We start from the raw sequence: 71,368 nt of genomic DNA on the forward strand, positions 1-71,368 counted from the left end.
CTGTCTAGGTTGGTCATAACTTTCCTTCCAAGGAGTAAGTGTCTTTTAATTTCATGGTTGCAATCAACATCTGCAGTGATTTTGGAGCCCACAAAAATAAAGTCTGACACTGTTTCCCCATCTATTTGTCATGAAGTGATGGGACTGGATGCCATGATCTTAGTTTTCTGAATGTTGAGCTTTAAGCCAACTTTTTCACTCTCCTTTTTCACTTTCATCAAGAGGCTTTTTAGTTCCTCTTCATTTTCTGCCATAAGGGTGGTGTCATCTGCATATCTGAAGTTACTGATATTTCTCCCAGCAATCTAGATTTCAGCTTGTGTTTCTTCCAGCTCAGCATTTCTCATGATGTACTCTGCATATAAGTTAAATAAGCAGGGTGACAATATACAGCCTTGACATACTCCTTTTCCTATTTGGAACCAGTCTGTTGTTCCATGTCCAGGTCTAACTGCTGCTTCCTGACCTGCATACAGGTTTCTCAAGAGGCAGGTCAGGTGGTCTGGCATTCCCATCTCTTTCAGAATTTTCCAGTTTATTGTGATCCACACAGTCAAAGGCTTTGGCATAGTCAATAAAGCAGAAATAGATGTTTTCCTGGAACTCTCTTGCTTTTTCAATGATCCAGCTGATGTTGGAAATTTGATCTCTTGTTCCTCTGCCTTTTCTAAAACCAGCTTGAACATCTGGAAGTTCACGGTTCACGTATTGCTGAAGCCTGGCTTGGAGAATTTTGAGCATTACTTTGCTAGTGTGTGAGATGAGTGCAATTGTGCGATAGTTTGAGCATTCTTTGGGATTGCCTTTCTTTGGGATTGGAATGAAAACTGACCTTTTCCAGTCCTGTGGCCATTGCTGAGTTTTCCAAATTTGCTGGCATATTGAGTGCAGCACTTTCACAGCAACATCTTTTAGGTTTGAAATAGCTCAACTGGAATTCCATCACCTCCACTACCCTTGTTCCTAGTGATGCTTCCTAAGACCCACTTGACTTCGCATTCCAGGATGCCTGGCTCTAGGTGAGTGATGACACCATTGTGATTATCTGGGTCATGAAGAGATGTTTTTGTATAGTTCTTCTGTGTATTCTTGCCACCTCTTCTTAATATCTTCTGCTTCTGTTAGGTCCACACCATTTCTGTCCTTTATTGTGCTCATCTTTGCATGAAATGTTCCCTTGGTATCTCTAATTTTCTTGAAGAGATCTCTAGTCTTTCACATTCTATTGTTTTCCTCTATTTCTTTGCACTGATGGCTGAGGAAAGCTTTCTTATCTCTCCTTGCTATTCTTTGGAACTCTACATTCAAATGGGTATATCTTTCCTTTTCTCCTTTGCTTTTGGCTTCTCTTCTTCTCACAGCTATTTGTAAGTCCTCCTCAGAAAGCCATTTTGCTTTTTGCATTTCTTTTTCTTGGGGCTGGTCTTACTCCCTGTCTCCTGTACAATGTCATGAGCTTCCGTCCATAGTTCATCAGGCTCTCTGTCTATCAGATCTAGTCCCTTAAATCTATTTCTCACTTCCAGTGTATAATCCTAAGGGATTTGGTTTAGGTCATACCTGAATGGTCTAGTGGTTTTCCCTACTTTCTTCAGTTTAAGTCTGAATTTGGCAATAAGGAGTTCATGATCTGAGCCACAGTCAGCTCCTGGTCTTGTTTTTGCTGACTGTATAGAACTTCTCCATCTTTGGCTGCAAAGAATATAATCAGTCTGATTTCAGTGTTGGCCATCTGGTGATGTCCATGTGTAGTCTTCTCTTGTGTTGTTGGAAGAGGGTGTTTGCTATGTCCAGTGCATTCTCTTAGCAAAACTCTATTAGCCTTTGCCCCGCTGCATTCTGTACTCCAAGGCCAAATTTGCCTGTTACTCCAGGTGTTTCTTGACTTCCTACTTTTGCATTCCAGTCCCCATAATGAAAAGGACATCTTTTTTGGGTGTTAGTTCTAAAAGTTCTTGTAGGTCTTCATAGAACTGCTCAACTTCAGCTTCTTCAGTGTTACTTGTTGGGGCATAGAGTTGGATTACCATAATAATGAATGGGATGCCTTGGAAACAAATAGAGATCTATGTATCTGAGGTTATTGATATTTCTCCCAGCAGTCTTGATTCCAGCTTGTGCTTCATCCAGCCCAGCATTTCTCATGATGTACTCTGCATATAAGTTAAATAAGCAGGGTGACAATACACAGCCTTGACATACTCCTTTCCCAATTTGGAACCAGTCTGTTCTCCCATGTCCTGTTCTAATTGTTGTTTCTTGACCTGCATACAGGTTTCTCAGAAGGCAAGTAAGGTGATCTGATATTTCCATTTCTTTAAGAATTTTCCACAGGCTGTTGTGATCCACATAGTCAAAGGCTTTAGTGTAGTCAATGAAGCAGAAGTAGATGTTTTTCTGGAACTCTCTTGCTTTTTCTATGATCCAACAAATGTTGACAATTTGATCTCTAGTTCCTCTGCCATTGCTAAATTCAGCTTGAACATCAGGAAGTTCTCAGTTCATGTAACTGTTGAAGCCTGACTTGGAGAATTTTGAGCATTATTTTGCTAGCGGATGAGATGAGTGCAATTGTGCGGTAGTTTGAACATTCTTTGGCATTGCCTTTCTTTGGGATTGGAATGAAAACTGACCTTTTCCAGTCCAGTGGCCACTGCTGAGTTTTCCAAATTTGCTGACATATTGAGTGCAACACTTTCAAAGCACCATATTTTAGGATTTGAAATAGCTCAGCTGGAACTCCATCACCTCCATTAGCTTTGTTTGTAGTAATGCTTCCTAAGACCCACTTGACTTTGCACTCCAGGATGTCTGACTCTAGGTGAGTGATCACACCATCGTGATTATCTGGGTCATAAAGATCTTTTTTGTATAGTCTTCTGGGTGTCCTTGCCCCCTCTTCTTAATGTCTTCTGCTTCTGTTAGGTCCATAATGTTTCTGTCCTTTATTGTGCTCATCTTTGCATGAAATGTTCCCTTGGTATCTCTAATTTTCTTGAAGAGATCTCTTGTCTTTCCCATTGTATTGTTTTCCTATATTTCTTTGCACTGATCACTTCCAAAGCAAATACATAGTTTCATTAACATGGCTTAAGAAAAACATTTCCATAAGAAAACTGCACTGGTTAGCTCAAGGTTTGAGAAAAATTAAGTTCAGGTGGAACCAGGTGTCATCATGACAAAGCAGGAATAGAAAAGAAAAAAGAAATGCCTGCCACTTGCAGTTCATTTCCTCCTGTCACTTGGGGACCCCTAGCCTTCCCGACTGTTAACCCTCTCAGTAGTATATCTCTTCTTTTATTATTTATTTTTTAAAATTTAGTTTATTTATTTTTTGGCTGCGCTGGGTCTTCGTTGCTGCTGTTGGACTTTCTCTAGTTGTGGTGAGAAATGGGCTTCTCATTTTGGTGGTTTCTCTTGTTGCAGAGCATGGGCTCTAGGCTTCAGTAGTTATGACACTCAGGCTTAGTTGCTACTCAGCATGTGGAATCTTCCCAGATCAGGGTTCAAACCCATGTTCCCTCTGTTGACAGGTGGACTTTTAACCACTGGATCACCAGAGAAGTCTGGTTTGATCATTTTAAATAGAAACATGTTGGTCATCCAGAATTAAACTCATCTGGAAGTGAAAGTATTAGTCGCTCCATCGTGTCCGGCGTTTTGTGACCCCATGGACTGTGGCCAGCCAGGCTCCTCCATCCATGGACACCAGGCCAGAGTACTGGAGTGAGTTGCCATTCCCTTCTCCAGGGGATTGTCCCAACTCAGGGATCAAATCCGGGGCAGTGCAGGCAGAATCTTTACCGTCTGAGTCACCAGGGAAACCCCGAAAATCAGGGAAGGCGACCCCCAAACCCTTCCTTTCCCAGCGAATATTTCACCCCTTCATTTGTAGCCCCTCAGAACTGGCTTGCTAAAGAAACCCCTGCTCTCCCTCTAAGAGTGTATTCTTGCTTAAATAAACTCTCACTTAACTTTCTTAACCTCCCTGCTTCCTTTCTGAATTCTTTCACGATGAAGAACGAACCTTACAATCCACCAGAAGCAGCTTCAGGCTTCCCCTGAGTCCCACAGACAGCAGAGGAGTGCTTTGCTCAGGATGGAATGGGGGGTGTGGGGTGGGGGGTCCTGGGAGTGTGGAAAGAGAAAGTGGGGTGGGGAGCCCTCCCCTCATGGCAAAGGTGTGGGGATGCCCAGAGTTATTGGGTCAAGACAAAGACCTTCCATTTCAATCACACCAAAGGTACCTCTCGAGTAGGGAGGCAGCCCATTTTCACCCATTTTGGTAAAAAAAAAAATTCTATATGTGAAAAATCCCCCCCATCTCAAACCCCAAAAAGGCCAGAGGCCAACTCCAAGACACAAACTAAGGATTCCATGCCGAAGTGTTACTATTCCTAATATACAAAAGGCTCTTACCTGTTAATAAGGAAAAGCAGACGATTTCGAAGAGAAAATGGGCGAAGGGCAAAAATAGTCACGTCACAGCTAAAAGAAAATTGCCAAGAAATTTGAAAACATGTTCAACCTCACTGCTCAAAGAAGCGCAGGTGAAACAGCTTTGAGGTGTGATCTTTGGCGGATTCACTCGGCAAGACTCCGTGCCAGTGGCGCGTGCGTGTGTGGGTGTGAGAGCGTGTGAGTGAGGAGTGCAGCTGTGGGTGGGGACGAAGGCACAGAGAAGCAGGCTCTCCTATGGTGTGTCGGTGCAAGTAATTTCTAACACCTTCTGAAGGACAGTTTGATACTTGCAGCAGAAGTCTTTAAATGTGCGTCACATGGCTAGTAAACAGAGCAGTCCGTCTCAGCACTAGGTCAGCCCTTACCCACTCGGCTCTTGCCTCATCAGTTGCAGACGCAAAGTAGCATCAGTAGAGACAAGTCAGACCTCTCTCTCAAGGCCTTCCTCACTCCTCTCTGACGCTGTCTTCCCTCTTCGTCTTCTGCTGTCTATTCACATTTGCCTAGTGTGATCTATTGGAGAACCCTGTTTAATCGGTTTCATGGGACTTCCTTTCATTCCGGACATTTGCTCTTAATGAATCCCCCCTTCTCTGGATGCTTTAGAAAGAATGGCTCACTAGTTGAACTTGGCCAAGTTCTCTGCAGCCATGTTTGAAAGGAGAGGGAGGGAATCGCTTCTTTAGACTTTCTCCTTTGTCCTCTCGTTAATTACCATGCCCACCACACTTGGCAGTCTCTTGCCTTCCAAAGAGAGAAAACCGTGGCTTTAAGATGTGTTTGAGTTGAGACAGTGATGTGTCATTGTCTGACCCTGGACGGTCACGTCCAACAGACAGCTAGGCATGGCTTTGGAGGAGTCCCTTGAACAGCACCAGGGGCTGCTCTCCTTTGAAGACCCAGGAATAGGTGTTTTCCTGGCCTCCCAACTCAGCATGTCTCGGAGAAGAAAACAACCTACGTTGCCAGCTGTGGGAAAACATTGTGTGATAAGGGGGTTAAACAGAGCCTGAGAGAGGGGGTGGAACTTCGGGACTTTCTCCCCATTGAGGGTCCCACCAGGAGACAGGAAGCCCGGGGCAGGGATGCGGGGATGTGGGAACACTTCCTGGGTGGGAGCGGCCTCTCAGATCAGAATCAGCCAACATGCTAGTTAGCTGTGATGGCTGAGGCTCAGAGTCTAAATGGTCATTCAGGATAGGGAGTTAGAAAAAGAACCACAGGATAATCTCAAAGTAAGAAAAATGAAGATGAAGATAGAAGCAGAAAGTAATAAAATACAAAACAAAGATGAAAGTAGAGACTGAAATTAACTGTACTTCAGTAACATTTTAAAAATATATTAAAAAAAGTTGATATCATTAAAATAAGACCACAGGCCCCAAATGGAGTCTCTTGTACTACATCAGGCTACCAAACCAGGGCTTAATACCTAACTTAACTGAAGCTTCAGACTCCCCCAGAAATACAGCCTTAACCTGTCGGTCAGATACTTTCCAGTCAGCACCTTCTCCATCCCCAGAAGGAAGGTGAGGTGGTCCACCTAAAAGACCCCTTTTCCCCCGAAGAAAGATGACCTGAATCTGAGACAATTTTGTTTCCATGTTTACACCTTCCTTGTCCTGCCTTTGGGGCTTCAAAGGTGGCTCAGTGGTAAAGAATCTGCCAACGCAGGAGACGTGGGTTCCATCCCTGGGTCGGGAAGACCCCCTGGAAAAGGAAATGGCAACCTACTCTAGTATTGTTGCCTGGAGAATCTCATGGACACAGGAGCCTGGCAGGCTACAGTCCATGAGGTTGCAAAAGGGTTGTACATGACTTAGCCAATGAGCACACACGCACTCTCTCACGTCCATCCTATCTTTAGAAAATTTCCCTTTCTGCCACCCTTTGAAGCTTCCTTCCACACAATGCTGCCCGAAGCCTGAATAGTTCAATAAAGTCAATTGGATCTTTAAAATGTACTCAGTGGAATTTTTCTTTTTTAACAGGATGCATACACTCAATTGTGTGTGTGTGTATGTGTGTGTGTTGTACATTAGAAACAAGGAAATCAGAGAGACAAAATGTGGAATAGTTGTTACCTTTGGTGTGATGGAGGCTGGACCAGGAATGAATTCAGAAAAGAAATCTTTATCAGTGACCCATCTATCACGTGTATTTTTATAGGCACCATATCCTGCCTAACACATGTTTTTAAAAACAAAAATACATGCATTGCAGAAAATTGAGGAAATGCCAAAGTTATGAAGAAGAAAATGTAAAACTACCCTTCCTCTCCATCTTAATGTTATTTCTCTTTGAACCATTTTGGATGAAAGTGTTTCTAAAAAGTCTTTTATTTTTTCTTTCTTTCTGAAAGAGTGCTTGAGAATCCTTGAACCTGTTTCTGTGATTTCTGGTTGCTTTGTGGACAAAAATGCCTGTGTGATGCTCTAGGCACTGATGGCCTCAGGACCTCTGAACCTGCTCCCAGAAGTGTCCCCAGGCTGTCGAGCATGTGCAGTTAGTGTCTAGTGTGATTGTTTTGGGATAAATCTCATTGCTATGCTCTTCTTAAATGCCCCTTTAGCCTCTGGCTCCATAGCTAATAGTCACTCTTTTTCTTTTCTCCCTAAATCTCTCTCATCTGCCCGCTTCTCTTGGCTCCATACCTCCTGCTGCCCATCCCGTCTCTCCCTGCCCAGCTCTCTGCCCACAAGGTCAAGGTTGAGCACCCCTGGCCACTCTGCCTGCCTCTCCACCTCCTGCCCACGCTGAACCTCAGCCTCTCAGAGTATTGTCCCCAAGCCCCAAATTGTCCTCAGGGTTTTCTCCTTTGTCTGTGAACTCCTAGAACTGTACTAAGTATTGGCTCCCCAGGGAGACTTGTCCTCGCTCAAGACGCAAGGCCAGCTTGACTTTGGGAATCTGGGCACTTCCCTCCTGGTTCCCAGGCTCGCTCCACATTGCACTATCATCACTAGGGTATTTCCCCCATCCAACTGCAGCGTCAAAGCCCACATCCATCTTGTTCATCTTGTCCTGTTGATCAGCATTCCCGCGTAGAGGAGACCCTCACACTTTTTACCGTGGTTAGTAGTCTGAGGTTGTTTCTCTAGTCATGAGGGACACCCCAGACAGGGTCCTGCTTACAGCACCCATTGTTGTGTTTGAACTGGGCCCCTGTGGGGTTGTGAGCTCGGGGGGGCTCAGGCACTGGGTGGCCTCTACTCCCCCTGTGGTTTCTGACCCTAGTATTTCTGCCTGATGGGAAAATCATCACCAAACATCTGCTTTGGGGGTAAAATACCTGTAACATTCCATAAGATTTCCTGGGGATGACAGATGGCTTAGAAAATGTGCAAGCCAGATATGAATATGGACCTCTACAGAGTTCTTCCTCCTGTCAAAATCTGAAGATGATAAACATTTTTGTCACTGGCAGTAAAATCTCAATGAGAAATGCTGGTTACCAGAACACTCATGCTAAGCAGCTTCAGTTGTGTCTGACTCTGCGAATCTATGGACCGTAGCCTGCCAGGCTCCTCTGTCCATGGGATTCTCCAGGCAAGAGCACTGGAGTGGTTTGCTATGTCTCCCTCCAGGGGATCTTCCCAACCCAGGGTTCGAACCTGCATTTCTTATGTCTCTTGCATTGGCAGGCAGGTTCTTTATCACTAGCACCACCTGGGAAGCCCACAGGAAACCCTCAGCATGTCTAAATGGAGATGTCTGGAGCTGGGAAGAGTGTTCTGGGCTGGAGTCTCTGACCTGGGAATCCAAGCCAGCACTAGCGTTCTGAGTCATTGTTTTTAGGAGTTTCTGGGCATCTCAGCACTGGAATGATTGAATGCTGGGACGGAGACCACTAGTTCCCACAACCCAGCAGAACTGGTTTCCAGAATTAACACCCTCTGCCCCACAGGTCGCTCCCCAGATGAGCCCTAAAATTCTGGGGGCATGGAGCAAATCTTTTTTGTTGGGGGCCAGAGAGGAGATTGGCTTGCTTGCTTAGTCACTCAGTCGTGTATGTCTGTTTTGTGACCCCATGGATTGTAGCCCTCTAGGCTGCTCTGTCCATGGAATTTTTCAGGCAAGACTGCTGGAGCAGGTTGCCATTTCCTCCTCCAGGGGATCTTCCTGATCCAGGGATTGGACCTGTGTCTCCTGGATTGCGGGCAGATTCTTTACCTGTTGAGCCGTTGATGTCAAAGGGCCCTGGTGTGGCCAGGGATGGTGGGCGTGGGCAGGGAAGAGAGGCGGGGATAAGGGAACCTGGAACACAGACGCCTCAATTTTGCCAGGACCAGTCATGATCGAGGTGATGTCCTTGGGTGCCTTATGCTTGAAGGCAAGCACTCCTGGGGCAAGAGGCTCTGGGCTCTCAACAGGGAAATGCAGAATGAGGGCACATCGAAATCACACAGACCCCCAAGTTACAGCAGCTGAAGAGTGACGGACGTGGTCCCCTCTCACTCCACATCTTCCTGCCGAAAAGAAATTGAAGACCCAGAGGAATCGGGTGGAGAGGGAGGTGGGACGGGGGATCGGGATGGGGAATACTTGTAAATCCATGGCTGATTCATGTCAATGTATGACAAAAACCACTACAATATTGTAAAGTAATTAGCCTCCAACTAATAAAAATAAATGAAAAAAAAAAAAAGAAATTGTTGCTGGAGACATCTGAAAGTGAACCTGAGCCCGAGACCCACTTGCCGATGGTGTAAATGTAGAGTCAGACTGTTTTGGGAAAAGAAGTCTTTGCCAAGTCAGTTTTGATTTCAGAACTTCATGGGGGGGTCACCCAAGTTCACAGCTTCGGAGTTCTGGTTAACCGAGGATACTGTGCTTAGACCTGCCAAACAGGGGAAAGGGAAGCGAGCTTTACTCTTGGGGTTTGATCAGGGTACTAGTGTTTTAGACATACTGTCCTATTCGTCAGACTTGCATGAGAGAAACCAGGGGAATTCTATGTTTTGTTTAACATAGCGGCAACTGGGCTTAGGAGGAGCTCTTGAGACCAGCCTCCAGAACTGGTTTACAGAGTGACCCCTGTGAATGTGAATTCTGTGTCCCGATGCAGCAGGATGTCTGAGTGTGTCTGCGAGGGTGTTTCGGGATGTCCAATCCACGGACAGAGCAGGACGAGGAGAGGAGGGAGTGTTGTCCCTGCCTGCCATCCTCCCATCCTGCCTGCTGTGAGCCGGGCGTCTGTCTTCTGCCCTGGGACTGGGAGTTTCAGCATCAGTTCCCCTGGTTTTTACAGCTGGCTTCTGGGGGTCTCTGGCTTGTAGGCAGTAGGTCGTGGGACTTCTCAGCCTTCACAATCATGTAAACCAAAGTTTCCTTTCACGTACGTGTATATGTACATCATCCACTGGTTCTGTTTTCTGGGGAACCCCGATGGGCACACCTTCTCTCTGTGAAACTACATCAGAGCAGAACCCCGTGGGACCTTCCTGGGGCAGACCCCTCCCCCACATCCTCTGCTGAAGCTCCCTCCTGAAGCACCCAGTTCAACCTACCTCCTGAGTTTTTCAGATGCTACCACCAAAGGGAAGAAATTAACTACTTGATGACCTGAGCACCGTAGCCCCCAGATCTACTGGACCCTAAGGATTGATCATATTTATCCCTGTGACACTGCCCTGTTACCTCCCCATCAGCCAGTCAGAAACTGCACAAACTGATCACAACCCTGCCATCCTCCCCACCCCCATCTTTAAAAATGCTTTGCTGAACTCCTTAAGGGAGTTGATGGGTTTTGGGGGCACAAGCATGCATTCTCCTTGCATGATTCTGGGGTTTGCAATAAACCTTTTTCTGCTCCAGATTCTGACATTTAGGTTTGTTTGGCCTCGCTGTGTGTTGGGCACACAGGCTTGCGTTGGGTAGCAAAACCAGCTGGCGAACCCCCAGCTCAGCTAGGTGGCCACCTTCTAATGTGACCACCCATCTGTCTCTTAGTTGAGATATAAGAGGATCAGGGATCAGTTAGATTTACTCCTAAATCTGTTTTTTCTCTTTGAACTCGATATTGTGATTACTTAATTTGATGACATCATGTAATCTGATGAAGGAGAAAGGTAAAAATGCATTTTTAATACACAATTCAATTAAAGTAAATTAAATCAGCAGTCCCCTATATTTAGGCACTGGTTTCATGGAAGACAATATTGTCACTGGCCTGGGTGGGGTTATGGTTTTGGTTTGGCCTGCCCAATGCTCACCTCCTGCTGTGCATCCCAGTTTCTAACAGGTTACAGTCTGTGGCCTGGGGGTTGGGGACCCCTGAATTAAAATGCTTTCTTGATATTCAATAGAGTGAGTCACTAAAAATGTCATGTAAATGTGGACAAATCAAGTATTAAAGAAAAAAAGTATGGCAAAAATGTGGAATTTTGGATCCAGGTTGTTTCAAAGTGTTTTGAGTTCTGGTTCTCCTTTAAAGAGCCCAAAATTGCAAGTGATGAACAATGCATTAGGAACATGGTGTATGCCAGAAAAAGCCAAACTCCTAACAGGCAGCATACACTTAGAAAAAAGATGTTTCTCCTTCATTGAAGAAATAGAAATACATTCTTTTTGTTTTAGATGAAATGACAATAATAGTCTTTGATGAGTGGGACTTTTTAGATAATGAGGCTTCTACTGAGCACATCTTACAACGTAGATTGAATGGGCCCTGACTCTTCCCCTCCCAAGTTGCCCCTCCCAGTTTACATGGCCACCCCGATCTGCATGGCCCACCTAGTTCTTTCCCTCAAGAGTGCTGGGGCTTTCGGGAATCACCACACCCAGAACACGCCCCGAGGCCGCTGGGCAGCCTAGCCCACCTCAGGGCGCGGGGAGGAAGCCACAAATGGCCGTGTGCACAAGTGGGCTGGCGTGCTGGGAGCTCTTCTTCTTTCCAAACTGTTACCTTCTTACCTGGCTTCTTGCCTGTTTGCCTACACAACTGGTGCTGCGTTCCAGGCACACAGAAGAAGGAACTCAGACTTTAGAATATTAATAGTATTGCTTTTTCTGTGTTATTATTATTATTTTTTTTAATTCCAACGTTTCTTTCAGCTTACAGAGGTGGGATTCTACCCAGGGGTCAGCAAACTTTTTCCATAAAGGGCTGCTGACTCTTTGCCACCGCATGAACTGTAGCCCACCAGGCTCCTCTGTCCAGGGGGATTCTCCAGGCAAGAATACTGGAGTGGGTTGCCATGCCCTCCTCCAGGGGTTCTTCCCAACCTAGAGATAGAACCCAGGCCTCCCGCATTGCAGGCGAATTCTTTACCGCCTGAGCCACCAGGGAAGCCCATGAATACTGATGTCGGCAGCCTATCCCTTCTCCAGGGGATCTTCTTGGACCCAGGGATTGTACTGGGGTCTCTTACATTACAGGTGAATTCTTTACCAGCTGAGCTATCAGGTAAACCCCATAAAGGGCTAGATAGCAAATAATTTAAGGTTTGTGCATCAAGGAATCTTTACAGCAACCACTCACTTTTCTGCAGTGGTTGCAAAGTTGCCTTAGACAAATAGAAGTAAATGGGTGTAGTTGTGCGTCAATAAAACTTTATTTAAAAGCAGGCAGCAGGCTGGATTTGGTTTATGGACTGAAACTTGTGTCAACAGCAAGAATTCTTAATTGAATGAAGGACTGGTAAAGCCTGTGAAAGTATATGCAAGTTTTGGGTATGCACTTTTCTGGACCGAGGAAAGTCAAAGACATTTTGGACATTAACTTTAAGAAACATTGTTACAGAGAAGTGGCCTCTTCTGGGTCCCCATAACATTTCATTTTTAAAATACTGTTTTAAATCTTTTATTTTGAAATAACTAGATTCACGGGAATTTACAAACCCAGAGAGATTCTGGGTCCCCTTCACCTAGTGTTCCCCAATGGTTCCATCTCACATAATTAAAGAAATGTCAAAACCAGGAAACTGACATTGGTGCACTATGTCAGTATAGACCCATGTCACTTTATCACACGTGTAGATTTATGTAACCACGACCATAATTAACTACTGATCTGTTTTCCATCTCAGTAGTTTTTCCTTTCATGAGTGACCTTTGGAGGTTAGCCTTTATTACTCAGCCCAGCACCCTTGAGATCCATTCAAGTTGTGTCTTGTTGATTTGTTCCTTTTTCTTGCTGAGGAGTGTTCCTTGGTATGAGGGACATTTTGATTATTTCCAGATTTTGTTTAATGAGAGAAAAAAATGCCATGAGAAATTGTGTATGGAATTTTGTGTGGATGTATGTTTTCCTTTCTCTGGGATAAATACCCAGGCATGCAATTGCTGAGCGATATTGAAAGAACATGTTTAGTTTTTAAAGAAACCATCAAACTATTTCACAGTTAATCATTTATTTTTTAAAACAGCACGAGCATGCCATAGATCTGCACATGAAAACATAAAAATGCAAGAATTGCAGAAAAAGTAGAATCTTTCTAATTGTTCCTTGTACACTGCCCAGTCCCATTCCTCTTCCCCCTAGATCATTGGTTAGATGTACATCTTATTATTTCTACATCCTTATTCCAAAACTCATCTTAGCCCTTCATCATGAAGGTCTTTATATGGAGTAGCTATATATCATTTTCACTCTTTGTTAACTGATGAGTTGATATACCATAGTTTATTTAAGCATTCTTCACATATAAGGACTTTGGTTATTTCCAATTTTTTCTCTCATCAACAAATGATGCAATGAATACCTCTGAGATGAATCTGTATACGCTTTAGTGTTTCTCAAAATAGATACCTAGTGGTGAAATTGTTGGGTCCAGATGTGCGCATTTCTAATATGTGCATGGACATGCCAAACTGCTTTCTAAAGACTAAACCAATCAACTCATCCATGCCAGCAATGCATGAAAGTTTTTTCATATCCTCATCCATACTTGATACTTTCAATTTTATTTTTTATTAATTTTATTAATTAATCTGAAGAGTGAAAAATATTTCATTATTATTTCCCTAACCATGAGGATATACATCTTTATACATATATATATATATAAAACCTAACAATTTTTAAAGCTATTTCTATAAATAACTTTGTATTCTTTCTTTTTTTGTTAACTTTGTATTCTTGAACCATTTTTTCCCTATGGTCTGTCTAGAGGATTATCATTCTTTATTGATTTTTAGTAGCTTTTTATTTCTTTTGGATACTAACCTTTTAATATTTTATATGTGGAAAATATTTCCCCAAATCTATCACTCATTCATTAAATTTACTTTTGGGGTGTGTTAAACAGCTAGCCTCATTTAATTTAGCCTTGTTTTGTGTAGTCACATTAATCAATCAATCATTCACTTCATGTCTCTTGGATTATGCTTTTGCCTAAGAAGTCCTCCTTATTTCAAATTATGGAAATATACTCATATTTTTTCTCATGTTGTTGTTCTGCTAACTGTTGGAGCTGATGCTAGATGTTCCAGCCAGCACATTAAATCTAGAACCTTGTGTCAGAGCACTCATATCAGTAAATCTTACCTGACTCATTATTATGTTTCATCTTCCTGGGCCTTGTCTCTTTACGATTCATTGCTAAACTTGTAGCCAGATTTCTGCTGATTTAAATTACAAAGTCTTGACATTCTTTTTATGTGTAAGCTATTTCTTTCCTCGACAGACTTTTTGCTTCTCCCTTGAGATATTCTAGAATCTACTCTGGAAATATCTGGTCCAGAGGAGTGCTGGCATCCGCTCTTAAGGTACCTATGTAAGAATGGTCATTGGAAGTGTTCAAACAAGGGAGGACTGCAGGACCTCATCCTAGAGGCAGTTTTCACACAGCAATACAACAGACTCCATTTGGTTATAGATCAAGGTTACTAGTGTCCAAACAGAAGTAAGGTTACATGTATAGGCTTTGTGATGAGAGCAGAAATCTCTGATTCTTGCCTTGTTTTTGTCAAAGCAAATGAGAGCAGCTCTCTCTTCTTAATTCAGTGGAGTGTCTAGTTTCTTGACTTCAATGTAAATCATCTTGTCTTTGTTTTTTCCTGACCTGCAATAAATAATAAAACAAAAAAGGAGAGAGGAGAGAGAGATTATGAGGAGCTGAAAACCAAGATAAAGTGGATAATAGAAAGATGGAGCAACCAATGAGTATAAGCTTTGTCCAGGATCAGTCTTGACAAGTGTTTCTTGCGGTGGTGCACAAAAAGAAAATGGACAGAGCATCGTGAGCACCTAATGTGGATGGAGTCATTCCTAAAATGCTCTCCTAGGGGTGGGACTGGCCCACATTCTTTATTTAAGGTGTTTCCCTCCTTTCTGTAGTAGAGAACATGGTAAACGACTAAATTTAATTTTCTATCACTTAAAAGTGATGAATGCAAAATATAGACACTGTTATCATCTGTTCTGCAAATAGGACTTGAGAAAACCATTTTTACCAAAGATTATTGACTTTTCAGTAAAAGTAAGGAGCAAATAAAAATTAATTATTGTTTTGTAAAACAGCTGTGAAAACTTCTATGAATAGTTTCGGTGGTTATTGAACATTTGCTAAGAGCCAGGCACTTTACAGGCATTATTTGCCCACCAGGCTCCTCTGTCTTTGTGATTTCTTAGGTAAGAATACTGGAATGAGTTACCATTTCCTTCTCCAAGGGATCTTCCTGACCCAGGGATCAAACCCACATCTCCTGTGTTGCACGTAGGCTTTTTACCTGCTGCGCCATCAGGGAAGTCCCATTTAATCATTACAAAAATTCAATGAGTAGGAACTCTTGTTCCATTGACAGATGAAAAATTGAGCCCTAGTGGAGTGAAGATAACATGATAGGAAATATGAGGACCCATAACCCAGCAGGACCTTATGAAGCCTTTCCAGAATAGACACCCACCCATGACCTCCACCTGCCTTTGTCTACGGAAAAACTTTAGTCAAAGAATAAATTTAATCAGAGAAGTGAGAAAATGCAGAAAAAAAGAAAAACAGCCAAGCAAGACAAAATAATACTTTAACCATTAAAGTCAAGGACCTTTAGTTCCTCTTCAAGGGCTATAGATAATATTCTGAGCCATGTCCTTTGAGCTGTTTTGCAGATACTGAAACCCCACCAGATGGAAGAAACTACCTATGCTCCCCATTAACTCTAGATCCCAGACTGGTTGGAACCAAAAGGTTGATGATGCTGACTCCCAAGTACCTCACCACCAACCAGTCAGAAGAATGTCCATGAGATGGTCACACACTCCATAACCCCCTTCCCTCACCTTGTTTTATAAACCTTTTCTTGAAAATCTTCAGAAAGGTTGGGTCTTTTTAAGTACTAGCTGCCCTGGACTCTTTGCTTGGCACCTGCAAAAAAGCTATTCTTTTCTACTTTACCCCAAAACTCTGTCTCTGAGACTCAATTCAGAGTCAGTGCCCAGAGGCTGGGTTCTGGCATCAGACCTGGCCTGTTCCTCACCATCACATGTTACTGCCTTGTTGACACTGGGATTGGCCAGGGCAAACCTAGGGGTATGTCACATAGGGATGCTGTAGAAGGAGCTCTGCGTTTATTTCACAAATATTTGGCGAGCATCTGCTCTTTGTGCGTGGGGACTATGCTTAGCTCTAGGGACAGGACCATAAATGATGTACAATTTCTGTCCTCCAGGGGAGGCACTCGTGTGCATAGGAAGATGCACTGGACAAGGTCTATGGGGGTTGGTTGATCAAGATCAAGGATCTCAAACTCAAGGGTCCACCCTCACCAGATGGAAAACAGAAGTGTCCTAGGCACCAAGGGTAGGGAAGGAGGGCCTGTGGCTGGCTCCCGCAGGCATGCCCTTCAAAAAGCTGAGCTGTCAACCCTCAGCTCCTCCAAACTGTCAACAGGAAGAAACTGCCTGCTCGGTGTTACCCAAGTCTCTGATTAAAAAAAAAAAAAAAAAAAAAACAGATTCTGGAAATTCATTTTATGTGGAATTTCTCACTTAAAAAATTACGTGGGCCAGGCAAGGCTCTTGAGACCCCGGTGTCCCATGAACTGCTAGTGCATGACCTCTGGCTGAATTCAAAGCCTCTTCCAAGTTCTAGGAAAAGCCTCAGACCTCCGTGATTCTTCTGCTGTGATCTTTGCCCAAGTACTGAATATTTGAAATGTGAAGGGTTTGTAGCATGGGTACAATTCAGTTCAGTTCATGGCATCAATGGGCCGAAAATGGACTATGGATAAAATGAACAGTTATAGCTAAGCATATCACATAAACAGATTCATGGGGGAGTGTGTCATATATGTTTCTCTGGATGTAGATTTTTTAAAAAATGGTTTTATGTATTTATTTTTGATTGCACTGGGTCTTTGTTGCTGTGCCTGGGCTTTCTCTGCTTGCGGCCAGCGATGGCGGCTCTCTAGTCGGGGCTTCTCACTGAGGCGGCTTCTCCTGTCGTGGAGCAGAGGCTCTAGGCCCGTGGGCTTCAGCAGTTGCTCCCTGCAGCCTTTGGGGGTTGTGGTTTCCTGGCTCTCGGGCTTGGGGGCTTCAGGAGTTGTGGTACCTGGGCTCCGTAGTTGCGGCTCGTTGGCCCTAGAGTGTGCATCGTTAGTAGTTGCGGCCCACAGCCTTAGTTGCTCTGTGGCACGTGGAATCCTCCTGGGCCAGGGATCGAACCTGTGTCCCCTGCATTGGCAGGCGGATTCTTATCCAGTGTACCAACCAAAAGGGAAGTCCCTATTTTCAATTTTTTAAGGTTTTTAAAATAGAATTTTATGCGTTCAGAAAGTGCAAAAAGTATGCACTGAAGAGTCTCCCTCCCACTTATCTCCCATAGCCATCTAATTCCATAGACAATCAATGTTATGCATGTGCTTCCAGAGATAAAGTAAATTGTATATATAATTTATATATATGTTTAATATATATTTAAGTTTCACATACATGTATCTTGCTCTTTGTTCACAAATGATTATATGTCTTTCTAGGTTTTGCTTTTTTCCCCCATTAATAATACATCTGGGAGAGTTTCCTTATCAGTGCACATCAAGCTGCCTCATTCTTTCTAATGACTATGCAGTATTTTACTGAATGACACGCCATAATTTACCTAACTGGTCTCCCAATGGATTGGCATTTATGCTGCTCTCACTCTTTTGATACATAAAAATTGCTTTAATGAATAATCCTGTACATACACCATTTTACACACATAAATTTCTACAAGGATGGAATTGCTGTATACAAAGGTACACAATTTTATTACTATTGTCATATTGCCCATCAGAAAGGTTTTAAGGACTCTGCCTGTCTCTCCACACCTTTTACCAACACAGTACAGTTGATCCTTGAACAATGCAAGTTTGAACTGCATGTGTCCACTTACATGTGGACTTTTTTCAATAAAAAATTTGAAATTTTTTTGGCAATTTGTGACAATTTGAAAAGGTCTCAGATGAAACATGTAGCCTAGAAATTTTGAAAAAACTGAGAAAAAGTTAAGTCCATCATGAATGCATAAAGTATATGTAGGCACTAGTCTTGGCTTCCCCGGTGGCTCAGTAGTAAAGAATCTACCTGCAGGGCAGGAGATCCAGGAGACAGTGGCTCGATCCCTAGGCCGGGAAGATGCCCTGGAGGAGGGCATGGCAACCCACACCAATATTCCTGCCTGGAGAATCCCATGGACAGAGGAGTCTGGAGAGAGACAGTCCATGGGGTTGCAAGGAGTCAGACATGACTGAGCACGCATGCATGCACAGACTCTGTCCCCACGTAGGCATAAGGTGAGTGATATTTAATACAAAATGAATAATGTATTCATTTTCTTATTGTTTTATAATTTTGCTGTCAAAGAATTACATTATCTTACATTATGCCTCTCTGGATCGTAGTGGAGAACCTGCCTATCATCATAGGTAAGTGGTTTTTTTAAAAAATGTAACAAGCATTTCTGATACTGTATTATGAGTATGGCTGTCATGTATGGCACAAAAATTTCATGTCAATCCATTCATTCATGTATGAGCTAGGCTGCCCTGAGCAGTGGAGAGCAATAGCATCAGTCAGCTACAGTTCAGCTTAGTCCAGTTCAGTCGCTCCATTGTATCCAACTCTTTGTGACCCCGTGGACTGCAGCATGCCAGGCCTCCCCGTCCATCACCAACTCCCAGAGTTTACTCTAACTCATGTCCATCGAGTCAGTTACAGTAGGCAACCATAAAGCAATCATATAGATATATTATCTATATATAGTATAGGTACTTCTTCAGTATCAAGCCCATGAATCACTCTATCTGTAAATAAACTTGGATTTCTGTTTTACATAATCTTTTCATTTTTGATGTCACTTGTTATGAATCCATGTAAAATCTACTGTGTTTTCCTTTTCATTTTATCTATTTGGTTTTGGCCCTGCTGGGTCTTCACTGCTGCGCGGGCGTTTCTCTAGTTTTGGCGAGCAGGGACTACTCCTCACTGTGGTGCGCGGGCTTCTCACTGCGGTGACTTCTCTCTTTGGGGAGCACGGGCTCTAGCACGTGCAGGCTTCAGTATTTGAGGCCCGAGCCTCAGCAGCTGTGGTCCCCAGGCTCTAGGGCACAGGCTCACAGTTGTGGCGCGTGGGCTTGGTTGCCCTGTGGCCTCTGGGATCTTCCCGGATCAGGCATTGAACCCATGCTTCCTGCCTTGGCAGGGCAATTTTTTTTTTACCACTGAGCCACCAGAGAAGCCCCACAGTGTTTTGTATCATATAAGAAAATGTTCATGTAGGTGCTGAGAGGTGATGTGTCTTAGAAACAGATGATGTAAATTTATAAACTTACAGTTTTGATAAACAAGGTGTGTGCATGCTAACTGGCTTCAGTCGTATCTGACTCTGTGCGACCCTGTGGACTGTAGCCCGCCAGGCTCCTCTGTCCATGGGATTCTCCAGGCAAGAATATCGGAGTGGGTTGCTATGCCCTCCTCCAGGGGATCTTCCGGACCTGGGGATTGAACCTGCATCTCTTATGTCTCCTGCATTGGCAGGCGGGTTCTTTACCACTAGTGCCACCTTAGAAGCCTGAAAAACACGGTGGAGTACTGTAAACGTATTTTATTTTCCTTATGGTTTTCTTAACAACATCTTCTTTTCTGTAGATTACTGTAGGAACACAGTATATGATACATACAACATACAAAATATGTCTGAACTGCCCTATGTTATTCATAAGCTTCTGATTATTAGCGGTTGGGGCTTCCCTTGTAGCTAAGTCAGTAAAGAATCTGCAGTGCAGGGAACCTGGGTTCGATCCCTGGGTCGGGAAGATCCTTTGGAGAAGGAAATGGCAACCCACTCCAGTATTCTTGCCTGGAAAATCTCATGGACAGAAGAGCCTGGTGGGCTGCAGTCCATGGGGTCGCAAAGAGTCAGGCACCACTGGGCGACTAACATTTATTAGCAGTTAAGTTTTGGGAGAATTGAAAGTTATACGTGGATTTTGATTGCATAGGGGCTTGACACCTGCCACTCCTGTGCTGTTCATGGGTCCATTGGTTGTTTACAAGCAGTTTGATCTTTGACAATCCCAGTGGATAATAGTGCAGGGTAACTTTGCAATTCTCTTACCATGAAGGAGATTGGGCATACTAATATATTTTGGAGCTGTTTTTTTTTTCTTTTCACTAAATTATGTATTCAAGTCCTTTGTCCATTTTTTTCCACTGAGTGATTTTTCTTATGAATTTGTTCGTACTATTTATACATTGGGAAAATTAGCCCTTTATGGAGGAGTAAACATTTTCTCTAAGTTTGCTTATCTTTTTTTAGCTTATGGAAGTTTTTCAACACAGTTTTAAATTTTTATGAGGGCAAACTTTTTTTCCTAATGGGTCCTGGATATTTTTGGTCAAATTTTAAAAGTCTCCCTCACTGTGAAAGGGTTAAGGTCTTCTCCTATAATATCTTCATTCTCTTTTACTGTTTCTTGGTTGGTACATTTTAATCTTTGATTTCATTTGAATTGATCTCAGTGTACAGTGTGAGGGATAGATTCAACCTAATCTTTCTTTCCAGCCAGCTACAGAGTTTCCCCCAAACATGTATGGAATGGTTCATGAAGAAATCTCAACTCCCTACCTCTGCATGTTCTCAACTTCTTCAATGGTCTCAGGCAAAGTCTTCCCTTTGGTTTCTGGGAGCAACAACACCAGTCCTCCAGCAATCAGGCCGACCACAGCTGAAAACCAAACAGACAAAGATCACATTCCGGGTTGATGCATGCCCCTTCTGTAATTAGAGCTCCCCTTGTTTCTTAAAAAAAAAAAATTTTTTTATGATTTCCTATACTTACAGATTCCTTTGCCATCTCAGACTGCCCTGTTCCCCATCATAAATATTTTGTCCGTTCCAAACGCCGCTGAATTACAATTCCTTATAGGGAAATGAAATACTTCTCATTTTGAGTCAAAGTTATTCTAGGCTAGAGGACATTGCCATGATATTAAGACACTTTAGAGTTAGAAAATAACTCTGAAAAAAAAACAATGCTAAGAAAAGAAAGAATATAGCCCTGCCAATATAAAGCACTTAGTAATGAAAATGAGTTAGAAACTTGGATCATCACCAGCAAACAAAAGTAATGAATCACTTATTACTTCACAACAGCATTAAATGGTATAGCCAGGCCTTTTATTTTATTTTTATTTATTGTTGCTTTTTATTTTTTATTTTACTGTAGTATAGTTGATCTACAGTGTTGTGTTAATTTCAGGCATACAGCAAAGTGATTCATATATATATATATTCTTTTTAATATATATAGCTTTTTAAATGTATACATTTATACATAGTCTTTTTATGTGTATATATAGTATATGTATATATGTATGTATTTTTATGTATATATATCTATATATAGACTTTAAATGTATATAGATGTATATATATGTGTGTATATACATAAAAAGACCATATATATCTATATATATATACTTAAATATACATAAAAAGACTATATATACACACAAAAACATATATATACAAAAAATTTATATATACATGCATACACACGCACACACACACACACACACACACACACACACATATGCTGTGCTGGGCTTAGTCACTCAGTCATGTCCAGCTCTTTGTGACCCATGGACTGTAGCCTACCAGGCTCTTCTGTCCATGGGATTCTCCAGGCAAGAATCCTAGAGTGGGTTGCCATTCCCTCCTCCAGGGGATTTTCCCAAACCAGTGGTTGAACCCAGGTCTCCCACACTGCAGGCCGATTCTTTACCATCTGAGCCACTGGGGAAGCCCAAGAATACTGGTGTGGGTAGCCTATCCCTTCTCCAGGGGTTCTTCCCGACTCAGGAATCGAACCAGGGTACATCTTTATATATTTTCTATCATAGAATGCAAGAAGTAGGATGTGGGTTCTTTACTAGTTTGGGGTTTCAAAAAAATGCCTGCTGGACTCCATTTTCTGCACCCTTAAAATGGAAATAGAAATACAGGCCTGCAGTGTGCAGTGGTCAGGGCTCCGACTGGAGCTCTGGGCACCTGGGTGCCATGCTGACAGCCCACGTGCTGACACCGTGAGCCCTGGTCTCAGAGCCCCGAGAGGTTCTAAGGTCTCCCGATGCTCCAGACACCCCTGCAGAATGTGGGGTGATGTCTCCACCTCAAAATGCTTGTTATGAGGCTGAAACGAGTTCATATTCATTAGGTGCTTAGAAAAGTGCCTGGTCCGTGGCATGAATTTTTCCAATGTACTCATGTGTTGGTTTTCAGGCTTCTAGATGACCATTTGTGATTATTACTACAGCACAATTTGCACACCATGATTGTGTGAAAAGAGAGAGAAAACTGTAAAACTGCTAGTTTTGCTTCCTGCTAGCTATTAAAGGCTGGTGAGAGAAGGAAACTACCAGCAATATAAAATCAGGAATTGTCTTCTTCCCAGGAGGCTCTAGTGGTAAAGAACCTGCCTGCCAATGCAGGAGACACAGGAGACGTGGGTTCGATCCCCGGGTCAGGAAGATGCCCTGGAGAAAGGAATGGCTACCCACTCCAGTATTCTCGCCTGGAGAATCTCCGTGGACAGAGCAGCCTGGCGGGCTGTAGTTCATGGGGTCACAAACAGTTGGACACGATTGAGCCACCAACACTTTGGTTACTTCAAATTTGAAATGCAGTTAAAATCCTTTATCTTGTTGATGGACTGGCAGGGCCCAGCAGAGGGTCTAGGTCTGGGGAGTTCCTCTGGGTCTGGACTTCGCATTTTTGTTGTTGCTGTTAAAAGGTACTAAGAAAAAGAAAATAGATACTTCTTAGTATCTATTTTCTACCCAGAAATATCCCGCAGACCCGTGGACCACTCACTGCCAACCTAGGGGAGTGGCCGAGGTTGGAGTGTAAGGAAGAGACTAGAGTGTGTGATGGCGCTTCCCAAGATGGAAAAGGGGGTTCTGGGGTCGGGCCCCTCGGCTAGTGCTGGGGGAGGAAGGAGTCTGGGCCCGGGGCTCCCAGCCAGGCCAGCCACCTGCCTACCTCGGGATAGAGACCTCATGTTCTCTCAACTCGGCCATCTTGTTGTTAAGGTGGAACATGGAAACATTTGTCAGGTCTCTTTGGAGGGTGAATCCTCTCAGTGCTTTGGAGTTTTTGCTGATAGATCTACAGCAGTGGAAACTTCTGCCCTCACAAGTCCTTCGAGCAGAAGGAATGGGCAGAGACACGTGTGTGACAACACGCAGGATTGGGGGAGAGCCATTTGCTGTCCCCCTAGTGGCTCAGACGGTAAAGTGCCTGCCTACAATGCGGGAGGCCCAGGTTCAAATACCTGGGTCGGGAAGATGTCCTGGAGAAGGAAATGGCAACCGGCTCCAGTACTCTTGCCTGGAAAATCCCATGGAGAGAGGAGCCTGGTGGGCTACAGTCCATGGGGTTGCAGAGTTGGACACGACTGAGCGCCTTCACTTTGCTGTCATCTGAGAGGGTCTTTCCCTTCCTCCCCCAGACTGAGTCTGGTATGCCCATGGGGAAATCGTTCCATTTCTGTCAAATTAAAACAAAGACTCAGAAGGAGTCTTAAAGAAGACAGGAGTGGGTGCATGGAGACCCCGGGGCTGACACATTGAGAGGGTGAGGTTACTTGTGTGGATCTGGAGCCGGGGCTGCTGGGATGCCCAGAAGGAGGGCACCTGTCCATCTGTCTGCCGCTGGGGGAAGAGGCAGTGCATACGGAGTGAATGGAACCTCCCAGGACCCCAGCCCCTCTCACAGTCTGCAGACTTAGGGTTCAGGATGTGGTGATGATTGGTTAATCCCTCCCCTTCTCTCCTGCGGCTGGTCTGGGAGGGGTGGACTCAGCACCCATACATCGTTCAGGGTCGGCGGGCAGGACCGTGCCCCTGATCCTTCAATGTAGGCACTGAGGAACCTGAGGACGGGGTGCCATCACCCCCACAGGTGTTCCTGTCATGCTAACGCATTTTCTTTCTTTTTTAAAAAAAATCTATTTATTTGGCTGCGCTGGGCCTTCATTGCAGCATGCAGGGTCTTAGAGTTGCAGCATGTGGGATCTAGTTCCTTGATCAGGGATCGAACCTGGGCCCCCTGTATTCGGAGCACGGAGTCTTAACCACTGGACTGCCAGGGAAGTCTGCATTTTCTCCATCTTGGTCTATTTCTGCTGGGTGTTGAAATTGCCCTTGGCAAAATTTTAACTGCTTCTTTTGAAGTAATGAAGTAAAAAGAGTTTGTACTTTCCAGTGTCTGGGCCTAGAGGAGATAGAAAGAATGAGTCCCTAGACAGAGAGGCAGATATCAGTGAGGGGAGAGGGTCTTCTTCAAGGAAACCCCCACCTCACTCGCCCTGGACTTCGCATCTCTACGGGCGTGAGTCCTCATGGGTTCCCAGACTTGAGTGTTAGCGGCTGCTAACGTTGTTAGTAACACTAGTGTTGCCACACTAAGAGTAGCCCCAATTACTAGTCACGTTTAGTAGTTACTTGCAAGGACAGCACTTGTTTGGAGGTAGAAACATGGAGACCCCTAAAAGACAGGTTTTCCTTCGGACATCTCTGGGGATTTCTTACCGAAAACCGCCAGGGGGAGCTCATGCCAGATGTCAGTGAGCCTGTAGACCAGGAAGGGTGTGAGGATGCCCCCGATGTCACACATGGAGGAGCAGACGAGCACCCCGAGGTTCCTGAAACGCAGAACACGGAGGTTTCCTTCTGCTTTTCCCAGGACCGTAGTTATCTCCCACCCCCGCCTTAAACACCTCCCCCAATCATTGAAATGTGTGTGAGCCGAAAGTCTTCACCGTACCATCGATGCATGGAAATGATACATAATTCCATTCATGTTCTGTTGTGCTTGTTTTATATTAACTTTCTGGAAGATGTTTAACTGGGGGCGGGGGCAATTTTCAACCTTTACTTTCATTACCGCCTGCCCCTGCCCTGCTCTGCCATCCTGGGGGGCCTGTTCTCCCTCCTGTGGCCGTTCGGTCCTCCCTCTTGACGCAGTGGTGCCTGTTCTCACCACGTGGTTCCTGGGTTTTACCCCAGCCTGGGAGTGTGAGGTGTGACCTGCCTACTGCCTTGAAATGGCCCCATCCTCTCAAAAAGGAAGGTGCCTTCCCTAGAGATACCAAATGCAGGAAGTCAGAAAGAGAAAGACAAAGACCATATGACGTCGCATATATGTGAAATCTAAAATATGACACAAATGAACTTATTTACGAAACGGAAACAGACTTGTGGTTGCGAAGGAGGATGGGAAGGCGTGAGAGGCTTGGATTGGGAGTTCGAGGTTAGCAGAGGCAAACTGTTCTATGGATCAACCACAGGGTCCTATGGGATGGCACAGGGAACTAGATTCAATATCCTGTGATAAATCATAATGGAGAAGAATATGTAAAAGCATGTACATCTGTTTGTATAACTGAATTATTTTGCTGTACAGTAGAAATCAACACGCCACTGTAAATCAACTGTACATCCATAAAATAAATTTCTTAAAAAAGGTGAGTTGTCCTCTGTTGGCACCTGTGGTTGTTCTCACCCGTAAACAAATGTCCCAGCCGCCCTCCTCATGCTGAGGGAGACATACGTACCTGATGAATGTGGGGTACAGCTCCGCGTTGACCAGGCAAACCATCTCATAGGCCACCGTAATCCCCATCCTACCCAGGCAAGCAGCCGTAACTCTTAGCCAGAATAGATCTGAGGGGGAAACACATGGCTGACACGTGCTGCGCAGGCTCCCGGGTCCCCAAACGGAGCTCGGGGGCGGAGGGGAGGGGCAAGGAGACAGTGCATCCCCCCAGAAGGGGACAAGGGTGCACCGTTGGTGCTTCTGCAGGCTCGGGACAGTTCTGCAAAATCCCCCATGTCTGCTTGTGTTAGCCTCACGGTTCTAACACACTCCTCACTTTAGACCTCAGTTGTTAATGACACCAGAATGACATCGGCTTCCAAAGTTTCACAAACTTTCATCTACAGAGGTCACCTAGAAGAAATAGCCTGCTCTCTGTGCTGGCCCAGCTGGATGGCTTGAGGCATGGGTCCTCCTAGCCTCTCTTATTGTATTACGTCAGAGAACTGACTCTTTGCGACTCCATGGACTGTAGCCTATCAGGCTCCTCCATCCATAGGATTTTCCAGGCAAGAGTACTGGAGTGGGTTGCCCTGTCCTTCTCCAGGGGAGCTGCCCAACCCAGGGATTGAACCCAGGTCTCCTGTATCACAGGCAGACACTTTACTGTCTGAGCTACCGGAAAGCCCAACTCAGAGAACCAGAGGATGTGATTATATCACATCAGGTCATCACCGGGTGCCATGGCTTTTACAGGCAGAGTTGCCATATGCGTTCACTCAGGAAAGTCCCAGATATTTCATCATTCTTTCCAAATCGACTTCCAAGCTGAATAATATGGTCTTCCTATCAGAGGGCTGTGCTTCCGCCCACCCCCCCATCTTCTCAGGGCCTTGGCAGACAAGACCCCAGCTTGGCAGGGCACTTACCCTCAGGGATAAAGACCGAGGCTAGACAGGCTGCCCCCGCCACCATATTTGATATGGCCCATGGATAACGGCGACCTATGCGGTCAATGGTGAGGATGATGATGAAGGCAGCTGGGAACTCAACCAGGGCAGAGTAGAAGAAGTCCAGGTAGATGTTGCTCCCGGCAAGGCCCATGTGCATGATGAGGCCCTGGTAGAGAACGGAGCTCGTGAACCTACGCAAAGAGGAGAGCTCAGATCAAGACAAGCACCATGAGCAAGTCACCAAAAGGTTGACTGTAGGACACCTTTCTCTGTCATCTTATTACTGCTTTTCCCTCCATCCCATTGCTTTTACACCATCTGACCCATTATGGTGGCGGACTGTAACCTCAGAATCTGGAAAGGGAAAGAATTAGGCTAATAATCCCTGGCCAAATTGAAAGGTGAGGAGAAATGTCTTACTGGCGGGATTTATTTAGTAGAACTGTTTCAGGTTATTCAGTTCAGTTCAGTCGCTCAGCTGTGTCCGACTCTTTGTGACCCCATGAATTGCAGCACGCCAGGCCTCCCTGTCCATCACCAACTCCTGGAGTTTACTCAAACTCATGTCCATTGAGTTGGTGATGCCATCCAGCCATCTCATCCTCTGTTGTCCCCTTCTCCTCCTGCCCACAATCCCTCCTAGCATCAGGGTCTTTTCCAATGAGTCAACTGTTTGCATGAGGTGGCCAAAGCATTGGAGTTTCAGCTTCAGCATCAGTCTTTCCAATGAACACCCAGGACTGATCTCCTTTAGGATGGACTGGTTGGATCTCCTTGCAGTCCAAGGGACTCTCAAGAGTCTTCTCCAACACCACAGTTCAAAAGCATCAATTTTTCGACGCTCAGCTTTCTTCATAGTCCAACTCTCACATCCATACATGACCACTGGAAAAACCATAGCCTTGACTAGATGGACCTTTGTTGGCAAAGTAATGTCTCTGCTTTTCAATATGCTATCTAGGTTATTAGTGGTTGTTAATCTTTTCTCTTTCTGGAATTCTAATGACTATTTAATCCAAACATTAGGAACACAGGAGGCCAAACGGGAACCAAATTCCCAAATGGATACAGCCCCACTTTTGATTATTTATCTTCTGATATGATACAGAAAACATTTTAAAAATTAATTAATTTTTTAAACTGGAGTATAGTTGATTTACAATGTTGCACCAGTCTCTGCTGTAAGCAAATTAGCTCAGTTATATACACATATGCTTTCTTTTTTTACATTCTTTTCCATTATGGTTGATCACAGGGTAAGGAATCTAGTTCCCTGCGCTATATGGTAGGTCCCTGTTGTTTATCCATTCACAAACAAGACTTAGATGATGCTTCTGGTTTTGTTGACTGAAAGTCTTCAATGTCTGCAATGGAAAATATGAGGATAATGAAGCCAGATGGCCCCGATGCATTTTGCATGCAGTATTGTGAAGGTTGCTAAATTAAGTCCTGGTGAGCTTTGCTTTTGTCAGTGACTGTGGATATTCTTTTATTTTCTAGCTGTCCCGTGTGGCATGCGGGACATTCAGGATCTTAGTTCCCCGACCAGGGATCGATCCCATGCTCCCTGCAGTGGGAGCACGGGCCACCAGGGACGTCCCCTTCTGTCAGTGACTGTGAAGCGCCATTTGGCTGCTGTGTATCATCCCAGCGACACCGCTCAGTGAAGGGAAAGCGTGCTGCCCTGGTGCGGAGCCCAGGAGCCTGCAGGCAGTGAGGATGGTCAGACTTGCTGCTGGATGTGGGTCAGTGGTTATCTCTGTTGGGTAGTCTTGTTTGAGAAGTTTATTTATTTACATTTTCTCCAGGAGGAAAAGAAAAGGCCTTGCAGGAGAGATCTACACTCATATCAATTAATCTATGCAACAAGGACCTACTGCATAGCACAGGGGACTCTGTCAATATCTAGTCACAACCTGTAAGGGCTTCCTTGGTGACTCAGATGGTAAAGAATCTGCCAGTGCAGGAGCCTCAGGTTCAACCCCTGGGTCAGGAAGATCCCCTGGAGAAGGGAATGGCGGCCCACTTCAGTATTCTTGCCTGGAGATTTCCATGGACAGAGGAGCCTGGCAGGCTGCAGTCCATGGGATCACAAAGAGTCAGACACAACTGAGCGACTAACACTTGTACAACTTCTACAAGAGAATTTGAAGCATATATACATATATGTATATATATGACTCAATCATTGTGCTGTACATCTGAAACTACATGTTGTAAATCAACTATACTTCAATTAAAAAAAATCTGTACCAATAGTCTCAGTTTGGCATCAGAATCACTTGGAAAATTTTAAACGTACTGGCTCCTCGTTCCTTGCCTTGACAATTAAATCCATGTCTTTGTGGGAAAGGAGTCTGGCCTTGGTATTTTATAAACTCCCAGGTGATTCTTAAGGTAAAGCCAAGGTTGAGAATGTGTGGTCTATGTGTTGGGTCTGTAAGCTGATTTCAACATCTGCCTGACAAAAATGATTTCTAGACAACATACTATAAATGAGCCCACTTGCAATCCACCATTGATGCTGACTGGACCTAAGCTATGTTTTGAAGGCACTCTTGGTTCCTCCCTCTATGTGGATGATGGAGATTAAAAGAATTTGGAGAGGTTTTAAAGTGGAAAATGATCCTTACCAGTTGTACATCAAGATCAAAGTGTGTTTCCTTATCTGAGGGGTTCTGACCAAGTCAAGAAATGAAGGATTCAACTTCTCACCAGCTTCCTCATCGGGTCTGAGGCTCTGAGAATAGAAACAATAGCAACAGTTTTATATATTTCATGGCGGGGCCCCAGGGTCACCCAGGGAACATAATACCTTAGACTTGCTGAATGCTTTTCATGTGCTCAGAGCTAGCTAAGCCCTTCATACACATTAACTTGTCCAGTCAATATAACCACCCTACAAGTTAGATTCTATGTTTTTCACTGCATTTCACAGAAGGGGAAACTGGGTTACAGAGAAGCGAGGTAACTCATGCTTATATATTAAGGGATGCTGTTGGTAAAGTGTGGTGGGGTAAAACTGAGGTCCTCCAGTGACCCTGAGGGCTGAGGGCATTGATACACCCTCTCTGCACACCCAGACCCGAGTGCAGCCCCATAGGAGACTGCTCTGGGACCTTGGCATTCAGACTAGCATTGGCATCACCTGGGGCTTGTTAGAATGAAAGGTCTCTGGGGACTTCTCTGGTGGTCCAGTGGCTAAGACTTCAGTGCAGGGGGCCTGGGTTCGATCCCCGGTCAGGGAACCAGGTTCTGCATGCCAAATCTCATATGCTCCAATGAAGAGCGAAGATCCTGCATGTCTCAACTAAGACCTGGTGAAGCCAAATAAATAAATAAAATAAAATATTAAAATAATAAAGAGTGAAAAATCTCTGGCCCCAGCCCAGCCGGAGGGAAATGCATGTTCACAGGTTCCTCTGGTGACCCTGTGTGCAGAATTGAGAAGCCCACTCTAGAAGGACACAGTCAATGCTGGACGGACAAGTTGGTGTTGGAAGAGGCCTCCAGGGAAGCAGCAATGACCGGACTTAGCGTCCTCACATGAACTCTGACCGTGGGGGAGACACGTGTGCTTTATCCCTTGGCCAGTTTCCAAGAGGATCTGAATTCTAAGAATCAGTGCTATGCCAGTTCATGTAGAAAAAAAAAATAGTTACTCTAACCACCCAGAGAAGAAGTGAAGAAAAAAGGCCTCTGAGTCCCTCACTGTGAATGTCAGGTCAATCTCAGATTTGACCTGATTTGTCAGGTCAAATTTGTACAGGTCACCCATCTTAGAGCCTCATCAGAAATGACTTGCTATTATTTCAATAAAATTCCTAGTAAGCTTGATTTTCTCTTTACCAGGTCCTCTCAGGTGAAAAGTTTTAAATGAAAGGTAATGAGGTCTACTAAAGGTAAAACGCTAAGTGCATTTCCATGGACACTGATTTGTTCTATTCGAGAAGGCAGGGGGGTGCTTAAAATATTTGGGGATAATTTTTGTATCTAAAATTTTAAAAATTCTAAGAAATTATTTGTGTTTGAAGATTCTTCCCTCTGTACTGGGGCTGAGGGCCAACACAGTCAAGAGATGAACCAGATAGAAGCTCCTCCTTTGACTTTCAAATGACTTTTGGCTTCCTTTGATGTTTTCCATCTGCTTAAAATTTTCTACTGGGAATCACAAATCTTAGTACAACAAAAATATCCTGCTGTGTATGGGAGGTGGGCCCCTTCTGCGGCTCCCCATGGAGACAGCGCATGGTTTTTCCTCCTTTTCACAGTTCCCTGCTTTGCTACCTCAGCCGCTGGCTCACCTGAAGAGATCCAGGCAAGGGTTTTCCATTTTTCTTGGCAATATGCTTAATGATCTTCATGGCTTTAGCATTTTTGTTCTGGGAGATCAGCCATCGAGGAGACTCGGGCACACACCTGGGGTACAGAAAAAGTGTCATCAGTGCTGTTAAGTAGAGGGGAACATCCTACTTGGCCCCCCACCCGTTCAGTGGTCACAAGCCAATTTCTGGGAGAGACCTTACATAGCGAGGTTTGGTTGTATCTACAGAGGAAGTAAAAGTGTGTGGAGACCACACAGTAAAGGAAACCATTAACAAAATGAACAGACAGTCTACTGAACGGGAGAGAATACTTGCTAGCTATATATTGAATAAGGGGTTGATATCCAAAATATATCAAGAGCTCATTCAACCTGATAGCAAAAATCCAAGCAATTTGATTTAAAAATGAGCAGAGTGGGACTTCCCTGATGGCCCCAGGGGTTAAGAATCCACCTGCTAATGCAGGAGACGCAGGTTTGATCCCTGGTCTGGGAAGATTTCAGATGCCGTGGAGCAAGTAAGCCCATGCACCATAACGACTGAAGCTGCTCTCTAGAGCCCGTGCTCTGCAACAAGAGAAACCACCTCTGTGATGAGAAGCCCATGTATGACAACTAGAGAGTAGCTTCCACTCGCTGCAACTAGAGAAAGCCCACTCACAGCCTCAAAGATGCGGCACAGCCAAATCTTCTTTTAATTTTAAAAATAAATAAAAATGAACAGAGCATTGGAATAGACACTTTTCCAAAGAAGATATACAGATGGCCACTAAGGACATGAAAAGATGCTCAACATCACTAATCACCAGGGAAAAGCAAATCAAAACCACAGTTGAGATATCATCTCAACCTGTCAGAGTGACTGTTATCAAAAAGGCAAGAAACAGCAAGTACTAGTGAGGATATGGAGAAAAGGGAACCCTGATGAACTTTGGTGGGGATGTACATTGGTACAGCCACCATGGATAGTGGTATGGAGATTCCTTTTAAAAAATTAGAAATAGAACTAGTGTATTATCCAGAAATCCCAATTCTGAATATTTATTGAAGAAAACAAAACAGCCCAAACACCTGTTTTGTAATCTTCATCTTGAGTGCTCTTTTGAAAACGCAGTTCTATTGTGGGGCTTGTGGAATTGTAAGAAAACTAAATTTGACTCCATTGAGCAAAAGTGGCAAAAAGTGCTTCAGAGATGGACAGAACTTGGATAATAGGTGGGCCTTTCCTGTCATGCTAAAGCATTAGGTCTTTATTCTGAGGAGAATAAGACTATTGAAAAATATTTAAGCCAAAGAGTAATGAGCTAGACCTGGATTTTTCCAATGCAATGTGAAGCATGGACTAGGGGATGGGAAAGCTGATGCCAAAGAGACCAGTTATGAATCTGTCCAGAAATCCAGGCAATAAATAATGAGTTCCTAATGAGAACAGGGGAAAAAAAAAGGGCGTGGATTCAGAGATAAAAAGGGAGTAGAAAGGATATAGGGAAGCAGCTAAGAATCATCCTCAGAATTTTACTGGCTTTTGGAGGAGAAACAGGCTTCCTGGGAAGGGTTTGGATGTTAAATCTTTAGAAAAGTCACCTATAGGAACAACAGGTAGCTATGTCCAGGAATTAAATGAGTGGGTTTTTGCAAAGGAGATTTGGTTGATAATCCAGCACCCTTTTTGACTTATTTCAGGTAACCTCACATTAGGAGTTTTTGAGAGTTTCTTCTATTTCCATGTTTCCCTTGGGCGGGAATGACTGACATTTCACTTGCTCTGGTAACTCTGATTGATTGGTATGGTCTGACTGGGGTGCCACATTGGCCTAATCTGGGATTAAAAACTGCTGTGATTGATTGGGGATGTCTGCTTCGGACCTGGCAAGGCAAGAGGTGATAAAAGCATCACCCTTCACCTTCTCTATCTTGGAGTCTCTTCTAAGGAGAGGCAGAGTAAGAACAGTAGTGTTGTCAGTCTCTTCAAAGGGTATTACGGCCACTACAAGCTAATTTTTAAAACCACATAAATAATGTGAAAATGTGAGATCCAAGTCATAAAGCTCTTGGTTCAAAGTGAAAGAACATTTGATTTCCAGAGGGGGAGACAGGTGGAAACTTGTCATTTTCAGCCCTGAAACAGGGACCTGGGTTTCCCGAGAAATAGAAGAGTGAAGGACATCTCAAGCTGGAAGGATGGTGTGCACTGGGGAAGACAGCCTTTTTAGCTAAATGTTTCAGTTTATTTCCTTTTTGTCCCACTTGGACTTACCAGTAATAGAGCAAGAAGCAGAAGTTGGGCAGAGTCACGGTGAACTGAAGCCACCTCCAGTGTGGAAGCGCATAGGCCACCCCAGCAAGCACAAGGAGTCCAACTGTGAAGGCCACTTGGTAGAAAATCCCCACTGTCCTCCGGTAGTTCAGCCCGACAAATTCTGTAACTGCAGAGAGAACCCAAAGGGTCAGCACCAGTCAGTATGACAGTAAGCTGGTGATCCAACGATAGGACAACTAGGATGCCAACCTCGAAAATGTGGTCCAAGCTCTAGAATTTTCTATACAGCTCTTAGAAAATTTTTAAATGTCCTTTGGGACCTATTCTGTTATTATTATTGCTGTTGCATTAGTGTAAAATCTCATAATCCCACATTACATGGAGTAAGCATTGAATTTAGAGCATAGATGACTTTCACGTAAATGAATAGCTCAGTATAATAGCTCATGTCCTCTTACATGAGTTAAACATTTTCTTGGCCATCCTGTTAATGTGTGCAAATGGCTTGAAAACCTAAGGGGTGGGTTTCCAGGTTGACTGAAGTGAGCTAGTACTGGCTGGCAAAAACTAAATTTTTAGGAACTTTGCAAGCTGATTTTTAACCCATTGGTATCTTAAAATCAGTCATGGTGTGAGTATTCACAACTTAGAAATTGGAAAACACTATGAATCAGGTTTTTTATTCTCCAAGAGCTGGTTTAAAGGCATAACACTGCACGTGGTATAATTATTCTTATCCCATGCCATACACCATGACAGATGTATGAAGTCCATGGTACATGGACTTAGGAAATAGTCATTTTTATATCACAAACATTCTAGAATTGACATGCCAGACATTCCACGAACCACGGAGTTTTGCTTTAAATGTTTGGTTTATCGTGTTAAAGATTTCAACTATTTGTAAACCAAATAGAAATGTTCTCTGAAATTATTTCTATGAAGTGCTGTGAACTATCCAAAAGTACTTACAAAGAGAGATGAAATTGTGTACATACTTAATAAATAGAAACAGCTGTCTTTCAAAGTGGTTGGGGTCATGGATGAGGTCTTGGGGTAGCAAGCAGAAAAGTAGAAAAAGGGCGCATGGCAAGTGAACCATGAAGACACTGGAGGGATTGGAGGAGAAATTACTGAGAGGAAGCTGAAATTTGAATTCAAATGCTACGTATTGGGGTCCGAGGCTTCGCGGTCAACGGCTTATTTGCGGGCCCCGCCGCAGCCGACCCGGCTCTTCGGTGGAGAGACGATGGTGGGCTGGAACAGTGCCATCGCCGCCGGCGTGTGCGGGGCCCTTTTCATCGGTTACTGCATTTATTTCGACCGCAAGAGACGGAGTGACCCCAACTTCAAGAACAGGCTGCGAGAACGAAGAAAGAAACAAAAGCTTGACAAGGAGAGAGCTGGTCTTTCCAAGTTACCTGATCTTAAAGATGCGGAAGCCGTTCAGAAATTCTTTCTAGAAGAAATACAGCTTGGTGAAGAATTACTAGCTCAAGGTGAATATGAGAAGGGTGTGGACCATCTGACAAATGCAATTGCTGTATGTGGACAGCCACAGCAGTTACTGCAAGTGTTGCAACAAACTCTTCCACCACCAGTGTTCCAGATGCTTCTGACTAAGCTCCCAACAATTAGTCAGAGAATTGTAAGTGCTCAGAGCTTGGCTGAAGATGATGTGGAATAAGAAACAAATATTAACATAATGATATCAATTAAAACATATTTTTAAAATCTTAACTCGGAAGATGATCGGCTCTGGGGGAGTAAGGGCAGATGAGCTTGTTATGGACTGTCCTCCACAGTGAAGTCTACCAAAGTTAATTTTTACTTTGTGTAGATCCATTTGTCTGTTTTATTTATTTTTCCCAGTGAAAAGTGTATTTTGATAGAGAGCTTTTCATTTTATAAATACACTATGAATTACTGAAATATGCATTTTGTTTATTCCTAAAATGTGTAATTAGAATGTACATATAACATCCCATTACTTACATTAAAAATACCCAGTGCTCAGTTTTGAAAGATAGGCCCAAAAAAGTGTAGAAGAAAACTGAAGAATATACTTTTTTTGCTCTACATCAGAAAGTTGGCTGGAAACTTGTGTTGATCAAAACTGAGCATTAAAATAAGAGATTATTTCTTTCCATTTAATCTCTTAAATATGTGTAATGTGCTGCTATGCTATAATAACAACTTCACCCCCACCCTTGAAATGTTTTCTTTAAATCAGTGGGTTTGATGTGTTCTGGATATTTATCTCGTTGTATTTTAGATACATGTAGTTGCAGATAGCACCAGGAATTAGACGTCTGTACATTCTTAATCTGGCTGAGTAAGCTTTACCAGTTAATGTCTGCCCACTTGCCTCATATATAAACTGAGGAAATGGGTCTGCTAATTCAGCTTCTAATTCCTTTGGTTCTGTGCAGCATTTTCAAATCCCTCTTTCTGAGGGAAATACCTGTTTGGGCCGCCAGCCCTTGCATTTTTTTATACTCTGAATTTTGCATGCTTGCCTGACTTAGTATTTCTGAATTGGTTTTTTAAAAGGTATAACGTGCTGATTTTCACTGAAATCATGGTTCTGTCACTACTTTTGTAAGTTAACCTGAAACGTAACCTTCACGGTAACTGGGACGATATGCTTGTAAAAGTGTTTGTTCCCTTTTGCTTTTCTCCTCAGTGTACCTCCTTAATCCCCTACCAGCCCTTATCTTGTATGAGAATAAGGTGTAACTTTGTGGCTGAAGACTTGAATGAAGATAATGGGACCTTTTATTCTCTAAATAGTGACATATTATCTGCAGCCACAGATTGAATATCAGACCTAAGAATAAAGATCCTTGGTACTTAAAAAAAAAAAAAAAATGCTACGTATTTCTATGTCGTGCTTTCAGAAACCAAGTTTCTCATCAAGTAACCGCGTGCAGTAATCTCTTTGTTGTCCTCTCATAGATCAGGTGACTGCCATGACTGGCACCTAAAAGTATTAGGCGCCATTTCCTCTTCATCTCATAGAATGCCCTGGATTTATTGGCCCCTTTACTGGGCCAATTTTTAAGCACAGATATTCTAGTTCTCTTGTGGGAAATGAAGGATTTATTATTATTATTTAAATTTCAGAGCCCATTTCCCTGTGTGTGGATGCTACTTGAATGCACCCAAAAGAAAAGCAATGATGAAGTGAATTCCCAAGATCTAAGTGTGTGGTAATTCTTCTAAATATTACTTTAAAGATGCTCTGCTGCTATAATGCAAATATTCTCCTATAATCCATGGAGCTTAAGCATAGGCCTGGCTCCTAATGAGTAGGATGTAAATGATATTCCTGGTCCTACACGTGGCTTGCTGAGGACCCGAGATTGACCACAGTACTTGTAGCCTCAGTTTCCTTGCATATTTGAGGATAACTGTGGTTTGCTAGAGTGGATGCATTCAAACTAATAAAGTCTCTTATAAATCTAGCATGTTTCTCATTGAATGTTCTCTCTGTAGAGCCTAGTACTAAAGTTCATGGGGTTCAAACCAGTCAGTCCTAAAGGAAATCAACTCTGAATATCCATCAGAAGGACCAAAGCAGAAGCTCCAATTCTTGGGCCACCTGATTTGAAGAGCCAACTTGGTGGCAAAGACCCTGATGCTGGGGAAGATTGAGGACAAGAGGAGAGGGGGACGACGGAGGATGAGATGGGTGGATGGCATCACCGACTCAATGAACATGAGTCTGAGCAAACTCTGGGAGACAGTGAAGGACAGGGAGGCCTGGCGTGCTGCAGCCCATGGGGTTGCAAAGAGTCGGACACAACTTAGTGACAGAACAACAAGAAGAGCCTGGTAGGCTAGATTTTCTCTCTGTGGAACACCCTAGGGTACAGAAAACAAAAATTCCTAAAGCGTTATATAAGAATTTGGATGGCACACTCTTTACTCTCATTCCTATTTCATTGTTTTCTTTCTAGGAGGAATGTAGAATGAGTGTACTGAAAAGATCTTAGAAATTCTTTTGATACGGAAAGAAAAATCTTTCAACGTTGTCTTGAAGCTGAGTCCCCTTTTCTGTGTAGCTTCCCCCACCAGACTGACTGTATTTTGCCAGCCAACCTTTGTTCCCACAGCTGCATTCACAAGTGTTCTTACTCAGGATGTAGCCTATTAACCAGCCTGCCTTGCTGACCAGTCCTTGGATCAAGCGAAAAATTAGCATCGATGTGTAGTTTGGGGCGATGGCCATGAGCACTCCAGACGAAGCGTTTATGAGGATTGTAATCAAGAGGCAGGGCTTACGGCCAAACCTGTGAAGAGAAAACGAAGAGAGGGAATGGCATCAGGTTAGATTCACGAAGGTTGTAGAAAATTCACACACGCTATGGAACTCTAACTAAAGTGGGGGTCAACTCTGAAGGATGGAAATTCAAGAGGTACAGATTGACTCCCTCCAAGAGAATTCCTGACTTCGGGTCTGCCTTTCTGGGCTGCAGAATCTCTCAGCCCCACACAGGGATGGGAGATTCTTTGAGGCCCCCCCTCCCCGCCCCCCCACTGGTCCTGAATGCCCCAAGGGCCTATCTAAGCCTTCCATCATCGCATGAGTTGGGCCTCTCCACATACAGACTCAACTGCCCACCCGGGAGCTTTCGCTTTAGAAAAAAACAAAACTCAGTGTTCGGTGAATTTCTCTATGCATTTTCAACACTGCCTTTGGACTTCATGGTATTTGCGTGTCTCCATGGAAACGGTTGTTTGTGGCCTCACCTCAAGTGTTCCCGTCCCTTAGGCCTTTGTCATGGAGGCCCCTAGCAGGCCTGCTTGTGTACATTTTATTGTGGGGACTCGGGTTTCGTTGGTTTAAGGAACTTGGAGTGTCTCAGCACAGGAAAATGTGGGAACCTGAGCTTAACCTTGTCTTTACGGAAACAGAACCGGACCGCATGCTTCTTGGCCCCACCTTACACCACCATGTCCTCGGCCTGCCTTCCATCTACAGAAAACTTTAGTCAAAGAATGAGTTTAACCAGAGAAGTGCGAAATGCAGAAACAAAGACAAGCAGTCAAAAGAGACTAAATAATAATAATGTCGTCATTAAGCACAGTCAAGACCTTTAGTTCTTTCTCAAGGGCTGTAGATAATATTCTGAACTTTATCCTGTGAGCTGTCTTATGGGTATTATTAATGCCTTAAATCTGAAATTTAAAGATCAAGCAGTCTCATTGGGAATTAATGTAAATTGCTAAACTTCTCAAAACTGTTGAAGACATCATTTCTGAATTCTCAGTCAACTGTTTCCCCACTGTAAACGTATACCCTCTTAGCCTTTTATCCAGTCTTCCAAAGTCACAACTCAACACAATGTTTTAGCCTTTCTTTCCACGTTCTCCTACCCAGCCCCCTTCACTTATCCTCAAAGAGTTTATAAGCACGTGTTCAAATGAGATTTCTTCAACTTCCAAAGTTGACTCAGGTGGCCACAAAGCACCACAATTGTGTTCCCCTAGGTGACAAAATTCCATGGCTGATGAGAGGGGGCATTCACCATTTGAAACTCAGAGCATGGGAACCTTCAGAAACTCGAACCTACAAATGCAGTTCACTAGGAGACAATTTCACAGACAGACACAAGGCAATTAAACCAGTAAGGCAGGGCTGGAAGAAATGCTGGAGGTTCGGGAGACTGGTTTGAGACATCCCCACCTTCCTGCCCTCCTACAACAGAACCACTTAAGTGGTTAAATGAAAGAAAGAGAGAAAATCAAAGAGAGTGGGTGGACTCCAGTACCGCTGGCTTCATAAATCCTTTCACTACTTGCCACTCCGACTGTGGCCTGGGGATATGAGTATCACCAGCACGTGATTTGAAAGGCAGATTCTCAGGCCCACTCCAGACCCACTGGATCAGAATTGTAATTCTAACAAACCCCCCAGGTGGTTGACATGCATGTTAACATTTGGGAAGTGCTGCGTTCATTTCACTGAGTCTCAGTCTCCTCCTGTGCAAACTGTGGATAATAACTCTCCTCTTCAAGGCTGTTAGGATCCTAAGCGAGATATAACACACCATGACGTCCAGTACAGTGACTGGCACATAGTAGGCAGGGGACAGCTTATTTTGGAAGATCCCACGGAGTTGGGTAAGCTTGACTGCAACCCACCGGGACTCTGATTCTGTTTGGATCTGGTTCCATTAGGAAATCTGAACAGCATAGTGCTGACTCTCAAGAACTGACTGATAGACTTTCAGAAAATTTGTGAGCTGAGTGTTAAGTGCACCACTATGAAAAATGAAACTATACACTTCCTCTAAAGTAAATTATGTTAAAAACTAGCGTAATAAATATGCAAAACATCTCTTTCTAATTATTTTACTGTGTTTGAGTATTTATCTATGCTCATGAGGTCTTTTACATCTTTTTGTTATATTTGTATGGTGGAAATGCCATCGGATGGTGCATATTTCTCCAACTCTGTGTTCCATGACCTCACTTTGGTAGCTTGAAATGGACCACCGTGGTAGCTTTGACAGCATGGAGACCAGAAAACCCTACAAATCGGGGCTTTCCCCTTCAGAGAGTCAATTGTTAAACATTCATAAGCCTGATGGGACTTCTCTGATAATCTAGTGGTTAAGACTCTGCCTTCCAAAGCAAGAAGCATGGGTTTGATCCCTGGTCGGGGACTAAGACCCATGGTCAAAAATAAAAAAAATAAAATAAAACATTTACAAGCCTAACACTAAATTACTGATCATTGGAGTAAAAAACCTGGAATTGCTGATCGATCACTTTTTTGTGTCAGGGATTCTCACAGTCATTCCTTAGGAGGTTTGAGTGATGAAACAAATGAGACATCTTACAAAAGGCTTATTTCCAAATTCTCTAGCATATATCTCCCCTCTCTCCCACCTTCTGTTTCCAAAGCTGACCCTCAGAAAGTCTGACTTGGTGTTCCTGGCTTTCTTCTAAAAGACACTTCAGCTCTTAAAAGACTCTTCACCCCTTCAGCTGTTAGGTCATCTTTTTAAAATTCCTTATAACAATCTATTTTGTTTAATCTGTAGCATCACATGGGTTCCCATGAGATGCTTGCACCATTGTATAAAACCTGACAGTTATTCAGAAGCAGGCGTTGAGTGTGCAAAAGATAAAGTGTCCTCCTTGGACCCCTCTGGCGGTCACCTTATTCCATACCCTTACCTGCACACACAGCAGAAGAGAAAGGGGTAATAACCAACCAGACTCAGACAGTTTAAGAAAAAGAAACAGAGGGATGGGCACAGCTTGTGGGGGGAAGAATGATGACTAATTAGCTTCACATAGGAGATTTCAACAAAGGGAACAAAATGATGAGGTCATCTAAGAAGGTGGATAATTGCCCAGGGATTCTAAGTCAGAAATGCACTGTCAGGAGAGAATTATAACCCGTCTCCTACTCTCTGAGTGGGATGGGAAATAATTAACTCATTTATTTAGCCAACTGTGAAGCTCAGTCACCTATTTGCTCACTTCCGTGCTGGCGAGTTGAGTGTTAGAGTCCGCTCTTTCCAGTGAAGCCGGGGTGGACAGGGAGCCAGGGGCCAGGGCCCCGGACAGCCACATGCTGCAGCAGGGCGGACTCTGGACTCTGGGTGCTTCTTCCTTCTTAAAGGGTCATCTCCAAACCACCACCCTCAGTTCGGTGGCAATACTAGTGAAAGCAAATGCCCTCCCCTTGCACCTCACCAGCCTCTTCGCCACACAGAGTCCCAAGAAGAGCCTCTCAAAGAGGGTGCACAGGCAGTCACAGAAGAGGCATGAGGCCCGGGGCTGCCTCAGATCTAGCGCTACCTCTGTCCCTCCCCTCCTGCTTGCTGCCACAGGGAGTCCTGGCCATGAACGTTCAGAGGCCCCTGAGGTGTGACTGATTCAGCCAGCCTTATTCATCTTCAATGCATTTGCCGGTTTTAATCCAGACAGACAACGCAGCATCATCAGACAAAATGTTCTACCTACGTTTCATATTAAGCTCACAGGTTTGGGTTGATCTGTACCAAAGATAGAGTTGGAGAAGGCAGCAAGCATATTTACCATTTATTTGAGAATTAAACATGTGTAGTTCATAATAAATTATGAGACTACGTATTTATTGCTCAGTTATGCAGCACAATCTCACTAGATGACTAACAATTTAAGAGGATGCTGCTGCTGCTGAGTCGCTTCAGCCATGTCCGACTCGGTGAGACCCTGTAGACAGCAGCCCACCAGGCTCCCCCGTCCCTGGGATTCTCCAGGCAAGAACACTGGAGTCGGATGCCACTTCCTTCTCCATTTTAAGAGGATGATGCTGCTTAAAATGCTGCACCCACTGCCTGGCATACGAAACACACCCAGTAAACAGTTGATACTATAGCTCTGATGGCCATATTAGCTAAGGTGCTTATCAAGTATAGAGCCAGTTTTTCTGTTCTTTTCCCTTTGTTGGTTGCTCAGTAATGTCCAACTCTTTGCAACCCCACAGACTGTAGCCCACCAGGCTCCTCTGTCCATGGGATTCTCCAGGCAAGAATACTGGAGTGGGTTGCCATGCCCTCCTCCAGGGGATCTTCCTGACCCAGGGATCAAACCTGGGTCTCCTACATTGCAGGTAGATTCTCTATCACCTGAGCAGTCAGGGAAGCTCTTCTTTCCCTTTCCCTTGGGGGGACTCCTAATAATGCTAATTGATCACTGATCAATTAGATCAACGAGTAAAGATGCACGTTATGAGGAACTTTCAGCACAGTGAATGTGGGATTACAAAACGATGGATAAATAAGAGACCTAGGAAGAGCTGGATTGGTACGAGCCACTGAAAACAAGCTCCTGAAGATTCAGACCCAGGTGAGAGGACCACCGGCCATGCGTCCCACCTGGAGAAGTCTCCCTTCATTTATCTCTTGGGATGTGACATTATGGAATCAAATATTTACCTCTGTCAGTGTGGAGACCCTGCTTCCCTTTCATCGTTATATTGCACCTTCCACACATACATTGGGGAAACCAAAAGATTCATTCAAAGTTTTCTGTAAGATCATAAGGGAAAGCACGAAGGAACTTTTTGGCCAACTCAACAATTACATCTGGATCTGGGGGCCCCGATTCAGGAATCCTGCACCCCCTTGCACTCAGGTAAGAGCAATAGCAAGATTCTACCTGGCTCTGGGCCTTGAGAGGGAAGGGGGAAGAGGCCCTGAAGGTGGATGACCAGGGGGATGGCAGGAAGCCAAAGGAAGAATCAGGATTACGAAAGGGATCCAGTCATCTTTCATCTGTCATCTCTCCCGTCTCACCCTCAGCTTCTGGATAGCCCACAAGGAAACACTGCCACCCCATGCTGAAACATCCCTCGATGAGCCCCGAGAATGAGAAAATACAGACAGTGGTCATGCTATCGGAGTGGCAGGAGACATCTAAGACTGTCGTGACCATCCAGGGAAGTTTGGCCGGTGTGCTGTGGGGTAGGAGGGCATTCAAGCAGGGGTGGGTGCTCCTCCGACGGTTTCAATTCCACCACTTCTATGGCACACCTACCTGTCTGCTATGTAGCCGATACTCATAGAACCGATAAAAAATCCTACATTCACCGCCGACTGAAACAGGTCCAGCATCCAGGAGTCGGCACACACTAGGTTAAACTGCGAGGGGCCGCAGGGGTCCCGAGTTGGGAGGGAAAGAAAACAAGAGTCCTGTTAGACACAACGCAGCCCAGGGAACGCGGGAGGCACTCCTTGTATTGCACGGAGTAGCTGAATGACAATAACCCAACTCTTTTCTTGCTTGTGTTTTCTTTACACAATCTGAAGATTTGACCTGCAGCCTGTTTAGCATCCTACCTGGTGGTATGTCATCAGGCTAAACTCTATTTTGGCTAAATCAGCTGAAATTAGGTCATTACTTATGCATGAACCATTCCTCTTTTCTAATTTTAATGCACAGAGGCAAATAGGTGTGTGGACACGATACAAGAGCTGCCTCAAGGAAGTTGGGCAGTTGGGTGTCTCTTTAAATTAGGGGGATTAGCATCTTGCTCATGGCTGTGGCCTTTGCTCTCATTTGGAACAAGAGGCAGTGTTGTAGGAGTTGCCGGTGCTGGCCTGCAGTTTGGGAGATCCGGTTTCGAGGGCTTAAAACGAACTTTCTCTGTGCGTGCATTGTGAGCTCAGAGGCTCAGTCATGTCCAGCTCTTTGCGACCCCATGGACTGTAGCCCGCCAGGCTCTTCTGTCCGTGGGATTTCCCAGGCAAGAATACTGGAGTGGGTTGCCATGCCCTCCTCCAGGGGATCTTCCTGACCCAGGGATTGAACCCGTATCCCCTGTGTCTCCTGCATTGGGAGGCAGAGTCTCTACCACTGAGCCACCTCGGAAGGCCTTCTCACTCTGTGTCTGGGGTAAAATTTTCCTCTGCCCTGGGCCTCAGTATGAATGAGTGAGGTGAGCCAAGTTGTAAGGCCTCTTAAAATTGTATGGTGTTAAATCTTCAATCCTTCACATTTCATGTAACTGTCAGACCACTTTAGATCCTTAGAAAAGTCTCTTCTACCTAAATGTCTGTTCAGACAGAGTATCTTCACATCGTCCAAGTGGTCCTTTTTAAGTTAAGCCAAGCACCTGGCTTTCTTTGGAGAATAATCTTGTCCTCCTGTTTTGTTTTGCCTCCAATAAAATCAAGTCTCACTATTGTATATAAAATAGATAACTAATAGGGACCTCCTATAGCGCACAAGGAATTCTACTCAACATTGTGTAATAGTCTGTGTGGGAAAAGAATCTAAAGAGTGAACATATGTATATATATATAAGTGATTTACTTTGCTGAACACTTGAAACTAACACAATATTGCAAATTGGCTCTACTCCAAAAACAATTTTTTTAAACAGCAAGCCTCCATTTTTTTTCCTTTTTATGGAAAAGAGGCCTCAAAGTCAGATGTATGTCAATTGTGTGTGTGTTAGTGGGTGTTGCTCAGTTACATCCAACTTTTTGCGACTTTTTGTAGCCTACCAGTCTCCTCTGTCCATGGAATTCTCTAGGCAAGAATACTGGAGTGGATTGCCATTTCCTTCTCCAGGGAATCTTCCCAAACCAGGAATGGAACCTGGGTCTCCAGTACTGCAGGAAGATTCTTTACCCTCTGAGCCACCAGGGAAGGACAAATGTAGGAATGTCAAGTGTGGTTTTTAAAGAATTAATAGTACCATAGCAAAAGCTCCAACCCTAAATGGTTTGACATATATACTTTGAGCAAACTAAAGAGAAGAAAGTCAACCATTGAGAGAAAAGTACATTGTATCACAGTAAGGCACCAATCAGGTGAATTCTGTGAGCTGTCAGATGTCTGTCTGTTTGTATGACAGCAGATGGAGGGTACAGGTTCCAGAAATTCAGCTTGAGGCTTGGAAATTTCCCCTTTCCTGGCATTATTTCCAGGAATTCTGATATGTTTTTGCTTATTTCTTATACTGAGACTCGCATACACTAGAATCATTACGGTCATAATATGAAGTTTAAACTAACTCACACTCTAGACAAGTAAGAGGCTGTATGTTTTGGTTGGAAAGGAGGATTTTATGAGGTCCTTTGACTCCACGTCTGGACGTTCCCGGTTTCTTCCTTAAGGAAAGCGGCAGTGTTTGTTTTCTCCATCTCTTCTAAGTCCCACAGTCACCTACCTCGGTCACGATGGAGGAGCCGGGCGTGTCGTACACCCAGCCCTGATCGCAGGGGCCCAGGGGCAGGGGGCTGCCGTTGGCGGCCAGGCCGGTCAGCGGGTCCAGGCAGCCGAGGGCGCTCTGGTTCCAGTCCACCGCGTAGCGGAGGCACTGACCCTCGGGCCCCGGGCCCGGCACCGTGTAGTTGAGTTCCTCCGCCAGGCTCCAGCCGCATCGCCGGCTCAGCTCCGCCACCCCGGGGCTCCGGCAGCGGTGGTCCGGGGTGAAGCCCAGGAAGACGATGCCCACGTAGATGGGGGTGAAGGCGACCGAGATCAGACAGAGGAGGAAAAACGTTTGTTTCTGGAAAAAGTTGAATTCCCCGATGTGCTCTAGGATGTCGTCCACCGTCGGCATGATTCCGGCAGAGAGATCCCGATGTTTTTTTCCTGCGCTGCTCCGTCGTTGTGGAAAGAGGCTGCAGCCAGCTCAGCAAAACCCCGACCAAAAGTCAAAGGGTGAGTGTACTTTAGAAAGGGGACCAGCCTCTGGTCCAGACCTCTGCTGGTGGGACCAACTCCCAGCCAGGCGCTTCCCTGGCCCCTGAGCCCTGCTGTTCCCCTGAAGAGTCCCAGGGCGAGATGCTGTGTTTACCATCGCATCCCTCCCATGCGTGTGGGTCGCTCCCTCACCCGGCCCCACAAACGAGCCTTCCTATGTCCCCCGCGGGGAGAAATCCGAGAGCTTTCACGTATCACAGCCCTGTTAATCTTTCTCTTAGTAAACCGAGCGTCCAGGAAATTAATAGATTCATATCTCACCCACACAGCCGACCTTTTCCCTAAGGTGTTGCAGGGAAACGAACTGGATTTTGGCCGTGCTCGCTGGGTGCTCTGGGTGCGGTGTGAATCATAGTCTCCAGCCAGAGTTCTTGTCTGGATTTGGGGGGTTCGCGAACTCGATCGCTGGACTCCCGCTACCAACCGCAGCCCGTGACTTGGCACCTGCTGGGGCTGCCTGTGTTATTTTCCCGGATTTCCCCGTTCTGCTCTTTCAAGAAGAACAATTTGGCATTCTTGCCTTTGAACCCTGCAACTGCTTGCCCTGATTGTGAGGAAAGAATAATATGTCCTCTCCACATGTAGGTCAAGTGGAGCCGCAGGGAGGGGTGGTCTTGTTCTGCTGTCTTTTTGTCTTATTTGTTATTTCTGCCTGTGATTGGTGTGTGTGTGTTGGGGGGTACTCTTTAGGATGGCATTGGCTGCATCCAAGGGCAAGGGAAGCAGGCAAACACCTTTCCCGAGTGAGGGTGGAAGGATCCTCACAGAGGTGGGCAACTGCCACTTTTGGAAGGTCGCTTCTTGATATATCTGCCTATTAGAACATCAGAAATCTAATCTAGTTTGCTTTCCCCTTCTTTTTCTATTAGGGTCTGTCTTCCTGTGGCTAGAACAGCATGGGTCTAAAAGTAGTGACTCATAGATTTCCTTCTCCCCAAAGCAGCTGCAAACATCTTTTTTTTTTTTTTAAACGAAGCAAGAACCCAGGTGCCTTGTGGGATCCCTGTCTACCTCCTCTGGGTCCTGTTGGGCGCCTGGAGGGGCTCTGCTTGATGGTGACAGGCTAGGGGTGGGGCTCCTGCCATCACTGACCCCTGTTTGAGTGAGAGGATTCAGACTCTATAGAACCAAGAACCGGTGGAGTATTTCTGGCACAAAGTTGTAGCACGAAGCTCATCCATGCATTTCTACCCATTGACTATTTGATGTGCTCGGTCGCTCAGTCTTGTCTGGCTCTTTTGTGACCCCGTGGACTGTGGCCTGCTGGCCTCCTCTGTCCATGGACTTTTCCAGGCAAGGGTACTGGAGTGGGTTGCCATTTCCCCCTCCAGGGGATTTTCCTGACCCAGGGATGGAACCCATGTCTCCTGCATTGGCAGGTGGATTCTTTACCACTGAGCCACCAGGGAAGCCCATTCAAAGGAGAAAAGAGAACAGAAGAAATGAGACTTGAGTTGAATTGCTGGCTGTACCCAAACTGGCCAAGGCCAAGAGCGGACAGTGGTGAGCAGGGGTCTCAGCTTCCAAGGGAATAAATGGTCATGACCTGAAAGCACTAGCCCTGCGAGATGCATGGCTTGTCCTGCATCCATCTTGGATAATAGATGACAGGAAGGATTTCCAGGGAGACGAGGCCACAGCCAGTTGCCTGAATCTGGAGACGGGATCCAGTTCTTTGCTCAGGAGATCTCCAGAGGCGAAGAGATTTTTCAAATAAAGATGAAAAAACCACGAATAACATAAAGGGCAGAAAAAGAATGCCAACCAGCAAAAAGATAAGGTGATATTGAGCAAGAAAAACATGGCTTGAACTTCCATTTCCACGAAAATGCAGTGGATGGCCTTTTCCTTCCCACTGAGCACAACAAAAACCCCTGGACAATTTATATGAAACAGTCACCAGGAGACGATGTACACTGGAGAGAAGGCAGACCCGGTGGGCACGTCTGGGCCCAGAGAGTGACATGGGCCCAGACCAAGTGCTGGAGAAGCAACAAGCCAGAAATACCAGTGGTCCCAACCCAGTACCATGCAAAGCCCCAACACAGGCCTGCTCTCTCTAGATTCCTGGGAGTAAGTTGGAGCTTTATCATGACCACAGTGGACATCTCCTTTCTCTTTTCTTTTCAGTGTTATATATATATATGATCAGTCTTCTGCTAGCCCCAAATCACATTGTCTCTTAAATAATCCCAGAACTCCGCAAGATGAAGCACTGCTTTAAGAGTTGCTGTCTGCAGTTCTGCCGTGTGACCTTGTCCTCTGAACAAAGGTGCTGAGCACCCTGGATGTGGTTCCCTGGCTGAGAACAACTAGCAGGGACCAGCGGTCACCTCGTCTCACCACTGTTAAACTTGTGGATCTCTCGAAAGGATCCTCAATGCACAGCCAAGGGACCTTGGAGGCTGCCACCTTCACTGCCCGACACTCGCTATTGATGGGCAGATCCATCTTCACTATGCCTGTCCACATGTTCTCTACCTATTAGCCTGGTTCTCGCCTCCAGAACTACCAGAAGTCCCCTCCACTTCCCCGAGGGGACCCCTCCAGCCTACAATCGAGGTTTGTGCTTTGCCGAGAGTGACTCAGGGACACTGGAGAGGCCTGTGTTTCCTCCCAGGAGTCCAGCAGGGCCAGCTGGGGCTTTGGTCTTACTCCCCCACGTCCAGCCTCGTCTCTCACCCCAGCTGCCGATGGCGGAGACCAGAGGAGGACCGGCAGATGGCAGAGAGCGTGATGGGGAGGAAGGGAGGAAAGAAGGACACTCGGGTGTGCTGAGCATGTGCTGTGCTCCAGGCAGCCTCTAGGGAGCCGAGTCTTTCCTGTAATAAGGAGATCGTTTCCACAGGGTGGATATGAGTGTCCCTGATTTACAGAAGAAGACACGAGGGTCAGAGTGGTTTATAGACTTCCTAAGTGTCAACCAGTCAATTAAGGATGAGTCAGACCCAAGGCAAGGATGTCCCCGCATCTCCTTTGCCTTTTGTCATTGGCTGGAAGTGACATAAAGTGAAGTGAAGTGAAAGTCACTCAGTCGTATCCGACTCTTTGTGACCCCATGGACTATACAGTCCATGGAATTCTCCAGGCCAGAATACTGGACTGGGTAGCCTTTCCCTTCTCCAGGGGATCTTCCCAGCCCAGGGATCCCGCATTGCAGGTGGATTCTTTACCAGCTGAGCCAGCAGGGAAGCCCAGTGACATGAGAATGGGTTAATTCAAAAGTGACCAAGGTCCTAAAACTCGACTCCACTCCCAGAGACCCAGAGGTGGTCGTGATCGCCTCTTACAAACCCCTGCACCCAGGATTTGACTGTTTGACACAGTCCACTTCAAGAGACCAGATCTTCACGCCATGAGCCAGAGGACACCAGGTGAGAGGCCAGAAGAATGCCATTTGCCACAGAGAAAAGATGTTGAAACTCGCTGTGAATTACTTACAGTAAGTGACCAGATAAGGAGAAGGCAAGGCCTCAGGTCACTTACAGCTTGGTCATTTGACACTTTTCCATTGAAGGACTGGAACAGGGGCAAAGCCCACAGCATGGCCACCGTAAAACCCGTCCTCTGGGTGACAGACCCTACAGCAAAGCCACACGGGCCCTGGGCAGGAGACACACATGAGGGAGGGAACAGGGCGATGGGGTAACTCCCCTCTTACCACCTGAGTCTCTTGGGCACCCACCAATTCCTTTGTGGGGGTGTCTACACACCCAGGAGTGGGGCACGAGGCTAATACGATCCCACGCTGAACGATCACTTAATCCGTATAATCGGATGATTCATTGTGTTGAGTCGGAAGTATTTCTCCATCTTTAATCAGGTTCCTTCTTAATGTAAATAAACGCTGTCCCCAGATGCGGTGTTCTGATAGCGCCCAGGAAGGCCAGGTGCGCCCAGGCTGACTTCTGAGCTCTCCCCACCAGAGCACTGGTGGGCACTTGGAAGTGTGAGTCCTACCCAGGGACAAGCCAGCATGTAGGCAGTAGACCCCTGATAGAGACAAAAAGCGCGATGTGGCCTCTGGCCGGTGGTGCCCCCTAGGTATGTTGGAGCCCACCCGGGACCAGGAAGATTGGAAGCAGGTCGTCTCGGGGTGATGAGGGCTGTGTGTTCTCCATGCGGGTCACTGGAGTAAAGATGGCACCAGACCAGGCAGGACCCGGAAGGGGAGTCCACGCTTCCAGACCAGGCCCATCCTTGCCCTCGAGCACCCGGGTCTCTGGTTCCCAACTTGTAGGCTGGTGACTATGCCTGAGTCAGAGAGCTCATGAGCAGGACCACTCGGGACCCCCTGGCGCCGTGGCCTCTGCCATCAGCCTCACCCACAAGACATGCTTCACCCCCCCTTCCCCCTCCCCGCTGTCCCCACCCGTCCTGAACGCGCCCCGCACCTCTTCACTGCCCAGCTGCCCACCTGCAGAACTGCGCCACGGTGGTAGGAGGCCAACCCTGACCCAGAGGGCTTCCCCGGTGGCTCAGCCGATACAGAATCCACCTGCAATTCAGGAGACCTGGGTTTGATCCCTGGATCTGGAAGATCCCCTGGAGAGGGGAACAGCTACCCACTGCCCGTATTCTTGCCTAAAGAATCCCATGGACAGAGGAGCCTGGCGGGCTACAGTCAGTCTATGGGGTCGCAAAGAGTCGGACACGACTGAGTGACTAACACTTTCCGTTTCAGGCCCTCTGAATAGAAGGATCTGAGAGGACACCGGAATAGTGCCGTCTGACACGTCAGTTCCTCAGAAATGTTTGTCCTCCCTCAGAAATGTTTGTCCTGCCTGGCTCCCCTCAGGGACAGGTGAGTCCACTGTGCGGTTGGGCATTACCAACTGCTGGAAAGATCTTCTTCATCCAGCATCAAGAGTCATCTTCCAGAACCTTCCACATGCTTGGACACTGTTCTTTCCTTTGGGGTCGGATAGGTTAGGTTAAAACCTTCTTACGCAGAACTTCCTGTTTGGAAGAGGGCTTTCTTTGACCTCAGAATATTCTCTTTTCCAGAGTAAACATCCCCGATCCCTGGTAGCAGGGGGTCTATTCTGCTCACTGCCAGGAACGGCCCTAACGTCAGCTCTGGTTTCTCTCTTCCCCTAACTTGCGGAGTCCAGGGCCTGGCACACCACTCTGGGTGGGGTCCCTGGGGTGCTGGAGAGCTGGGTGCCGCCTGTTCAAGCGGGGGTGGCCTGACCCCCGCAGGCGGGCAACCCCGCCGTCAGCCCTCCTGCCAAGGGAGGGCTGACGGATACTCTCTTTGGGCTTCCTGCATTGAGGAAATCTCTGGTTTCGTTTATCTTTATTGGGTCTTTTTCCCCTACAAAATGATGCCCTGTGCTTATTCCCTTCAATCCAGGAAGGTGGGCTCAGACTGGCCATCAGATTAGGGTGCTTTCTTAGGAGGGGAAAGAACGAGGAGGTGACTGAGGTTTCGGGGGTCCCTCCTGCCTACAGCACCTTCTCTTTCCTCTTAGTTCAGCTTCCACACCTAGGATCAGGTTGGGGGTGGGTGCAGCTCTGGGGGCTACACAAAGCCTGGACCTTGAGTGTTAAACTACAAGACACCTGCCTGACTTCTTGGGCTTCCTTTAAAGAGCTGTAGGGAAAAGTAATTTTTAAAACACCCTGACAGTTAATCTCACAGACAGTCTTTGGCATGGACACCACTTGTGTTCAAAGCTGTATTATTTGTTAAGTAAATAGTGCAGAGAGTTCAGTTTTGGCCTTTGGCTTCTGTGTCAGACTGAACCTGAAGCTCAGACAGGCCTGATCACAGAGTGATCAGGCAGCTCGGTCTTCACGCGGTGTTGTTTGCCAAAACACACGCCTTACTAATGTCCAGATACGATCGAACTTTCGTGGGCACTTAACTAAACCCCTGGAGTGAGTCAGCTAAGAATGGACTGCTCTCTTCAAAGAGAGTGTGAATCTGGTCTGGATGGAAGGGATACCCTTAATTGTCACCTGGGTGCCCCTGGAGAATGAGAAGAGAGGAATCTTTAAGATTTTCATTTCCATTCTCAGCTTTTGTTTTTTTTCTTAAGGGTTGGATTAGTGATCAATTTCCTCCTCACCCCACCAAGTTATTATTTCTTCAGACTATTTATCCAGAGCACTGAGGGCAAGGCTGCCTTTTAATCCTCTTTATCTGATTCTTAGGCAGGGATTTCTACACAGATGTGTGTGCCAGGCTCAGAGGGAATAAATCATGCTAATATCAATTAATCCCAAGCCAATTAACAAAAAAAGGTGTCAGAAACAGAGCTTGCAGTTCATAGCAAAGCCGCTGGAAGTGTCATGCCTGAGGTTCAAAGAGTTCTGGTTAAAGAGAAAGGGCTGGGACATCTTAACTTTTCTGGGACGTCGGCTCAGGGCCGGGGTGCAGCAGATAAAAGGGAGGGCCGTCTCCTTGGGAGAAAAACCACTGATTCCAGATCAGGGGGAGTAAATTCAGATGAGGCGCTGGGACATCCTGCCAGGTCAGAAAATACAGAGTGCTGGTTATGCTGAAAGGGCAAAGAGGCCCCTGAAGCTGCTCCCATATTGGCCTAAAACAGGACAATTTGGGCACCAAAAAGGATAATAACCGAAGTGGATTGAAATGCATGTATCTTAAAAAATCAATTACTTTGTAATGATTTTTTTTGGATCTGGGCATCAATCTTCAACAGACACTAAATTCCTAACAGGAAGGTCATGGTTCATAGGACTAGGAGTAAGTTGGTGGACCTACAAGCCAAATTCATGTACCCAGGGCAAGCAAGAAAAGAATGCAGTGTGAAGAAAATTGTCTATAACCAACAATTAAATTTAAAAATTTACATATTTTCTTCATATTAATTTTGGAGGGTGAAATAATTCAGTTTTAGAGGGAAAAAATTCATTTGTGTAAAAGCTAAAATAAGCAAGTGTGGAAATGAACAAAAATGATGCAGTTGAGGACAAGTGTGTGTGTTTGCTCAGTCACTCAGTCCTGTCCAAATCTTTGCAACCTCACGGACTGTAGCCTGCCAGGTTTCTCGGTCCATGGGATTTCCCAGGCAAGAATGCTGGAGATAGTTGCCATTTCCTCTTTCAGGGAATCTTGCCAACCCAGGGATCAAACCCACATCTCCTGCGTCGGCAGGCAGATTCTTTACCAGTGCACCCTCTGAGAAGCCCAGGTGAGGACAAGCAAAGGCTCTCTATTCAGAGCTTCGGTGGCAACAGAGTCAGCCACCATCACTTGCATTCTGGCAGAAACTCCAGGGTAGGCAGAGGAGTGCTGGGGGTCTTCTTAGTGGAGAAAGGCATGGCTCCACGTGTGTCCTGATAGAAGCTGGGGGTGTGGGGAAGCTGGAGGCAGCTGACCGGAAGCAGAGCATCCCTGTGACTGGTTATGGGTGCATATTTTGTTTTCTCTAGAAGTGAAAGTCGCTCAGTCATGTCTGACTCTTTGCAACCCCATGGACTACGGTCCATGCAGTTCTCCAGGCTAGAATACTGGAGTGGGTAGCCTTTCCCTTCTCCAGGGGATCTTCCCAACCCAGGGATCAAACCCAGGTTTCCCACATTGCAGGTGGATTCTTTATCAGCTGAGCCACAAGGGAAGCCCCTTGTTTTCTATGGTGTATCCTAAATTGGAAGCCAGGGCAAAAACTAGAAATGCTGTCACTTATTAATCAAGTCCTGGCCATTTTGGTTCAATTGTTGTTTTTTAGTCGCTCATTCGTGTCCAACTCTTTGCGACCCCGTGGACTGCAGCATGCCAGACTTCCCTGTCCTTCACCATCCCCTGGAGTTTGCTCAAACTCATGTCCATTGAGTTGATGATGCCATCCAACCATCTCATCCTCTGTTACACCCTTCTCCTTCTGCCTTCAGTCTTTGCCAGCATCAGGGTCTTTTCAAGTGAGTCAACTCTTCACATCAGGTGGCCAAAGTATTGGAGCTCCAGCTTCAGCGTCAATCCTTCTAATGAATATTCAGGGTTGATTTCCTTTAGGATTGACTTGTTTGATCTCCTTGCTGTCCAAGGAACTCTTAAGAGTCTTCCTCAGCTTCACAGTTCGAAAATGTGAATTCTGTGGCCCTCAGCCTCCTTTATGGTCCAACTCTCACATCCATACATGACTACTGGAAAAACCATAGCTTTGAATATATGGACTTTGTTGGCAAAGTGATTGCTGAAGTCTATTGTTTGGCTTTCTGGACTGATGGCTGCAGAAGTTCTATCTTTATACCCAACCTGGTCATTACTGTTTGTAAGTTCCATCTCATAAGCTAGTGATTTGTCAGAAGAAGCTTTAACTACTCTCTGAAAAGAAACCAAACCAGATATGATTGGAGACATAGCAATGTGATTAGATGATAAGACATGATATCACATTTGGGGGTGTGGTCTCAAGAGTAGAGAGAATTTGCTTGTGGGAAACTCTCTTCTGGAATCTCCCAGACTGGGTCTCTGAGATAGTAGTAACAGTGACATCAGTAATCAGGCTTACCTGCAGATCAGAGAGTAACAGTTCTGCCAATGTGAGGGGAGATGTCTGGTAGGAATTCTTCTAGAAAATTATCTATTTTCCCTTCAACTATATTTCTAGTCCATTCTCTTGACTCTCTCAAGTGGAATTCTCATAAAGAAGTTGGGGTTTTTCATTCCTTCCTCCATTTCTTTCAACTTCTGTCTATTTTCCATCTCTCTCTTTCTCTGTGTCGGGGCTTATGTTATATTCCCATATGCATGGTTCCTCTGCTGACTTCCCTGGTGGCTCAGATGGTAAAAGCGTCTGCCTACAACTTGAGAGACCCTGGTTTGATCCCTGGGTGGGGAAGATCCCCTGGAGAAGGAAATGGCAGTCCACTCCAGTACTCTTGCCTGGAAAATCCCATGGACAGAGAAGCCTGGCAGGCTACATTCCATGGGGTCTCAAAGAGTTGGACACAACTGAGCAACTTCACTTTCACTTTCACTTGTCACTCACCCTGCAGTTTAATTTGTCTATGTTCTGTGCTGTGCTGAGTCACTCAGTCATGTCCGACTCTTTGTGAGCCCATGGACTGTAGCCTGCCAGGCTTCTCTGTCCATAGGGATTCTTCAGGCAAGAATACTGGAGTAGGTTGCTATGCCCTCCTCCAGGGGATCTTCTCAACCCAGGGATTGAACTCACATTGCCTACATTGGAGGTGGATTCTTTACCATCTGAGTCACCAGGGAAGCCCAGATAACATGTTAAATATCTCCAAATGAGACAATCCAACAACACAGAAAAAAAGTTGAGGAAATGAAAATGTCCATCTCAATGATGGGATCAAGTGAAGATTCTCCTAAAATCAAACTGTTCTGAAGCATCTAGTATGTGCACAGTAGTAAGAAATACAAGCAATGCAAGGATTAATTCAAGGATCATACAGTAATTGAGAAAGCTGGAGATGTGTTCACCCTCAGAGAAAAAGTGGCCTAGTAATAAGAGTGTTAAAATGTGGACGACTTCAGGAATAGACTCTAGGTCTTAGACTAGATAGCTGGTTTCTCCCCCCTCCTTGCAAGATTCTTCTTGCTTGTGCCACACAAGTTACACAAATGTGAGGAGGAATCCTTTCCTCTATCAGTCTTATTCTTTCTCTTGTATTCTGTATTTATAATAGATACCATCATTCTTTTAATCAAATTAGAAACTCTGAAGTCATGGGAGATGACTCCTTCCTACTTCACTCATTCAAACAAATAAGTTTTTCATAAGTTCTAATATACTTATTTTTCCTCTATTTTAACCTCTGGTATCAGGGTGTATCTTATAATCAATGGCATCTAGCAAGTGACAGCAATTTGTCTGCAGCGTTTTACTTTAACAGCTAAATTTCCATTTGGTGCTTTTTCAATCTCCTTGTTTGTTTATTTTTTCCTCAATGTCATTTTGTATTCTTACACCACACATTCAAATACTTCCTTGCAGTACTTCAAACTTCTAAAACCTACTCATTTAAAAATATCTTTTAAATGGATATATGTATATGTATATATGCATATATATATGTATAACTAATTCATTTTGCTATAAACCTGAAATTAACACAACATTGTAAAGCAACTGTAATTTTTAAAAAAGGTTAAAAGTAAATAAATAAAAATATTTTTTGGATTTCTTTTTTGTGTATATGTTTCTGGAAGTCAGTTTTCTAACCCTTAGCTTGATTTGGGGAACTCAGTTTCAGCTGCTCATCACCTACAGGGCTTGAATCCATGACTTCTGCACTTCTTTAGTGTTAGACTGAAGCGCCAAGGGGTTTATGGCCCTCCCTTTGCAACTCATGTCGAAACTTAAGAACCACTTCTCTGATTTCGAGTTCCTTCTATGACTCTAGCCTCTAGGGAGATCCTTCTGTTGCTCTGGATCTTGGCTCTCCATCCAACAACGGTTCTCTCCAGCATTTTCCCATGTGAAGAGCATGGCAGACGAGACCTGTAAGTCTGCCATACTGAGCAGCGCCAACTAATATTTATGATGTGCCTACTGTATACCTTCATGGCTAAGTGCTGAGGATGAGAAATGAACAAGACACAGACGTTTAGTTCAGGGAACTTAGAATCCAGAGGGCCAGACAGACAAACGAAGCATTTATATTAAAATACAAGAAGTTAAATGCTGCATAGGATTCTATAGAAGCACAAGTGGGGGGCATCTGACTCTGGCTTTAAGGGGAGGGTGAGAGTCAGTGAAGAAAATGCATGTTCTTCTAAACAAAGACTCTATTGGAAAAGATGGATGTGAAAGAGCACTTTCTGGGAAAAAGATTTTTGGCTTTATTTTATTTTAAAAAGCTGCACATGGGCCCAACAATCACAATCACACATGGAAGTCCGTGCCTCGCTAGTTCCCACAGTCTAGGACTTTCACAAGCTTCATTTTTCTTTCAACACGAAAGACATTATTTGATGAATCATTTATTCAGCAAACATCATCCAAACAGCTACTAAGGCAGTTTCTCAAAAGATTAATTTTACCGCTGGGATGTGGATTGTACCCCAGAAGACTTGCAATCACTGCCAACTGCCATCATAAATATTTGTTAGGAGGCTGTTTCCGATGATTTAGGCGGCTTTATTCTATTGTTTTTTTTTAAATATTAAAAAGTGCTATTAATCCACATATTGTTTGTAATTTATGAAAATTATTACTTATATTGAAGATAAATAATTTGGGACAATTTGAAAATAAAGGATCTGAAATGGAAAAAAAAAAGTGAACTATCTATAGACCCATAGGATGCTTGAGCTGTATATTGTTTAGACACTAAGTCGTGTCTGACGAGTCTTTGTGATCCCATGGACTGTAGCCCGCCAGGCTCCTCTGTCCACGGGATTCTCCAGGCAAGAAGACTGGAGTGGGTTGCCATGCCCTCCTCTAGGGGACTTCTCGACCCAGGGATCGAATCCGAGTCTCCTGTAATGGCAGACGGCGGATGGCGGATTCTTTACCACTGAACCACCAGGCAAGCCCTGACCTGTATATTACCTTGTTGGAAATCTAGTCTGATCTAGCTGAAACCAGGTTTCTTACTTAGAAGCATCCCTGATCTCTCCTCACTAGATGCCACTGACACAACCCCCACGCTAAGTCCTGACCACATGACCCGGATGTTGCTAAATGTCCCGGATGGGAACCCGTGGTCCACATCCTTTCTCTCAGAGATGAGAAGTGGAGGCCCAGAGAGTGAACCATGTCACCCGACACAGGTAATTAGAGAAATTAACATTCCTGCAAGAGCATCCCTGGTCTCCTGCCACCTCTCCTCAGGTGCTTTTCCCAGAAACTGCAATACGGGGCCTCCAGGCTAGTATTAGTTAGCTGTTCAGTCTGATTTGCAGCAGAGGCCCGGACTCAGACCCTCAACATAATGTAGCTTCTATTGACAAAATCGGGCTTGGCAAGCTTGTACTGTTTGAGTTGTCTCCAACATAATACTTAAGAACCAGGACTTTTGTGAAATTTCGATGATGCTCATTGAGTTCACTCTAAGTAACCAAAAAGTTCCTTCCAAGCTCACATTTTCTTTTTTTTTTTTTTTTAGAAAATATCAGTTTTCTCTCTTCATCTCCGTCACTTGTGAAAAAAATAAATGCCTCGAACCAGGCCCAGAGGATTGTGCCCTTAGTTGTTCTCCACAGTGCCGGTTATTGGGTGACGGAATGCTTGCCAAATGGTAAATAAATCTGTCCACAGCTTTTGTTCGTCTGATAACTGGGTGTGATATATGCAAAGTTAAAGCTTACTCCATGAAAACATCCAGTTTTATCTGGGATCTTTCCTTCTGGCCAGTATATTCTGACACCTGGAGAAAAAACCGATAATTCACACTTTGAAACTCTGCGGTCCTGTTGTTGGCCTTTTATTCACCATGCTGACATTTAAGTAAGAGAGATGGTGGGGGGGTGAGAGAAACCAGGCCGCAGAGTGCCCTTCCCTGGGGGCTGTACCACCGTGACCCAGCGATTCCTGGTTATTGAGACGCTCCCTTACTCACAGGTTGCTCGGGGTCACTGGGCATCTAGTAACAAAGGCCTGACTTAGATTCTGACACTGCAAAGCTGTTGTCTTTGAAGTCTAGCAGCCTGCGGTTGGAAAAGACCACCCGAGCCAGCAAACGGCCAGTGACACGCAAGCCCAACTCCAATTTATGTCAGTGTGCCGGTGACGAAATTCACTGCTGGCCATCTGATGGGGCAAATCCTCGCCGACAGCCGGTGCCAGCGGCCACAGCAGGTGCTACTGCGTGCTCGTTGTTGAAATGCCCGCAGCTCTGAGAGATGGCTCAGGAATGCTGCTGACGCCACCCAAGCGCTCAGCACCCCTACCTGCTTACGCTACCACCCTGCCAGTCAGGGCGGGCAGCTATGTTTCCGTATTGGGACCGGATGACGTCATGGTACCAGATGACGAATTTTAACCTGGCTTTGTGAAGAACCTAGAAATATCCAGTCAAACTGGAAACTGGGGGTGGGAAAAAAATCAGGTCAGTGCTGCAGGGTCAGGACGTCTGGAGGCCCTGCAGACCACAGATCGCTTTCCCCTGAATTACCATTAATACATCTTCTGCATTGTGAACTCAAGTCATGCTGTGATTAAGTCCAGGTGGGCAAGGACTCTTTCCTGGTGCCTTTTCAAACACAGCTCAGTGTTGGATGTGGCAGTACAACATAGCCAAAAGAGCACTGACCAAGGCGGGTCTCAAGATCTGGAGTCCATTCATCCTCTGACAGTGTGATAAGTTTGGGTAAGTAGCTCATGGGCTTCCTTGATGGCTCAGTGGTGAAGAATCCGCCTGCCAATGCAAGAGACCTGGGTTCCATCCCAGGATCAGGAAGATCCCCTGGAGAAGGAAATGGCAACCCACTCCAGCAATCTTGCCTGGGAAATCCTATGGACAGAGGAGCCTGGAGGGCTACAGTACCTGGGGTCGCAAAGAGTCGGACAGGACTTAGGGATTAAACAATAGCAACAAGTAGCTCAGGAGCTGGGGGAGGAGCAGGTGGACAGCAAAGCTCATCATCTCTTACTCATTCTTGATGGGCACAGAGTTTGCTCCTGCATCTCTTTTCCTTCCACACCTTACAGAGAGCCCCCTCCAGCTCCACCTACCTGGCGATCAGCAGCTCTGTAGCCCCTGACCAAGCTCTCTGCCGCTTAGATAGCTTCTCCCTCAAAAGCTGCTCGCTCACCCCGATGCTGCCTCTCTTAGCTGCTCTCGTCAGGACCCAGAGATGGTCCAGCTTATTTTTCCCTATAGCTCTACTTATCAGTTTTACATGGGCAGCAGAAGCCGTGAATGAATGAACATGAAATTATACAAATGCAGATCTTCTCCAAGTATATTCCACAGAAAGCAATGTTTTTGCCTGAACGGGATCCATTTTAGCTGCAGCTAAGGCCAGACTCTCCCTGTTATTAATCAGAAAAGAGGTGCTTATTTTCACATTTTTTCTCTAGCAATTTTTTTCCTTAGATTTCTTTGTTGTTGCTTAGTCACTAAGTTGTATCTGACTCTTTGTGACCCCACGGACTGCAGCATGCAAGACTTCCCGGTCCTTCACTATCTCCCTGAGTTTGCTCTATCTCATGTCCATTGAGTCAGTGATGCCATCCAACCATCTCATCTTCTGTTGCTCCCTTCTCCTCTTGCCCTCCATCTTTCCCAGCATCAGGGTCTTTTCCAATGAGTTGCATCAGGTGGCCAAAGTATTGGAGCTTCAGGATCTATCTTTCCAATGAATATTCAGGGTTGATTTCCCTTAGGATTGACTGGTTTAATCTCTTTGCTGTCCAAGGGACTCTCAAGAGTCTTCACCACAGTTCGAAAGCATCAATTCTTCAGTGCTCAGCCTTCTTTATGGTCCAATGCTCACATCCGTATATGACTACTGGAAAACCTATAGTTTTGACGATACAGATCTTTGTTGGCAAAGTGATGTCTCTGCTTTTTAATATGCTGTCTAGGTCGGTCATGGCTTTTCTTCCAAGGAGCAAGCATCTTTTAATTTCTTTTTTTTTCATTTATTTTTATTAGTTGGAGGCTAATTACTTTACAATATTGTAGTGGGTTTTGTCATACATTGATATGAATCAGCCATGGATTTACATGTATTCCCCATCCCGATCCCCCCTCCCACCTCCTTCTCTACCCAATCCCTCTGAGTCTTCCCAGTGCACCAGGCCAGAGCACTTGTCTCATGCATCCAACCTGGGCTGGTGATCTGTTTCACTGTAGATAATATACATGTTTCGATGCTGTTTTCTCAAAACATCCCACCCTCGCCTTCTCCCACAGAGTCCAAAAGTCTGTTCTGTACATCTGTGTCTCTTTTTCTGTTTTGCATATAGGTTTATCATTACCATCTTTCTAAATTCCATATATATGTGTTAGTATGCTGTAATGTTCTTTATCTTTCTGGCTTACTTCACTCTGTATGATGGGCTCCAGTTTCATCCATCTCATTAGAACTGAGTCAAATGAATTCTTTTTAATGGCTGAGTAATATTCCATGGTGTATATGTACTACAGTTTCCTTATCCATTCGTCTGCTGATGGACATCTAGGTTGCTTCCATGTCCTGGCTATTATAAACAGTGCTGAGATGAACATTGGTCTCTTTCAGATCTGGTTTCCTCAGTGTGTATGCCCAGAAGTGGGATTGCTGGGTCATATGGCAGTTCTATTTCCAGTTTTTTAAGAAATCTCCATACTGTTCTCCATAGCAGCTGTACTAGTTTGCATTCCCACCAACAATGTAAGAGGGTTCCTTTTTCTCCACACCCTCTCCAGCATTTATTGCTTGTAGACTTTTGGATAGCAGCCATCCTGACTGGCATGTAATGGTACCTCATTGTGGTTTTGATTTGCATTTCTCTGATGATGAGTGATGTTAAGCATCTTTTCATGTGTTTGTTAGCCATCTGTATGTCTTCTTTGGAGAAATGCCTGTTTAGTTCTTTGGCCCATTTGATTGGGTCATTTATTTTTCTGGAATTGAGCTGCAGGAGTTGCTTGTATATTTTTGAGATTAATCCTTTGTCTGTTGCTTCATTTGCTATTATTTTCTCCCAATCTTAGGGCTGTCTTTTCACCTTGCTTATAGTTTCCTTTGTTGTGCAAAAGCTTTTAAGTTTAATTAGGTCCCATTTGTTTAGTTTTGCTTTTATTTCCAATATTCTGGGAGGTGGGTCATAGAGGATCCTGCTGTGATTTACGTCGGAGAGTGTTTTGCCTATGTTCTCCTCTAGGAGTTTTATAGTTTCTGGTCTTACAATAAGATCTTTAATCCATTTTGAGTTTATTTTTGTGTATGGTGTTAGAAAGTGTTCTAGTTTCATTCTTTTACAAGTGGTTGACCAGTTTTCCCAGCACCACTTGTTAAAGAGGTTGTCTTTTTTCCATTGTATATCCTTGCCTCCTTTGTCGAAGATAAGGTGTCCGTAGGTTCGTGGATTTATCTCTGGGCTTTCTATTCTGTTCCATTGATCTATATTTCTGTCTTTGTGCCAGTACCATACTGTCTTGATGACTGTGGCTTTGTAGTATAGTCTGAAGTCAGGCAGGTTGAATCCTCCAGTTCAATTCTTCTTTCTCAAGATTACTTTGGCTATTCAAGGTTTTTTGTATTTCCATATAAATTGAGAAATTATTTGTTCTAGTTCTGTGAAAAATACTGTTGGTAGCATAATAGGGATTGCACTGAATCTATAGGTTGCTTTGGGTAGTATAGCCATTTTGACAATATTGATTATTCCAATCCATGAACACAGTATGTTTCTCCATCTGTTTGTGTCCTCTTTGATTTCTTTCATCAGTGTTTTATAGTTTTCTATGTATAGGTCTTTTGTTTCGTTAGGTAGATATACTCCTAAGTATTTTATTCTTTTTGTTGCAGTGGTGAATGGTATTGTTTCCTTAATTTCTCTTTCTGTTTTCTCATTGTTAGTGTATAGGAATGCAAGGGATTTCTGTGTGTTTATTTTATATCCTGCAACTTTACTATATTTGTTGATTAGCTCTAGTAATTTTCTGGTAGAGTCTTTAGGGTTTTCTATATAGAGGATCATGTCATCTGCAAACAGCGAGAGTTTCACTTCTTCTTTTCCTATCCGGATTCCTTTTACTTCTTCTTCTGCTCTGATTGCTGTGGCCAAAACTTCCAAAACTATGTTGAATAGTAGTGGTGAGAGTGGGCACCCTTGTCTTGTTCCTGATTTCAGGGGAAATGCTTTCAATTTTTCACCATTTAGGGTAATGCTTGCTGTGGGTTTGTCATATATAGCTTTTATTATGTTGAGGTATGTTCCTTCTATTCCTGCTTTCTGGAGAGTTTTAATCATAAATGGATGTTGAATTTTGTCAAAGGCTTTCTCTGCATCTATTGAGATAATCATATGGTTTTTATCTTTCAATTTGTTAATGTGGTGTATTACATTGATTGATTTGTAGATATCAATTAGGTCTAGCTGTTCCATTGTGTCATTTAAAGTTTGTGTTTCCTTGTTAATTTTCTGTTTAGTTGATCTATCCATAGTTGTGAGTGGGCTATTAAAGTCTCCCACTATTATTGTGTTACTATTAATTTCCTCTTTCATACTCGTTAGTGTTTGCCTTACATATTGCGGTGCTCCTATGTTGGGTGCATATATATTTATAATTGCTTTATCTTCTTCTTGGATTGATCCTTTGATCATTATGTAGTGTCCTTCTTTGTCTCTTTTCACATCCTTTATTTGAAAGTCTATTTTATCTGATATGAGTATTGCGACTCCTGCTTTCTTTTGGTCTCCATTTGCATGAAATATTTTTTTCCAGCCCTTCACTTTTAGTCTGTATGTGTCTCTTGTTTTGAGATGGGTCTCCTGTAGACAGCATATATAGGGGTCTTGTTTTTGTATCCATTCAGCCAGTCTTTGTCTTTTGGTTGGGGCCTTCAACCCATTTACATTTAAGGTAATTATTGATAGGTATGGTCCCGTTGCCATTTACTTTGTTGTTTTGGGTTCATGTTTATATAACCTTTCTGTGTTTCCTGTCTAGAGAAGATCCTTTAGCATTTGTTGAAGAGCTGGTTTGGTGGTGCTGAATTCTCTCAGCTTTTGCTTGTCTGTAAGGCTTTTGAATTCTCCTTCATATCTGAATGAGATCCTTGCTGGGTACAGTAATCTAGGTTGTAGGTTATTCTCTTTCATTACTTTCAGTATGTCCTGCCATTCCCTTCTGGCCTGGAGGGTTTCTATTGATAGATCAGCTGTTATCCTTATGGGAATCCCTTTGTGTGTTATTTGTTGTTTCTCCCTTGCTGCTTTTAATATTCTTTGTGTTTGATCTTTGTTAATTTGATTAATATGTGTCTTGGGGTGTTTTGCCTTGGGTTTATCCTGTTTGGGACTTTCTGGGTTTCTTGGACTTGGGTGGCTATTTCCTTCCCCATTTTAGGGAAGTTTTCAGCTATTATCTCCTCGAGTATTTTCTCATGGCCTTTCTTTTTGTCTTCTTCTCCTGGGACTCCTATGATTCGAATGTTGGGGCGTTTCACATTGTCCCCGAGGTCCCTGAGGTTACCCTCATTTCTTTTTATTCTTTTTTCCTCTCTGCTTCATTTATTTCCACCATTTTATCTTCTACCTCACTTATCCTATCTTCTGTCTCCATTATTCTACTCTTGGTTCCCTCCAGAGTGTTTTTGATCTCATTTATTGCATTATTCATTTTTAATTGACTCTTTTTTATTTCTTCTAGGTCTTTATTAAACATTTCTGCATCTTTTCAATCTTTGTCTCCAGGCTATTTATCTGTAACTCCATTTTGTTTTCAAGACTTTGGATCATTTTTATTATCATTATTCTAAATTCTTTTTCAGGTAGATTCCCTATCTCCTCCTCTTTTGTTTGACTTGGTGGGCATTTTTCATGCTCCTTTACCTGCTGGGTATTTCTCTGCCTTTTCATCTTGTTTAGATTGCTGTGTCTGGGGTGGGCTTTCTGTATTCTGGAGGTCTGTGGTTCCTTTTTATTGTGGAGGTTTCACCCAGTGGGTGGGGTTGGACGATTGGCTTGTCAAGGTTTCCTGGTTAGGGAAGTTTGTGTCAGTGTTCTAGTGCATGGAACTGGATTTCTTCTCTCTGGAGTACAATGGAGTGCTCAGTAATGAGTTTTGAGATGGGTCTGTGTTATGTGTGACTTTGGGCAGCCTGTAAGTTGATGCTCAGGGTTATGTTCCTGCGTTGCTGGAGAATTTGCGTGGTATGTCTTGCTCTGAAACTTACTGGCTCTTGGGTGGTGGTTGGTTTCAGTGTAGGTATGGAGGCTTTTGGATGGTCTCTTGTTATTTAATGTTCCCTGTAGTCAGGAGTTTTCTGGTGTTCTCAGGTTTTGGGCTTAAGTCTCCTGCCTCTGGATTTCAGTTTTATTCTTTCAGTAGTCTCAAGACTTCTCCAACTATACAGCACTGATAATAAAACTTCTAGGTTAATGGTGAAAAGATTCTCCCCCGTGAGGGACACCCAGAGAGGTTCACAGAGTTACATGAAGAAGAGGAGAGGGAGGAGGGAGATAGAGATGAGCAGGAGGAGAAAAAGGGGGACTCAAGAGGAGAGAGACAGATCTATGCAGTTGTCTGTTCCCAAAGTGTTCTCCGTAGCCCAGACACCCACAAAGATTCACAGAATTGGATTGGGAAGAGAAGGGGAAGGGAGGAAATAGAGGTGTCTGAGGTAGAAAACGGAGAGTCAGAAGTGGGAGAGAGTAATCAACACACTCCTGAATAAAAATGGGAACTGAATATTGGATTCTTAAATGTCCAAAATTTATATCACATACTGAAAAACAAAGATTAAAAATCTAGAGTAGAGGTTAGACTCTTAAAAATATAATATTAAAAACAAAAACACAAAAAATTTTAGAAATATATATGAAGTTCGGTTTAAAAATAGGGCTTGTCTTTTTTTTTTTTTGCAAGGTTATGGTGAAATGAAAATGAAAATTAAGGAGTAGTAGAGGAGTAATAGAGGACTTTAAAAGAAAGAAAAGAAAAGAAAAAAAAAGAAAAATAAACAAGAAAAAGTTTTTTTTCCTAATTAAAAAAAAATCGTAAAAATATATGAAAATGAAAGTTAAGTAGTAATGGGGGAGTAATAGGAAATTTTAAAAGAAAATAAAAGAGAAAAAATAAAAAAGAAAAGCAAAGAAAAAAATTTTTTTTTATCTAATTAAAAAAAAAAAGGTAAAAATATATCTAGGAATTTCTCTGGCACTGTTGCGGTCACTGTGGGTTCGGTTCAGTTTCAGATAGCTCCTCATTCCAGCTTACACTTCTCAATATCTATCTATCTATATATATAGGCCCCTTCCGGTGTAGTCGGTGTTACCTACAGGGATTTTAATCTGTTGCACCGGTCCCTTCTGAAACGGTTCCCTTTGTTTATTTGGCTTCTGTTTTCCGTTCTCTTCAGAGCCTCATTTCCTCCCTGACACAGGCAGGCGGAGGTGGACTCTTATTCAGGTTGCTAGTTCCATCGCGCTGCGGGGAGGGAGGGGCGCTGCTTTCCCCGTCTACGCTGCTCAGGCTCCCGGCTGCTCTATATGGAGCGTGCGCTGCGCTGCGCGCGGTTCCAGCCCTCAGGTGTTCCACAAAAGCGCGGCCTTGGTTGCCCCTGCGTTTTGTGCCTTCCCTGGCCCAGCAGCTCAGGCAGCCAGGAGCTTGACGGGCGCACTCTCCCCGGGTGCCGCGCGCCTTCTCCCCTCCGCGTCCGCAGCCCCAGTCCCCGCCCGCGCCGGTCTGGTGCGTGCGCCCTGTGTTTAGCCGCGACCCTCCCGGTGGATGTCGACCATCCAGAATCTCAGGAAGTCTTTGGTTAGAAACTGGAGGCCTGTTTGCAGTGCGGTAGGGGATGCCGCCTCTGGGGCCGAGCCTGCCCCTTTCCCCTCTCCCCTGCCTCCTGCCTCCGGCGGGGCTGGGCCGGTCAGCAGCCGGCTAGCTCCTCTGGACTTGCTCAGACCCTTTGTTCTGCAAACGGCCGGCAGTGTGTTCGGGCCAGTTAATTTTCTCTTTCTTTTTTGCTGTCCCACAGTTTAAGCTCCCTCCGATTGCCCTCAGGACACTCAGGCCCGGTCCTTACCCTAAGCAATGCTGCCCGCTCCTCTCCGTTCGCCCCCACTTGCTGGTGGCGGATGCGGGCATCTGGGGTACTTTTCTGCTGGGAGTTGCTTTTAGGCACGTAATCTGTGGGTTTTATTTATTTATTTTAACTCCCAGTTAGGTTGGCCTCTGAGATTCGAAAACTTCCCCCAGACCCGCCAGTGCGAGGGTTTCCTGGTGTTTGGAAACTTCTTCTATTAAGACTCCCTTCCTGGGACGGGTCTCTGTCCCTAGCTCTTTTGTCTCTCTTTTTATCTTTTATATTTTGTCCTACCTCCTTTGGAAGACAATGGGCTGCTTTTCTTGGCACCTGATGTCCTCAGCTAGCGATCAGAAGTTTTGTGAAGTTTGCTCTGCACTGAATTGTTCTTTCGATGAATTTGTAGGGGAGAAAGTGGTCTCCCCCTCCTATTCCTCCGCCATTTTGGCTCCTCCCTCGCATCTTTTAATTTCATGGGGGCATTCAACATCTGAAGTGATTCTGGAGCCCAAGAAAATGAAATCTGTCACCATTTCCACTTTTTCCCCATCTCTTTGCCATGAAGTGATGGGACTGGATGCCATGATCTGAGGTTTTGAATGTTGAGCTTTAAGCCAGCTTTTTCATTCTTCTCTTTCACCCTCATCAAGAGGTTCTTTAGCTACCCTTCACCTTCTGCCATTAGTGTGGTATCATCTGCATATCTGAGATTGTTGATATTTCTCCAGACAATCTTGATTCTAGCTTGTGCTTCACCCAGCCTGACATTTCACATGATGTACTCTGCATGTGAATTAAATAAGCAGGGTGACAATGTACTGCCTTGACGTACTCCTTTCCTAATTTTGAACCAGTCCATTGTCCCATGTCCAATTCTAACTGTTGCTTCTTGACCTGTATACAGGTTTCTCAGGAGGCAGGTCAGGTGGTCTGGTATTCCCATCTCTTTAGGAATTTTCAAGTTTGCTGTGATCCACACAGTCAAAGGCTTTAGTGTAGTCAATGAAGCAGAAGTAGATTTTTTTTCTTGAAATTACCTTGCTTTTTCTATGATCTGGTGGATGTTGGCAATTTGATCTCTGGTTCCTCTGCTTTTTCTGAATCCAACTTGTACATCTGGAAGTTCTAGGTTCACATATTGTTGAAGCCTAGTTTGAAGGACTTTGAGCATTACTTTGCTAGCATGTGAAATGAGTGCAATTGTGCGGTAGTTTGAACATTCTTTGGAATTGGAATGAAAATTGACCTTTTCTAGTCCTGTGGCAACTGCTGAGTTTTCCAAATTTGCTGGCATATTGAGTGCAGCACTTTCACAGTGTCATCTTTTAGGATTAGAAATAGTTTAGCTGAAATTCCATCACCTCCACCAGCTTTGTTTGTAGTGATGCTTCCTAAGACCCACTTAACTTCACATTCCAGGATGTCTGGCTCTAGGTAAGTGAACACACTATTGTGGTTATCTGGGTTTAAGACCTTTTCTTTGTACAATTCAGTGTATTGTTGCCACCTCTTCTTAGTCTCTTCTGCTTCTGTTAGGTCCTTGCCATTTCTTTCCTTTACTGAGCCCATCTTTGCATGAAATGTTCCCTTGGCATCTCTGATTTTCTTGAAGAGATCTCTAGTCTTTCCTGTTCTATTGTTTTCCTCTATTTCTTTGCATTGTTTACTTAAGAAGGCTTTCTTATCTTTCCTTGCTATTCTCTGGAACTCAGCATTCAGTTGAGTATACCTTTCTCCTTTGCCTTTTCCTTCTTCTTTTTTCAATTATTTGTAAGGCCTCCTCAGACAACCTTTTTGCCTTCTTGCATTTCTTTTTCTTGGGGATGGTTTTAATCACCACGTCCTGTACAATGTCATGAACCTCCATCCATAGTTCTTCAGGCACTCTGTCTACCAGATCTAGTCCCTTGAATTCATTCGTCACCTCCACTGTATAATCATAAGGGATTTGATTGAGGTCCTACCTGAATGGCCTAGTGGTTTTCCCTACTTTCTTCAATCTGAGCCTGAATTTTGCAATTAGAAGCTGATGATCTGAGTCAGAGTCAGCTCCTGGTCTTGTTTTGCTGACTGTATAAAGCTTCTTTATATTTGTCTGCAAAGAATATAAACAATCTGATTTTGGTATTGACCATCTGGTGATATCTATGTGTAGAGTCATCTCTTGTCCTCTTGGAAGAGGGCGTTTGCTATGGCCAGTGTGTTCTCTTGGCAAAACTCTCTTAGCCTTTGCCCTGCTTCATTCTGTATTCCAAGGCCAAACTTGCTTTGTTACTTCAGGTATCTCTTGACTTCCTACTTTTGCATTCCAGTCCCCTGTGTTGAAAAGGACATCTTTTTTGGTGGTAATTCTAGGAGGTCTTATAGGTCTTCATAGAATCGTTCAACTTCAGCTTCTTTGGCTTTAGTGGTTGGGGCATAGATTTAGGTTATGGTGATGTTAAATAGTTTGCCTTGGAAACGAACAGAGATCATTCTGTCATTTTTGAGACTGCACCCAAGTACTGCATTCGGACTCTTTTGTTGACTATGAGGGCTACTCCATTCCTTCTAAGGATTCTTGGCCACAGTAGTAGATATAATGGTCATCTGAATTAAATTTGCCGGTTCTGGTCCATTTTAGCTTGCTGATTTCTAAAACGTCAATGTTCACTCTTGCCATCTCCTGTTTGACCACATCCAATTTACCGTAATTCATGGACCTAACACTCCAGCTTCCTATGCAATAGTGTCCTTGATAGCATCGGACTTTATTTTCACCACCAGACACACCCACAACTGGGCACCATTTCTGCTTTGGCTCAGCCTCTTCGTTCTTTCTGGAGCTATTTCTCCACTTTTCCCCAGTAGCACATTGGACACCTACTGATGTGGGGGGTTCATCTCAGTGTCATATCCTTCTGCCTTTTCGTACATGGGTTTCTCAAGGAAAGAATTTGCCATTCCTTTCTCCATGGACCACATTTTGTGAGGCCCTGACTCAGCGTAGCTGGCTGACAACGCCCAGTGCCCGGGCTGTCCCACTGCTGCTCCTCATTAAGTGTGTAAACCTTCACAGGCCGTTGGATGTTGGTCAACGTGTGCCTTGGAGGGCTGAGGCAGAGGCCCTGCTGGAGGCTCCAGGAAGGGGGTCTGGGGAAGGCTGGAGCCGACGTTGGAGGATGCCCAGGAACAGAGGGCACCCTGCTGTGGTTCACAGATTTCTTTGTCCGATAAATTTTTAAGGAGACAACTAAACAAGTAGCAAATGAAGTCGTTTTATTTTTAAACTCAAAATATCTCCATTAACTTCCTTTTTAAAACAGGTTCAGAGTTTCAACTTTTTGAAAGGAATTTTGAAGCAAGCTTGCAAGTTAGGGGGCTTCCCTGATGGCTCAGATGGTAAAGAACCCGCCTGCTATGCAGGAGACCCGGGTTCGATCCCTGGGTTGGGAAGATCCCCTGGAGAAGCGCAGAGCAACCCACTGCAGTATTCTTGCCTGGAAAATCCCAGGGGCAGAGGAGCCTGGCGGGCTACAGTGCACGGGGTCGCAAAGAATGGGACACAACTAAGCAACTAAGCACATGCAATTAAGACCCCTGAACTGTGGGTTAATGGTGAGTCCATTTTTCCTGTTGTTCAGGCCCAAAACTTAATGTCAGTCCTGACCCCTATTTCTCTTGCACACACAGGTAACCCGTCAGCTCTTGCTTGCAAAATATGCAGACTCTTCTCAGCACCTTCCCTGCCACAGTCCTGGCCTAAGCCACCGTGCTGTCTCAGGGGGGCTGTGGCAAGGCACCTCCACCCGGTCTCCCTACTTCCCCAGGCCCTTTACGATCTACTGTTTCTAATCTGGCAAACGAAGGGAGCCCATTCCTACTCCATGGCTCTCTTTCTCTCTTTTCAACTATTTGTTAAGCCTCTGTTTATTTTTAATCGAAAGATAGGGCCTACCCAGGTGGTGCTAAAGGTAAAGACTCTTCCCGCCAATGCAGGAGATACAAGAGACACGGGTTCAATTCCTGGGTCAGGATGATTCCCTGGAGGAGGAAATGGCAACCTGCTCCAGTATTTTTACTTGGAAAATTCCATGGACAGAAGAGCCTGGTGGGCTATAGTTCACGGGGCCACAGAGTCAGACATGACTGAGCTACTGAGCAGACACAATTGGAGGATAATTGCTTTACAAGATTGTGCTGGTTTCGGCAATACATCAGCGTAAATCAGCATGGTGCTCTTTCTTGCTCTGGGATAAGATCCTCGGGGTCTCCCCTGTCCCTGCACCCCACACTCACACACAGTTTCACTTACCTCCTGCTCTCTGTCACCTCTTGCAGGACCTTGCCTTGGCTGAAAAGCCAACCAAAGGGTACAATGTAATCTTTTATTGGCCGGGGTGGGGGGTTGGGGAGGGGTGGGGTGGAGGGGATCCTCTGCCCATGACTTAGCCACTGAACAACAGCTCTTTTTTAAAAGCCTTCTTCCTCATATTCATTTTATTTATTTTGATCTTTTGGCCACTCTGCACAGCATGTGTGATCTTAGTTCCTAGACCAGGGACGGAACCCACTTCTCCTGCATTGGAAGGTGGATTCTTAGCCACCGAACCACCAAAAAGTCCCCAAATCTGAGATTATTGATTTGAGACCTTATGTCCTTTTAAATACAGGCATTTTCCTGCTATGAATTTTCCCAGAAGTGCAGCTTTAGCATCGCCAACGAATTTGGACTATTGCACTTTCATTTTCTTTCAGTTCAAAATAATTCCTAATCTTCCTTTTGGTTTCTTTTTCATTGATTCATGGATTATTTAGGAATGTGTTATTTAGTTTCTAAACATTTTGGGGATTTTCCAATGCTCTTTCTCTTATTGATTTCTAATTTAATTTCATTGTGGTCTGAGAACGTACTTTGTGTGACTTGCTTTTAGCTTTACCAAGATATATTTTATGGTACAGAATGTAACTCTCTTGATAAATGCTTTGTCTATACTTGACAGGAATGTGTAGTCTGCTATTTTTGGGTAGAGTGGGTAGAGTGTTCAATAAATGACAACTAGGTTAGTTGGTTGCTACTGCTGTTCATAATGAAAGGATATATATATATATATATATATATATATATAGTTCTTAAATGATATAATTAATTGCTACTTGTTTGATCAGTTATTAAGAAAGTAGTATTTAAATCTCATTAACTGCAGGTTTTTTAAATTTCTCGTTCCACATATATCATTTTTTGTTTCTTTTTTTTTTTTGGAAGTTCTGTTGCTGGATATATAAACTTTCAAGATTGTCCTCTTGATAAGTTAGCTCTTTATCTTACTGAAATAACCATTTCACCTCTGGTAGTATATATATGTTCTATAACTAACTTTGATATTAATATCCACTTCAGTTTTTTTTTTAACTAGGATTAGCAAATCACCCATCTTTTTCCTTTTAACTTATTTGATTGTTTATATAAAAATATGTTTCTAAAAAGCAGCATTTAATTTGATTTTGCTTTATTTATGC

At 44.5% G+C, this 71,368-nt stretch overlaps 2 protein-coding genes and 1 long non-coding RNA gene across 3 annotated transcripts; 2 read left to right on the top strand and 1 right to left on the bottom strand.

The window, feature by feature from the left end:
• Positions 1-12,803: 12,803 nt before the first annotated feature.
• SLC22A2 (solute carrier family 22 member 2) lies at positions 12,804-45,613 on the bottom strand. Its single transcript, XM_043888512.1, has 11 exons — positions 44,702-45,613; positions 42,562-42,665; positions 37,159-37,313; positions 33,016-33,184; positions 30,739-30,853; positions 29,068-29,174; positions 26,411-26,625; positions 25,501-25,609; positions 24,476-24,588; positions 20,511-20,610; positions 12,804-14,468 (listed from the first exon to the last, which is right to left on the bottom strand). The coding sequence occupies exons 1-11, from the start codon at positions 45,095-45,097 to the stop codon at positions 14,402-14,404; spliced, it is 1,650 nt and encodes a 549-aa protein (XP_043744447.1). The 5' UTR covers positions 45,098-45,613; the 3' UTR covers positions 12,804-14,401.
• Positions 33,923-34,950, top strand: LOC122684414 (mitochondrial import receptor subunit TOM20 homolog). The gene has a single exon (XM_043888513.1). It carries the CDS (start codon positions 34,268-34,270, stop codon positions 34,703-34,705), a length of 438 nt encoding a protein of 145 aa, XP_043744448.1. The 5' UTR covers positions 33,923-34,267; the 3' UTR covers positions 34,706-34,950.
• LOC122684415 lies at positions 45,100-57,449 on the top strand. The gene is made up of 3 exons (XR_006338028.1): positions 45,100-45,198; positions 49,925-50,044; positions 57,292-57,449. It is a non-coding gene; the product is annotated as an uncharacterized LOC122684415 (long non-coding RNA).
• The last annotated feature ends 13,919 nt before the right edge of the window (positions 57,450-71,368 follow it).

This window comes from Cervus elaphus, chromosome 26 (genome assembly GCF_910594005.1).
Source record: "Cervus elaphus chromosome 26, mCerEla1.1, whole genome shotgun sequence".
Taxonomy (NCBI): Eukaryota; Metazoa; Chordata; class Mammalia; order Artiodactyla; family Cervidae; genus Cervus; species Cervus elaphus.

Bases quoted from the DNA above. Each gene is read 5' to 3' on its own strand.
- LOC122684414 (XM_043888513.1), top strand. From the start codon at position 34,268: ATGGTGGGCTGGAACAGTGCCATCGCCGCCGGCGTGTGCGGGGCCCTT.
- SLC22A2 (XM_043888512.1), bottom strand. From the start codon at position 45,097: ATGCCGACGGTGGACGACATCCTAGAGCACATCGGGGAATTCAACTTT. The intron at 29,175-30,738 runs GTGAGCCAGCGG...TTCTATTCTCAG, and splicing joins CCTTGCCTGGATCTCTTCAG to AGCCTCAGACCCGATGAGGA. The intron at 25,610-26,410 runs GTAAGTGCCCTG...TTTCCCCCTCAG, and splicing joins CTCGGTCTTTATCCCTGAGG to ATCTATTCTGGCTAAGAGTT.